At 40.3% G+C, this 72,089-nt stretch overlaps 2 protein-coding genes across 2 annotated transcripts; both read right to left on the bottom strand.

Moving 5' to 3' along the window:
* Window positions 1–44,969: 44,969 nt before the first annotated feature.
* Window positions 44,970–45,719, bottom strand: LOC138904276 (uncharacterized). The gene has a single exon (XM_070192779.1). The coding sequence runs from the start codon at window positions 45,717–45,719 to the stop codon at window positions 44,970–44,972; it is 750 nt and encodes a 249-aa protein (XP_070048880.1).
* A 181-nt stretch (window positions 45,720–45,900) lies between these two features.
* Window positions 45,901–46,413, bottom strand: LOC138904275 (uncharacterized). The gene has a single exon (XM_070192778.1). The coding sequence runs from the start codon at window positions 46,411–46,413 to the stop codon at window positions 45,901–45,903; it is 513 nt and encodes a 170-aa protein (XP_070048879.1).
* Between the last annotated feature and the right edge of the window lie 25,676 nt (window positions 46,414–72,089).

Here is a 72,089-nt window from a genome sequence, read left to right as displayed (position 1 = left end):
GTAGTGCCAAAGTCCAAGGCACCAATGCCAAGGGCTCCTCCTCCATACCCTCAAAGGCTCGCCAAGAAAAATAGTGAGAACCAATTCAAGAAGTTTATTGACATGATGAAAAGCTTATCCATTAATGTGCCATTGGTTGAGGTGTTGGAACAAATGCCCAGTTATGCAAAGTTCATGAAATATTTGGTGATAAAGAAAAGATCAATGAATTTTGAGACTATCAAGATGACATATCAAGTAAGTGCTATTGTGCACTCAATGGCTCTGAAATTGGAAGATCCCCACACTTTCACAATCCCTTGCACTATTGGAAGCATCGACTTTTCCAAAGCTCTATGTGATCTAGGGGTGAGTATCAACTTGATGCCAAACTTTGGGAATTGGGCAACCAAGACCCACATCTATGAGGTTACAAATTGAGGATTGTACTATGAAGAGAACATTGGGTATTATTGATGATGTGTTGGTTCGTGTTGCTGAGTTTATCCTCCCGGCGGACTTTGTGTTTCATGATTACGAAGTGGACTATGAGGTGCCTATTATCTTGGGTAGACCTTTCCTTGCTACGGGGAAGGCTCTTGTTGATGTGGAAGCCGGTGAGCTCACCTTCCGGTTGGGCGATAAAAAGGTGAATTTCCATGTATGCAAATCTATGAGGGAACCGAATAGCAATGAAGTTTGTTCGTTTGTGGACTTAGTAACCGAGGTAATTGTTGATGATGCTAGTGCCATGATGAATGTTGATGATACTTTGGAGGCCGCATTGCTTAATCATGATGATGATGAGAAGGAAAGCTTTATGGAATGTGTAAATGCATTATAAGGAATGGGGTCGTACACTTATGAACCCCGAAAATTGTCTTTAGATCTTGAGAATCAGAAGACTCCTCCAAAAAATCCCTCAATCGAGGAGCCTCCAACTTTGGAGTTGAAGCCATTGCCTCCACATCTCAGGTATGAATTCCTTGGGCCATGTTCTACTTTACTGGTTATTCTTTTCTCTTGTTTGACTAACGTGCAGGTAGACTACACTTTGGCAGTGCTACAAAAGAGGAAGAGAGCTATAGGATGGAAATTGACGGATATTCGGGGTATAATCCCGCCATTTGCATGCACAAGATTATTTTGGAGGAGGATGCCAAACCCTCCGTTGAACATCAAAGAAGACTAAATGAATCAATTCAAGAGGTGGTGAAGAAGGAGATCATAAAGTGGTTGGATGCCGGGGTTGTTTACTCCATTTCCGATAGCTCGTGGACCTCTCCGGTGCAATATGCCCCAAAGAAAGGGGGCACGACTGTGGTAACAAATAACAAGAATGAGTTGATCCCCACAAGAATGGTCACCGGGTGGAGGGTTTGCATGGACTATAGGAAGCTCAACAAAGTCACTCGGAAAGATCATTTTCCGCTTCCATATCTTGATCAAATTCTTGATAGGTTGGCCGGATGAGCTTTTTATTGTTTCCTTGATGAATATTCTGGCTACAATCAAATTCTTATTGTTCTTGAGGACCAAGAGAAGACTACATTCACTTGTCCCTATGGTACTTTCACATTCTCGCGGATGCCATTTGGGTTATGCAATGCACCAGCGACTTTTCAACGGTGTATGATGGCCATCTTCACCGACATGGTGGAGGATTTTCTTGAGGTCTTTTTGGATGATTTCTCTGTGGTTGGGACTTCCTTCAATGATTTCTTGAACAACTTGGATAAGGTCTTGGCAAGATGTGAGGATACAAACTTGGTTTTGAATTGGGAGAAATGTCACTTCATGGTCGAAGAAGGCATAGTCCTCGGCCACAAAATTTCAAAGCATGGTATTGAGGTCGACAAGGCCAAAATTGAGGTGATCTCCAAACTTCCTCCTCCTACATCCATGAAGGGAAAGAGGAGCTTCTTGGGTCATGCAGGGTTTTCTCGCTGATTTATCAAGGACTTTTCTAAGGTGGTAAACCACTTGTGTAAACTTTTAGAGAAGGATGCCAAGTTCCATTTCAATGAGGATTGTATGAAGGCATTCGAATTGCTCAAGTTCAAGTTGACTACTACTCCTATTATCATCGCACCGGATTGGAGTTTGCCTTTCGAGCTCATGTGTGATGCAAGTGATATGGCGGTTGGAGCGGGGTTGGGGAAACATATCAACAAAATATTCCATCTGGTCTACGATGCTAGTAAGACCATGAATGATGCCCAAGTCAACTACACAGAGATCGAAAAAGAGCTCTTTGCTATTGTCTTTGCTATGGAAAAGTTTCGCCCGTACTTGATGGGTACAAAGGTAATTGTACACACCGACCATGCGGCGCTTCGATATTTGATGAGCAAGAAAGATTCTAAAGAAATGGATGTGGTGGGTGCTTCCATTGCAAGAGTTTGATCTAGAGATTCAAGACCGCAAGGGTAGTGTAAACCAAGTGGCGGACCACTTGTCTCGTTTGGAGGAGGAGGGGAGGCTACATGAAGGACTTGAGATAAATGATTCCTTCCCCGACAAGCAACTTCTAGCCATTTCAATGACCGGGATGCCATGGTTCTCCGACTTAGCCAATTATCTTGTGAGTGGTATTGTACCGAATGAGTTCTCTTCAAACCAAAGGAAGAAGCTCAAACGGGATTGCCTTGACTATTATTGGGATGAGCCGTATCTCTTTTGGATTTGTACCGATGGTGTGATTCGACGATGTGTGCCGGAGGAGGAACAAATGGAAATTCTTGAGGCTTGCCACTCTTCACTATATGGTAGTCACCATGGTGGAGCTAGAATGGCAACAAAAGTGTTGGGTTGTGGATTCTATTGGCCTACTCTTTACAAGGTTGCTAGCGATCTCGTCAAGCATTGTGATGAATGTCAAAGGGCCGGTGGGATTTCTAAGAAGAATGACATACCCCTCACCACCATCTTAGATATTGACATTTTTGATGTGTGGGGCATTGATTTCATGGGTCCGTTCGTGAGCTCTTGTGGAAACACTTACATATTGGTAGCTGTGGATTATGTGTCAAAGTGGGTTGAAGTCATCACTTTACCCAATAATGAAGCTCGAAGTGTGGTGGTATTTTTGAAAAAGAACATCTTCACGAGATTTGGTACTCCAAGAGCCATTATTAGTGATGGGGGATCGCACTTTTGTAACAAATCTTTTGATACCTTACTCACAAAGTATGGTGTCATCCACAAAGTGTCAACTCCCTATCATTCTCAAGCAAGTGGGCAAGTCGAAGTTTCCAACCGGGAGATCAAGAGTATTTTGTCAAAGACTGTGAATGCCAACCGGTCAGATTGGTCGAAGAAACTTGATGATGCTCTTTGGGCTTATAGGACGGCCTACAAAACACCGATTGGTATGTCTCCGTATCGGTTAGTGTTCGGGAAAGCTTGTCACCTACCGGTGGAACTTGAGCACAAGGCTATGTGGGCATTGAAGAAGCTTAATCTTGAATGGGATGTCGCCACCAACTTAAGGGTGGCACAATTGAATGACTTTGATGAATTTTGGTACCATGCATATTCAAGTTCGTCCTTATACAGGGACAAGATGAAGTACCTTCATGACAAGTACATCCGGAACAAGGATTTCAAGAAGGTGATCTTGTGCTATTGTTCAATTCTCAGTTGCGGATGTTTTCGGGAAAGTTGAGGTCCAAGTGGAGTGGTCCATTTGAGGTTGTGCATGTAACACCCTTTGGTGCACTAGACTTAAAGAACAAGAATGATGAAGTTTTTAGAGTCAATGGTCATCGGGTGAAACATTATCTTGGCAAAGTTGATGATGGCCACGTTGTGGCGTTAATCCATTTCAAGTGATTGATGGTAACCTACGTCGTGTCGCGAAGTTAAATTAAGCGATTCTTGGGAGGCAACCCATGTTTCTTTTCATTTTTCATTTTTAGATAGGTTTTGTATTGAGCTAACTGGTTTTGAAGTGATTTGTAGGAATGAATTTGCATTGCAGGTACTGTGATTGAAAAATTGGCCAAGTGTTGAAAAAGTGTGGACCGCACATTTATTGTGCGGACAACACAATTATGCTTGCAACCGCAAAGAAGACACAACTGGAGACCCAAAAATGTGAACTCTTTGAAGTTTTGAGTTGCAGAGAATAGGCCAATCTGCGGTCGCACGCAAAAATATGTTGACCGCACAAATTTCTGCGGCCGCACTCACTTTTGTGAGGACCGCAGAATCTCAGCACAAGTCCAGGTACAGAGTGTGGACCGCACTTAAAATTGTGCGGCCGCACTCAGCTCACTTTGTGACCGACTTGGTCAAACTATAAATAGGACTTTTGAAAACTATTCACACTTTTCACTCTCTGAACTCTTGAGCCCTAAGCAAACACAGTGCACGTTCAATTAGTTCACAATCTTCCTTCATTTCATCAATGTAGATTCTTACCAGCATCCTTCATAACTGGTATGTTCATTACATCTTTAGATTTTTTAATTTCTTTTAGTTTTTGTTCTTTTCTTGTAGAGTTATTTTTTAGACATAAAATATCAATTGTTAGTCAAGTGTGCTTAAAATCATGTGGGTAATATCATATATGTTCATTGGGTCCTGGGTAGATCATTAATCATGTTTAATTGCAAATACCATGTCTAAATTGTACAAAACTTACAAAACACAGAGTCAGTGCTGCGTAATTACAAATTGTGCGGCCGCACACAAAATTGTGCGGTCTGCAGATCTGCCGATTAGGGAAAACATGTGCTTGAAAAGTGCGGACCGCACTCAAAATTGTGCGGTCCGCAGAAAACATTGTGCGGCCGTAGAAAAACATTTGCGATTGCACATTGGAACTTCAGAGAATCGGTGTCTCAGCTTGGTATTGTGCGGCCGCACTAAAAATTATGCGGTCCGCACTTCAGCATGTGCGGCCGCACTCAAAATTATGCGGTTTGCACTGTAGCATGTGCGGCCGCACTTGAAATTGTGCGATATGCACTGCAGGGTGTGCGATCGCACTTTAAAATTATGTGGTCCACACATGACAGTCTCCGGCCGCACTCAAAATTGTGCTGTCTGCACTGCCTCTTCTGCAGTCTATTTTGTTGCAACTGTTATGCATTTGTGTATACATGTTTTGAGCTCTAATTTGATTTATGTGCCTTATATAACAGACAATGGTTCATTCACGAGGTAGAGGCGATGCATCCAAAAGGAGAGGTGAGTCCTCACGAGGCAGAGGAAAAGGAACTCACCCACTAGGAGTGCAATCTAAGGCAATCGCCAAAAAGCCGACCACTGTGAGAGATAGGGCCACAGAGCTGTCAGAATCTAGTTCATATTCCCCATCTAGGGAAGCCTCCGAGGGCCATTCAATGGAGGTACAACCTGAGGCCCAGTCCCAACCACCACAGCCCACTGGGAGATATCAATTGCACAACGAACCCTCCACTACAACAAGTTCTTCTGAGGGTTCCGATGCTGGTAGCCAAGGTTCAGAGCCCACCTCTACACCTACTCCTCCGGCACCAGTGGCAATAGATGATGATGGCGGTGGTAGAGGAGGTGAAACTCGAGTGGGCGGCCTAGAGAGGTCGAAGAAGAAGGAAGCATTGGAGGATCGGTTTGTGAGTTTGACAGCCTTCACAAGGTTCAAAGAGTGGTGGCTCCATAGATCGCTCACACATGAGCGACAATTCTTAATGAAGGATTTGGATAAATACAATCCAAATGTCCTTCGACAGTTCCGGGAGCGAAAGGGTGGATGGGGTTCACCCAAAGTGTCATCGATGCAAATGAGCACTTGGTTCGGGATTTCTATGCCAATGTGGCTCACATAAAGAAGGGTACCAGGATAACAATGGTGAGAATTTTGAAAGTCAGATTCGACCCAGCCACTCTGAACACTTACCTAGGACTCGAGGAGGTAAAAGCAATCGAGTACTTGGAGAAGCTTGCTATGGGTGATGCAGCTCACCCTTGGTGTCACGACCCAAAATCCCACTAGTCGTGATGGCACCTAACCCAACCCGTTAGGTAAGCCAATTTCCAACTATCTAATTCCAATGAAATTAATTAAAAGAAATTATCTAAAACTGATACATCTCCCCAAGAACTGGTAGTACAAATCATGAGCTTCTAAGAATAGAGTATACAAAGCGGAAATGAAATAAATACATAGTCTGTTTGAATATTACATAAATAGAGCTTTTATAAATCTAAGGCTACCCTGAACAAGAGGCAGCTACAACAGGAACGCAGGTACATCTTCAAGTCTCGCAACCATCGAGCACAGCAACAACAACAGCCAACATCTGCACGCAATGTGCAGAAGTGTAGTATCAGTACAACCGACCCCATGTACTGAGTAAGTAACAAACCTAGCCGTAGGGTGAAAGTAGTGACGAGCTTCTACCAAGGTCGGGTCCACAACCAATAGTACACAACAATCCATAACAACATAAAGAAAATAATACCAGAAATAACTCAGGGATAAAACACTCAGCCAAATAAGGATTTCAAAAATTATAGTTCTTCCTTCCAAATATCTCAGTGAAAACCCAAATCGTTTGCCGAAGTTTCCAATAATATAAATAGTTTGAAAATAATAAATTTCTCCCAAAATCTTGTCAATAATAAATAAGATGTTTCATTTTCCTTCCGGATAACCCGTGTAAAACAAATGCATCACTATGCCCATCTGTCAACAATGTGTGAAAACTCATGAATGATGTGATGTTGTACAACATTAGGAAAAATACATCTCTATGCATGTATGTCATGTGTGCATGCCAATGCAATGCAACTCAATGATAAAAATCATAAACAGCCCCTCGGGCAGAACATCACTCATATACAGCCCCTCGGGCAAACCTCACAGTCACTCGTACCACTCGGGCAAACCTCACAGTCACTCTTGCCACTCGGGCATACCTCACAATCACTCTTGCCACTCCGGCATACCTCACAATCACTCTTGCCTCCCAGTCACTCGTCACTCGGCACTCGGCACTCGCACTCAGTAGGTACCTGCGCTCACTGGGGGTGTGTACAGACTCCGTAGGGGATCCTTCATCCCAAGCGCTATAATCTGCACCGACAACTCACGTGCCATCATATCAATACCTGGATCCGCACGGTCAACTCACGTGCTACGCGGACAACTCACGCGCTATGGTATAAATACCTGGACCCGCACGGTCAACTCACGTGCTACGCGGACAACTCACGCACTATGGTATTAATATCCTCACAATCAGGCCCACGGCCTCACTCAGGTATGCTGCAGGCGGGCAGCCCCGATCCACACTCATCCTCACAATTCAGGCCCTCGGCCTATATCAAACATGCTGCGGCGTGCAGCCCGATCCTATGAATATGCAACATGCTGCAGCGTGCAGCCCGATCCCATGAATATGAAACATAAATCAGGCCCTCGGCCTCACTCAGTCATAAACCTCTCAAGCCACTCGGGCATCTCAGTTAAACAGGGCATTCGGCCCAAAATATTTTTATGCATCAAAATAGAGTCATAAACCTGAGTTATGATATGCAATGAAATGAATATGACTGAGTATGACTTTTCAACTTAACACAATAATTCACAGCAATATGACCTCTGTGGGTCCCAATAATACTGGCACACAGCCTCAACATGATTGTAATATGCTTTTCAGCTCAATGTCTTTAACACATAAAACCACATGAAAAATACCAAGGTTATTTAACTATAACATTCCACATAAACAATTATGTCATAATTTCTATAGTGCACGCCCACACGCCTGTCACCTAGCATGTGCGTCACCTCCCAACAATTCACAAAATTCATATATTCAGGGTTCATACCCTCAACTCCAAGATTAGAAGAGTTACTTACCTCAATCCAAGCAAATTCTCTATTCCAATAAACCTTTTCCTCGTGATTCGGCCTCCGAACACCTCGAATCTTAGTCAAAATAATTCGATACAATCAACACGAGGTATAGGAATCAATTCCATATGAAAATGCTAATTTTCATAAAAATCCAAAATTTAGCTCAAAAATAGCCCATGGGGCCCACATCTTGGAACCTGACAAAACTTACAAAATCTGAACACCCGTTCCGATACGAGTCCAACCATACAAAAATTATCAAATTCCGACATCGGATTGACCTTCAAATCTTCATTTTACATTTTTGGAAGATTTTATAAAAATCTGATTTTTCTTCCATAAATTCATGGATTCATGATGTAAATGAATATGGAATCATGAAATATAATCAATATAGGATAAGGAACACTTACCCCAATATTTTCCCATGAAAATCGCCCAAATATCGCCTAAACCGAGCTCCATAAACTCAAAAATGAGTATAAATGGCCAGAACCCCGTTTTATAAACCCTCAGTTGTTTCGGGCGTCACAGGTAGCGTGGGGCGCTGCCTGTGGCGCAGTTTCCAGTACCCAAAAATTCCCAGCGCCAGGACTAGCGCCCCACGCTACCCTGGGCGCTCGCGGCGACGGAAAAATCGTCCCAGACACGAAAATAGGCATAACTCTCTCATACGATGTCCGAATTCAATGATTCTTTTTGATATGGCTCCGTAATTTCAATACGGATCTAATACTTCAATTAAAACTTAATTTGGAGCTCATTTGCTTAATGTGATACCACATATTCTCGAAGAATCGACATCGAAACATAGAAAATCAATCCGGAATGAACTCAAATTTTGTGTACAAGTCATAATACCTCGTAGGAAGTTATTCGAGACTTCAAATAGTTGAAAGGAGAGTAATTACTCAAAAAATGACAAGTCGGGTCGTTACATTCTCCCCCACTTAAATATACGTTCGTCCTCGAACGTGCTAAGAGTTGTTTCCAAGCCACCAAATCACTGTTCCATCTTACCACACACGTACCCGGGGGTGAACCCACGTCACACTATTCCATATAGGCTTGACAACACAATCCAACTGAATTCATTAATTTAACTCTAGCCCATAAAACTTGGAGTTTAATTTTCAACCTTTAGAATTTCTTTCAAGATACGAATCTTACATGTACACACTTTATGAGTTTGAACAAGCTGTGTCAAGCCATAACTATAACCACTGATATAATTACCCAGCATATTACACAACTCGCATGCTCGTAGCACTATTGTCGATCACAGTAATTACTCCAAACCAACCAAGTAGTAGTATAAAACCTCATATCAAGCCAAACCTCATCCCAAAACCTTCGTACACTGTTGATAATAAAAGAAACACGCGAAATAAAAAAGTCACGAAGCTTTCTCGCCCCAACCAGAACCATAATTGCTTTTTGAGCCGACTTTCAATATTATCCTCCCTAACATACCGTAATCAAATATGATAGTACCTATTCGAGGTCCAATGACCTTATATTACTAAACACAACTATTTCCACAGACATGTCGCACCAATATAACTCAGAGCCACAACTCATGCCATCTGTGCACCAATACGCAACAATTCAAATATACTCAATCATGAAAAATGACTCAAATGAGAGAACTGCCCTGCAATATTAATAACTACCGCCACAATGAAATGCTGAAAATTCATTATACACCGTAGAACCATCATCCGATTCTAACACAAGGTTCATACCTTAATATAGTTCTACTGCAATGTGTGTCCCCATCCAAACGTTGGTCCATATAATATACCCCGAGCCACCCTGCTCAAAATCAATAACCACGGAGAGGCAAATGACAAAAGTTCCACATAAAACCTGAAAGAACATAACCATTACGCAATCAATCATGCAATACCCAAATACTCATCACGCTCAAATTCCACTATAAAACTCAAATAGGACCGCACTATCTGTGCACATAACCAATGAATCACAACTCCTCGTAGCATAAATGAGCAACTCACAGATCATCTCAGAACACGAATAAGCTCAACATCAACCGAATGTCACATCCCTCAACAATAGCAGTATGGAGCCAACCATTCCAGCTCGGTGTAGAATACACATCTTAATTGGGCCTACCAATGGACCGCCAAATCAACTCGGGTTACCCACAAATAGATAAAAATTCTTCCGAAACTACATAATGACTGAATCATAACACATTCTATCATCTGGCCAGCTCCGGCCACAACTTCACAGTCCATAACCATGAAACAATCCGCTCTTGATAACTCCCAATCTCCAAATCCATAGAACATGCGAATCACCATATTTGATTCCATCTCTACCGCCCGAATGTCTAATACCTCTCTAATATAAGATCATCCCACGAGAAATACTTTAAAAAAAAATTCTTCCGTGCCACTTGTCAAAATTTGAATATCAGCATTCTATCAACAGTGTGAGTACCGCAATACCAATTTATACATCCGGAAGTTAAAATACAGTGCACCTTCTGAAGTCTGCCCCCTTCTCATACAACACCAAGTAGTAATAGTATTCATCTAGACATCGAAAACTGTTCATGCCTCTAAGAATTTATGACCTCCCTTTCAAGGCTAAACCGTGACCTTGCACACGCCAACCTTAATCCCACACAACTCACCGCATCTATTATGCCATCATGTGACAATCACAAGGATCCCATTATCAACTTTCAGTCACCAATAATTTACATACCCTTTTAGTTAGAAACCATTCTCTTGCTTCTTTCCAGGAGGAAATCACAATACATAACACGTTCTCCACACCGGTAGAAACCATCAAGAATTCTTTGGAATCTATTTGCACAACCAAGCCACCAGGACTGAATCTCTCCAACTCATCCAAGCCACGCAGGTCACCAAACCCAAGAATATTGCCACCAAAACATCTGTAAAGTCTTACCACATCGTAATTACCCAAAGGACTGATCTTACCATTACCATACTGGTCCAGTCTACTACCCAGTTGTCCTATTTTCTTCGGGTCCCTTCCGAATTTGTCTTCAGATTGATACTTCTTCTTGATAAAACACCATGATATTTAACCACAACTCACCCTACAAACCTTACCAAAGAACCACAACGCCCTACGGCCCATAAGCAACTGTATTCTTCTTAAGCACCTTCAAAAATACCACAACTATAACACTAACTTTGAGAATACCTTATGTGAATTTGAAATTGTTTTTCTTACCTTCCTTATACAAAAATATAGAATCCTTAGTCATATAAAATTTTTGAAAGTCCAGGCACCATCAAACGCAAATCTCGGATTTTGTCCATACACAAGTCCGAAAATATTTTCAATTGCTACATAAAATTTCAAACCCACTGGAATGTTTTTTCGGGAGTCACCCACTTTGCTCAAATCTAATTGCACCGCCCAAATGGGCCAAAATACACGTGCCCCATTAGCACCACAACACTCAAAGAAGTAACTCTACTTTAACACTACCTATCAAATTCATACTCTGCGCGCACTACATCATTCACCCATAACAACTCACTTATCCCGCGAATTTCATTTGCTCATACGTGCAATATAATCCTTAACCGGGAATTTCCTTATTCGAGACATCCTGGATCTCAACTTTTGCAAGTCATAGCTATCCCATAAGTATGCCTCAGACCAAAATTAAAATTTAACACCTAACTATGAAATCAAATTGTCAATAGCAGACTCCCCCACTTGGCTCAAAGCCATAGATTAAAATATTCCATAACTAACAATACCAATACTCTCTTACTGCTATAATGCCACAGTCCGTCCAACAAAACTTCTTCCCAAGTTCATACAACGCCAACCCAAAAACAAAATACCTCAATCATCCGCTAAGCTTGTATTCATCCTCTTAACACACAAGTCAACTTTCTCAACCAGTTTAAGATTCAAATCTCCACCCATACACCCCGTCGTTAGAAAAGAAACTCTCTACTCACATCATAAGGAATACTCCTACGTAGATTACTCCACAGGGGATAATTCACCTGCTTAGCCTCAATCTGGTATCTTGTTATACCCTTTCGCATTCACAATTACAATGCAATCACTTAGTCTATCTGAGTCCAAACTCATTAACCAGACGTGAGAATTTAGTTTTACCCCAAAATTTAACAATGTGAAAGATCCATCAAAACATTCATACTAGAGACTGTACGCCACATCAATTCGAAAATCAAGCACCCAATGGCCTTTCCTTTACATTTCAAGGAAACACTTCTCGTCATATTCAAATCGTCTTAACACATCCCACATTTACATCATACTCATCACAAAGCCATTCCACCGCTCATCCAGCCACAACTTCCACTCATAGGGATATTACCAGACATATGAGTCCAAATGTACAGGTTACAACTGAAGCTACCGAGCCTAAGCTGCGGTCTAAACCTGGCCTCAAGTCCTCCAGACTGGCCCATCACCAAAACATAGAATACACATCTCGAACCTCGTTTATAGAATCACAAGCCGGCGATGCACAACTGATACCGAGCGCTCATGTGCGCATACGAATACATGGAAGGAATTCAAAGAGTTATATTTCAAGCTGAATCAATTCCGCACGATAAGGAAAGAAAGATGGGAAATTATCCTAAATGCCTTGTAGCCTCTCGAAGATAAGTATGGACGTCATCATACCGATCCGCAAGACTCTACTAGACACTTGCTCATGACTTGTAGAACCTATGAACCTAGAGCTCTGATACCAACTTGTCACGACCCAAAATTCTACTAGTCGTGATGGCACCTAACCCAACCCGTTAGGTAAGCCAATTTCCAACTATCCAATTCCAATAAAATTAATTAAAAGAAATTATCTAAAACTGATACATCTCCCCAAGAACTGGTAGTACAAATCATGAGCTTCTAAGAATAGAGTATACAAAGCGGAAATGAAATAAATACATAGTCTGTTTGAATATTACATAAACAGAGCTTTTATAAATCTAAGGCTACCCTGAACAAGAGGCGGCTACAACAGGAACACAGGTACATCTTCAAGTCCCGCAACCATCGAGCACAGCAACAACAATAGCCAACATCTGCACGCAATATGCAGAAGTGTAGTATCAGTACAACCGACCCCATGTACTGAGTAAGTAACAAACCTAGCCGTAGGGTGAAAGTAGTGACGAGCTTCTACCAAGGTCGGGTCCACAACCAATAGTACACAATAATCCATAACAACATAAAGCAAATAATACCAGAAATAACTCAGGGATAAAACACTCAGCCAAATAATGATTTCAAAAATTATAGTTCTTCCTTCCAAATATCTCAGTGAAAACCCAAATCATTTGCCGAAGTTTCCAATAATATAAATAGTTTGAAAATAATAAATTTCTCCCAAAATCTTGTCAATAATAAATAAGATGTTTCATTTTCCTTCTGGATAACCCGTGTAAAACAAATGCATCACTATGCCCATCTGTCAACAATGTGTGAAAACTCATGAATGATATGATGTTGTACAGCATGAGGTAAAATACATCTCTATGCATGTATGTCATGTGTGCATGCCAATGCAATGCAACTCAATGATAAAAATCATAAACAGCCCCTCGGGCAGAACATAACTCATATACAGCCCCTCGGGCAAACCTCACAGTCACTCGTACCACTCGGGCAAACCTCACAGTCACTCTTGCCACTCGGGCATACCTCACAATCACTCTTGCCACTCGGGCATACCTCACAATCACTCTTGCCTCCCAGTCACTCGTCACTCGGCACTGGCACTCAGTAGGTACCTGCGCTCACTGGGGGTGTGTACAGACTCCGTAGGGGATCCTTCATCCCAAGCGCTATAATCTGCACGGACAACTCACGTGCCATCATATCAATACCTGGATCCACATGGTCAACTCACGTGCTACGCGGACAACTCACGCGCTATGGTATAAATACCTGGACCCGCACAGTCAACTCACGTGCTACGCGGAAAACTCACGCGCTATGGTATTAATATCCTCACAATCAGGCCCAGAGCCTCACTCAGGTATGCTGCAGGCGGGCAGCCCCGATCCACACTCATCCTCACAATTCAGGCCCTCGGCCTATATCAAACATGCTGCGGCGTGCAGCCCGATCCTATGAATATGCAACATGCTGCGGCATGCAGCCCGATCCCATGAATATGAAACATAAATCAGGCCCTCGGCCTCACTCAGTCATAAACCTCTCAAGCCACTCGGGCATCTCAGTTAAACAGGGCATTCGGCCCAAAATATTTTTATGCATCAAAATAGAGTCATAAACCTGAGTTATGATATGCAATGAAATGAATATGACTGAGTATGACTTTTCAACTTAACACAATAATTCACAGCAATATGACCTCTGTGGGTCCCAATAATACTGGCACACAGCCTCAACATGATTGTAATATACTTTTCAGCTCAATGTCTTTAACACATAAAACCACATGGAAAATACCAAGGTTATTTAACTATAACATTCCACATAAACAATTATGTCACAATTTCTATAGTGCACGCCCACACGCCCGTCACCTAGCATGTGCGTCACCTCCCAACAATTCACAAAATTCATATATTCAGGGTTCATACCCTCAACTCCAAGATTAGAAGAGTTACTTACCTCAATCCAAGCAAATTCTCTATTCCAATAAATCTTTTCCTCGTGATTCGTCCTCCGAACACCTCGAATCTTAGTCAAAATAATTCGATACAATCAACACGAGGTATAGGAATCAATTCCATATGAAAATGCTAATTTTCCTAAAAATCTAAAATTTAGCTCAAAAATAGCCCATAGAGCCCACATCTCGGAACCCGACAAAACTTACAAAATCTGAACACCCGTTCCGATACGAGTCCAACCATACAAAAATTATCAAATTCCGGCATCGGATTGACCTTCAAATCTTCATTTTACATTTTTGAAAGATTTTATAAAAATCTGATTTTTCTTCCATAAATTCATGGATTCATGATGTAAATGAATATGGAATCATAAAATATAATCAATATAGGATAAGGAACACTTACCCCAATGTTTTCCCATGAAAATCGCCCAAATATCGCCTAAACCGAGCTCCATAAACTCAAAAATGAGTATAAATGGCCAGAACCCCGTTTTATAAACCCTCAGTTGTTTCGCGCGTCACAGGTAGCGTGGGGCGCTGCCTGTGGCGCATTTTCCAGTATCCAAAAATTCCCAGTGCCATGGCTAGCGCCCCACGCTACCCTGGGCGCTCGCGGCGACGGAAAAATCATCCCAGACACGAAAATAGGCATAACTCTTTCATACGATGTCCGAATTCAATGATTCTTTTTGATATGGCTCCGTAATTTCAATACGGATCTAATACTTCAATTAAAACTGAATTTGGAGCTCATTTGCTTAATGTGATACCACATATTCTTGAAGAATCGACATCGAAACATAGAAAATCAATCCGGAATGAACTCAAATTTTGTGTACAAGTCATAATACCTCGTAGGAAGTTATTCGAGACTTCAAATAGTTGAAAGGAGAGTAATTACTCAAAAAATGACAAGTCGGGTCGTTACACTTGGTTAGCTGAGATTTTAGCTGATTGAGGACCACCACCACTGTGGATCATAGTAGGGGTTCCTATCCTTCGGGCCACCCTAAATTTTGAACCAAAATGGTGGTAGACTTTTGTGTGCAGCCGTATCGACCCGAGCAGAAATGAGAACAATCTTCCTCTTCCCCGAGCAGGTTTGGTGGCTTTGATTATGGCCGGGTACCCAATCAATACGGGTGCCATCATGTCGGCCAACATGACGATAGCTGTCTGAAAAGGTGAAAGCTCCTACCCATATCCCAACACCTTCACAAAATATTTCAACGATGCAAAGGTGGATCCAAGGACATTTGATACTAAAGTGAGGTCCAAGAAGCCCTTCTCATGGTACCACCTACAGGGTGCGGACAACCCAAAGTTCAAGGGTAAGGCCACTACCACCGTTGGTCAGTTTGATTAGCCATAGGTGGTGGGTACAGAGTCTGCTACTGAGCCATCTACAGCTCCCATACCTCCTACAACAACCGAGCCTTCCACCGGGACAACTGACATGCCACCACCTTCATCTTCTAGACCATCACCTTTAGTACCAGCTTCATCCACTTATCCACTCACTGCACTACGAGTCTCCCAAACGTTGGGAGTCTCAATAACTGAATGCAGACATCCACTTCTAAGCTGTCTAACATATCCAGTGCTGTTGCAGCATAGTATTTTACCCCAACAGCACCACAGGTCCCTCCGTCAGTGGAGGAAACATTGAAGAAGATTCTGGAGAACCAGAAGACCATTATGGATACACTGGTGGCTCATGGGGGGAGCTATTGAGGAGTTGGGCAAGCAGACAAAGAAGATGAGGAAATCCCAGGCTTCAAAGAAATCAGTGGAGAGATTGAGGAAGGAGGTGACGAAGATCATAGCCGCGGGTGATTTGACATTTGACCTACTGATGGAGACATATCCATCAGTACCATCAGACCCAGCAGCAGCATCAGTAGAGGCACCAGCTGGCCAGTCTGACGAGCCAGGTCTTGCTGCCCACACTGCTGAGGAGATGCTTCAGATGCTCGCCAACCCTGTTGTTCCCCAGCCAGATAATGATGAGATACAGTTGGAGGAGCCCGAGGGTGGTGATGTTGACGGTCACCCTTATACCACATAGGGAGTTTTCTCTACTCTCTACCCTCCCTTATTTTGATTTTGCTAAGCACTGAGGACAATGCTTGTTCTTATTCAGGGGGGTGGTCTATTTTGGTTTGATTGGATGACATTTGATGACATTGGCCTGTAATAACTTTAATACTCTTTTTCTTTTATCTTTATTTTCTCCCTCATTATGTATATATTCATCCTTCTTGTATATATTCTATTTCTCTCATTTTGTATATTCATTTGCCTTACTTTCAGTAGTTTATTTCATAACTTCTTCATTTTGTTTTCTTAATAGTATAGCTTCTTAGTTACTTTAATAGCTTCTTTTTGATTTGTTAGATCCTTTTTGATTTGTTAGGTTCTTTTTTACGTTTAAGTGAACAATAAGCCTTTGATTTTATTTATGCCACAGTTCTTTCCAAAGGTGGGTTTTGTGTGAACCGGGTGGCTCTTCCCAATGATGGATGGCGTGATAACCTTCTTAAGGGATTAAGTCCGTTCTTGATGTTTAGGTAGAAGTAGTAGTATAAATGAATAAATAAGGGTCGAGCATGCTTCACTTAGTACCAACACACTTAACTACACACTTATGGTTAAAAATAAGTTTTTGGAAAGAAATGGCTCTAGTTAGTGACCTTGTGACTCTTGTGTTGACTTAGGCAATCATCGGGTGATTTAGTTGAACCATTAGCGATTTTCAATCTTGAATGCGGTTGTTGTGGGCCCTCGAATCTATTATCTTTAACAATCCGGTGGTGTGAGAAGTGAGGTATTTTGTTACAAGTCCAAGTACCCATGAGAATGGTCTAGAACTTGCCCCGAATGTGTTTCTAGGCGATATTCTAAGTTAGCTTGGCTAGAGAAGTGATTGTAGGCTCTCCTTGAACCGTTTTGAAACCTTCCATGGCCCACAAATGATATCATCCTTAGTCAACCCTTTTTAGCATAAGGCCTCTTATATTCAATAACCACGTTACAAGCCTTTACCTGTTTTATAGTGACCCTCTCTTGGCATCCAAGCTTTCTTTAGCACTCATGAGAAACAAATGGCAAAAACATAAGTTTAGGGGGGAGAGACGAGTAGTTTAAAGATGGTATCAAGGCACAAAAAGCGAAAAGAGGAAAGGCAAAGAAAAAGAAAGGAAGAAGAAAAGAAAAACATAAAAAGAAAGTGAATAATGCAAAAGGCTTGAAAAGATTCAAAAGAAAGCAAAAGTGCAAAGCATGGAGAAAACAAAGAAGGAGAATATGAATAGCATGACCAAGAAAGAGTTATGTCAAGTCTCTCTAGTTCCTCTAAGGAAAAAGAAAATGACCCAAAGAGTCGGCAAAACATGAGCCACAAAGATAAAATAGAGTGCTAAAGGAAAGATGAACCAATTCCATTCCAATATTTCCCTCCTTAGTCCAAAAGCCTTCATTACATGCCAAAAAAAGCCCTACGTGATTTCAAGCAGGGTAAACTTATATTAGTGGTGATCTACATGAGGGGCAAGCATATGGTACTTAGAGCCGGGCTTGTGACATTCTTTTGCGAGTGATGAGTGAACCTTTCTCAATTCAGTGCATTGAGTGCTATATTCTTAAGTGAGATGAGCTTCCGGAGAGTATAGGAGGAGGCATTTGTGATCCACAATGACCTATATGAAAGTGCAAACTTCCTTGAGGAATTAAATCAACTCTTGATGCTCAAGCGTCACATTAGAGCTATTTGTGCTTTAACATTCAAATCATAGGCTTGTTAATAATTCATGAGTATGTGGGTAATTGTTCGTCCCAATTGATGTGTGTTTGATTCAACTTAGGCCAGCTGAAATAGCCCGTTTCTAGTGGAGGTAGGAATTGCCTTAATTGCTTGAGGACAAGCAAAAGCTTAAGTTTGAGGGAGTTGATATTTAGGGATTTTGACTGCTTATTTGCTCTCTTTTACTTACGTTTTAGCTCAAAAATGCTTAAAGGTATTCCCGAGAACTAATGAAATGTGCTTTCTTGCAGGGATATTGGGAAACGAGCCAAAAAATGAAAATCAACTAAGAAGGAGTAAACATTGGACAAGAACCAAAACAAGGCAAAATGGACCAAAGTACGGACCGCACAATACTGTGTGCGGCCGGAGACTCTGAAGAGCCACTGTCAGAATTCCTTCACAAAGTGCGGACCGCACAATTATTGTGCGGCCGTAGAAGACAAGGTTCAGAGAGATGTGTTTTGGGGACCTGACGATGTGCGGACCACACTATTATTGTGCAGCCACATAATGCAAAAGTGGGATCGCACTCATAAATGTGCGGTCCGCAGAAGTGTCCCATGTCCAACCCAAGATCAAGAGTGCGGCCGCACTCAGAAATGTGCGGTCCGCACAATTAGAGAAAGTGCGGCTGCACCCCAAATTTATGCGGCCACAGAAGACCACTTTGTCAAGTTAGCTTCAAAGTGTGGACCGCACACAGAATTGTGCGGCCTCACAACCTCCGCAGGGGCAATTTTGTCTGATAATTTCAGCTCGGTATAAATAGATCTTTTTGTCAAATTTAGGTCAAGTTTGAACTCTAGAAAGTAGATAGCCGTTTTTCCTTTACTGTTTTGGGTAACTTTGTAATAGTTTATCATTTTAACATTAGATTTTCTTCCCTTAATCACGTATTATGAGTTTTATCTTAATTTCTTTTTAAATTTCTTCATTTTCTATGAGTAGCTAAACCCTTAGTTAGGGTTGTGACCCAACCCTAGTATGGGTGATTGATTTAGGACTTATTTATGATTGGGTATATGATATTTAGTCTAGTTCTTGCTTGAATTTGAGAATTGATGGTTGCAAACATTGATTCATACCTAATTGACTTAGTCTCTACTTGAGAAAGAGAAACTGAGTCTAGAAAAACTTGGCTAGCAAGAAATTGGGGTGAACTCGAGAAATTGATAGCCCCAATAAAAGGGTTGAATCTAGAGATAGTAAAACCCGACTTGAGCATCTATCACTTGTTTTGTAAGATACCCATTTGGACTTGAGAAAGCCAAATTAGGCAAAATCACTCAAACTACCAAGAGGTATAGAGTGAGTAATCGCGTGTGATTGCTACATTGTATCCCAACCAACCAAATATGCCCTAAAGCTCTCAATCCGTTAGGTAACCAACTAGGCGGAAGTTACAACCCTAGATCTTTTATAACCTGAAAAATAACAATACCAAAAACATTATCCCTTAGCTTTACAATTGCAAGCATTAGCATAAAAATTGGCAGTAGAAAAGAAATAACCGAATATGTGGAAGTGCAATCTTGGGCACGTCATATACTTAAGCTGGGTATATACCTAATCCAACATAAAGATCTATATGGAATCGACCCCGACTCGCGTTGGGTATTTATAATTGCATCAACCGCCTCACAATCTCAATTAGTGGTGTGAGTTTGGGCGACATCAAGTATAGAATTCCTTATTAATCCAAAATTTATGAGCTGATCTCGTTGCGCTTCTTCAAGACCCCATTTAATCTACATGTGTTACGCACAAATTACTAATTTAGCCTTTTATATATGACAACTTAAGTTAAAAAAATATTACATAAATAAAATAAATTAAAGAAGTAATCGATCAAGATTCATTGATATGTATTGAATTGAATGCATACACTCATAATTTTCAGTTCAAGAACCTTAATAGTAAGTTAGAACGCTAGAAGGGTACTCTTCTGCTTTTGTTTTTCATCGCATTCTCATAGCAAATATTTTTTTAAAAATTAGATAAAAGCATTCTCGAGGAACAAACAATCAATTAAGTTAACGTTCATTTTATAGAGAAAAAGTATAACGTACTAATGAAGTTAATATCTCATTTTATAAATACAAAAAAAAGAAGATGTTTAATGAAAATCTCTCACCTTTCCTTCTTGTTTAGCTGTTGTTCACCTCCCTTCTTGTTTAAACTTTGTTCACAAGAATTTATATATGCTTTGCATTAATTAAAAAAACCAAAATATGACTAAATGATTCGTGTTATAATTCTAATAAAACAAAATCGATCTTTATTAATCAAGCACCTTTTCATTATTCTATCATATCTACATGACTCTTGACATCATACATAAACGTTTTTACAAAAATAATTTGTAAAAAAAGAAATGAGCATTTGATTAATAAAATAGAAGAAATCAATACAAATGTAATACAGAGGAAAAAACAATGAATTACCATTTAAAGGATGCAGATGTCACCCGTTAAATTTTTTAGTTAAGCTATGTTGTAAGAACCTTTCTTTTATAGTCACGACCCGAAATTTCCTACCAACGGGACCATGATGACGCCTAACATTTCACTTGCTAGGCAAGCCAACGTTAGAGAATCACTAAACCAATTCCTTATTCCCATTTAGTAATTAACAATAATTAACTAAGATGAAATATAATAAGTGCGGAATATCATGAAATTATATTAATTACTGCCACCCTAATCTGGAGTCACAATTCACAAGCATTCTAGAATTTACTACAAGTAATAGTCTGAAAGAGATACAACTGTCTGAATGAAAGTAAACAGTAGGGCATAAAATATAGACGGGGACTTCAAGGTCTGTGAACGCCGACAGATCTACCTTGAGTCTCCGGACAGTGGATCAATCACTACTAAAAATCTGCTAAAAACCGACCAACTATTTCCGACAAATATTGGTCGGTCAAAAAAAGCGACCAAAAACCATCCAGGTTGGACGGAAACTGGGATTTTTTTTTATATTTTTTAAAAACTAAATACCGACCAACGTTGGTCGGTAAATTGGTCAAAGAATTGACCCAACTGGTCAAACAAGAAAATTTTGGATTACCGACCAACGTTGGTCGGTAATCTAGATCCAGTTTTTTAAATTTTAATAATTATTTTATTATTTAAAATATTTTATAATATTTAAGAATTTATATTTAATATTACCGAACAACGTTGGTCGGTTAATGTAGGGGAAGCATTTACCGAACAACTTTGATCGGTAATTGTTATTTTCTGTAAAATAACCGACCAAAGTTGGTCGGTTATTACGTCAACATTGATCAAACTTTCGAATTACTTTTATATTTACTATCTAAATAATATAAATATAATTCGTTAACACTTTTGTAATACAAATAATGAATACACTAACATATACTATATATAACATGCTATTTGTAAATTGATTCATCGACTTATAACTTACTTAGATGCATCGATGAATATTAAAAATAAAACGTTTGACCTATATCGACTAATAGTAAAAATAAAATGTCTCGACTTATATCGATTAATCTAGCTATGCCATGCATTATTAGTGATGAATGAATGAAAAATAAAAGGATTAATACTAAACATCTTTGACATATATATATATATATATATATATATATATATATATATGGATCACAAATTAAATAAATGAAAGAAGATATTAGTATTAAGTAAACGAGTTAAATTAATAGGTCAAACATGGTCAAACTTTAACAAGCTATATATATACACACTAACATATACTATAACAAGCTATATATATAGTTAAAGTATTACAGTGAAGTGTGTTTGTATGTGTATATATATATATAAGAACACGAAGCGCTAGGACCACAGGGTCGGGTTCTTTTAGGGATAGACTTGGGAAGATACTAATTAGTATATATACTTTATCATCAAATATATCTATTTGTAAATTGATTCATCGACTTATAACTTACTTAGATGTATCGATGAATATTAATCGATGATTCATCAAAACGTCTCGACCTATATATCGATTAATCTATGTCATGCATTATTAGTGATGAACGAATGAAAAAAGAAGTTATTAGCATCAATTACAATATAGTGTATGTGTGTGTGTGAGAAATTACTCACATACTTAATTATAACTTAGAAAATTTACTTAGATAGATGCTATTATAATTTATTAAAATTAAATAGTTAATATAATTATTTATAAAAATTATGCTTATAGTTTATAATTATTTATAATAATTGTATAATTAAATAAAATAAATGCTTGTAGTTTATAATATTTTTTTTATAGTTTATAATATTTTAAGGAAAAAAAAACACAAAAAAAAGAATTTAATTTTTTTTATAAAAAAACCGACCAAAGTTGGTCGGTTTTTGGTCAAACGGTCAACACTTAATGTACCGACCAACTTTGGTTGGTAATTCTGAAATCAGAGAATTGAAAAACGGGGGAAACCCCCATTTCTCTGAAATTTTCTCCTCGCTTCACTCAAAAACTTCCCCTCTCCTTCTCCCAGCCCTCGCCCTCGCCGTCCAGCCCTCGCCGTCGCCCTCGCCGCGCCCTCGCCGTCGCCGCTGCCGCTGCCACTGCTGCCCCTCTCCTTCTCCATCTCCTAAAAATTCTAGGTTTGAATTACAACCCATTTATTTATTATTTCTAGGCTTTGTTAATTAGTTATAAATTAGTTTCAATTGATTAGTGTTTCAATTATTTGAACATTGCATTTTATTGAGGATTAGGGTTTAGGTCTTGTTTTAATTAGTTTTGTTAATTAGTTTTATTAACTAATTAGTTTTGTTAATTACTCAATTAGTTATGAATTAGTTTAGTTTAGGGTATGGGCTGAATTTCTTTAGTTTAGTTAGTTTATGTTTAAACTCGTAGGATATGAATTGAAATTTTAGTTTTTAGGAATTGTTCTTGTGAATTGAACTTTTAGGATATGAATTGAACTTTTAAGATATGAATTGGACCTTTTGGATATGAATTGAACTTTTACGATATAAATTGGTATAATTAGGAAAAAATAATTATCTTGAATTAACTAAAAAGATATAATTAATTTATAATTGTAGAATAAATTAATTTGTTCTTGTGAATCGAAATTTTAGGGTATGGGTTGAATTTCTTTAGTTTAGTTAGTTTATGTTTAAACTCGTAGGATATGAATTGAAATTTTAGTTTTTAGGATTTGTTCTTGTGAATTGAACTTTTAGGATATGAATTGAACTTTTAAGATATGAATTGGACCTTTTGGATATGAATTGAACTTTTAGGATATAAATTGGTGTAATTAGGAAAAAATAATTATCTTGAATTAACTAAAAAAGATATAATTAATTTATAATTGTAGAATAAATTAATTTGTTCTTGTGAATCGAACTTTTAGGGTATGGGTTGAATTTCTTTAGTTTAGTTAGTTTATGTTTAAACTCGTAGGATATGAATTGAAATTTTAGTTTTTAGGATTTCTTCTTGTGAATTGAACTTTTAGGATATGAATTGAACTTTTAAGATATGAATTGGACCTTTTGGATATGAATTGAAATTTTAGGATATAAATTGCTGAGGAAAAAATAATTATCTTGAATTAACTAAAAAAGATATAATTAATTTATAATTGTAGAATAAATTAATTTGTTCTTGTTTTATTTGTATAGATGGAACATCGTACTTGGATGTACAATAGAAATTATCCTAATCGGCGGGGATTGCGGGAGGATTTTGTAGAAGGGGTTGATGACTTTATTAGACATGCAATGTCACTTCCACCATACCAAAGTGAAGGAGTAATTAGGTGCCCTTGTGTCAGGTGCGATTGTATGAAGTTTAAAAAATCGGAGGAAGTTAAGCTTCATCTTTATAGGAAGGGGTTTATAGAGAATTACTTTGTGTGGACTAATCATGGAGAGATCGATGGTAGCCGTGGGATATTTCATAACATGGTTGTTGGTGAAAGTAGTAGGTCGGTGGAGAATACAAATCTTGATTCTAGAATTCAGGATATGGTTGCGGATGCTTTTGGGGGTGAGCCCAATGAAAATGTTGAACAAACTCCTAATGATAATGCAAAACGTTTTTATGAACAATTAGAGGAAGCTAGTCGTCCACTACGTGAAGGAAGTCCGCACTCTGAGTTGTCTGTTGCAGTTAGATTACTAAGTATCAAATCTAATTGGAATATTTATCAAGCAGCCATGGACTCTTTTATTGACCTTATGAGTGAACTAGTTGACCCTAATATCAACTTACCTAGTGATTTCTATAAAGCGAAGAGATTGGTTTCTAAGTTAGGACTTTCGTCAATGAGAATTGATTGTTGTGAAGATGGTTGCATGTTATATTATAAAGATGATGCAACTTTAGACAGTTGTAAATTTTGTGAAAAGCCTCGTTTCAAGAGGCTTTCCAGCGGGAATATGGTCGCTGTCAAGGTGATGCATTATTTACCTCTTATACCTAGGTTAAAGAGGTTATATGCGTCGATGAGTTCTGCTCCTCATATGAGATGGCACTTTGAAAATAGAAGACCACCTGGTGTTATGTGTCATCCTTCAGATGGAGAAGCTTGGAAGCACTTTGATAGGACATATCCAGATTTTGCTAGTGAACCAAGGAACATTCGGTTAGGTCTGTGTGCGGATGGCTTCACGCCTTTTTCTATATCTGCGACACCATATTCATGTTGGCCTGTCTTTCTTACACCTTATAATCTACCACCTGAGTTGTGTATGACTAGTCCATATATATTCTTAAATTGTATTATCCCCGGTCCACGTAATCCGAAAAGTTTGATTGATGTATATTTGCAACCTTTGATTGATGAGCTAAAACAATTGTGGTATGATGGTGTTGAAACATATGACATATCAACCAAGCAGAATTTTAATATGCGTGCTAATTTAATGTGGACTATTAATGATTTTCCTGCGTATGGAATGTTGTCTGGGTGGATGACTGCTGGGAAGCTAGCTTGTCCTTACTTGCATGGAAAATAGTAAAGCGTTCACTTTGAAACATGGCCGAAAGCAATCATGGTTTGATTGTCACCGTCAATTCTTGCCTGATGATCATGAGTTTAGAAGGATGAAAAATGCATTCAAAAAGAATAAAGTGGAATATGATTCTCCACCTCCGATACTTTCAGGTGAGGAAATTTGGGAGAGGGTCCAGAACTTCAGTAAAGTTACTGAGGCTCCACCTTATAGATTCCCCGGATATGGTGTTAATCATAATTGGACGAAACAGAGTATATTTTGGGAGTTGCCTTATTGGAAGGATAATATTCTCCGACACAACCTTGATGTCATGCATATTGAGAAGAATTATTTTGATAATTTGTTCAACACAGTGATGGATGTTAAAGGTAAGACAAAAGATAACCCGAAGGCTAGAATGGACTTACAAGAATATTGCAGGCGGCCTGAATTACACTTGCAGACAGCAAACAATGGTAAGGTGTTCAATCCCAAAGCAAGTTACACATTCACTTTGGAGGAAAGACGACAAATTTGTGATTGGGTTACGAAATTGAAGATGCCTGAGGGTTATGCTTCGAATCTTGGAAAAAAAGTAGATATGGAGGTAGGGAAGTTGAGCCATTTGAAAAGTCATGACTGCCATGTTTTCATGGAGACCTTAGTGCCTATTGCATTTTGTGGTTTTCCTGAAAGACTCTGGAAACCCATCACAGAGATTAGTTTGTTTTTCAAAGACTTGTGTTCTACCACATTAAGGGAAGAAAACCTACTTCGGATGGACCAGAACATCCGTGTAATTTCTAGTAAGATGGAAAAAATATTCCCATGTGGTTTTTTTTGATGTAATGGAACACCTTCCAATACACCTTGTACATGAGGCACGACTTGGAGGGCATGTTCAATGCAGATGGATGTATCCCTTTGAGAGGTAATATTATAAGTTTGATGTAATATTCTATTTTATTTGAATGTTCTTGGCTAACATGAGATTATGTAGGACAATTGGCAAATGCAAACAATTTATTAAGCAGAGGAATAAGATTGAAGGATCTATATGCGAAGCCTATCTTGCAAAGGAAACTAAACATTTTTGTTCTTATTATTTTGAGAGTAACGTGCCATGTTCTAGGAATAGGCCCAATAGGCACATGGTCGAATGTGTGAATGATCCATTATATCCACCAATGTCCATATTCAATCAACCAGGCCGATGTTCTAAGGATGTTAGAAAGAGAAGTTTGAGTGATATGGACTACAAGTCAGCTACACTTCATGTGTTGCTAAATTGTCCCGAAGTTGTACCATTTCTCAAGTAAGTATTGATTTATTAGTTATCAAAATGTAAAATTTACTGTGACTACATATTGATGCAACTACTAAAAGTATTTGATATGTCACAGTCACTTCGTGGGTCAATTTGGCTATGATGCTGTATATACGAGATTTGATACGTGGTTCAAACAGTTTGTAAGATATATATATATATATATATATATATATATATATATATATATATATATGTAGTGAATGTATAAAAATTGATTCATAAGTTGTGCTAACTTATGAATTTTTTTAACTCTATGTAGGTAAATAATCCAAATAATAGTGTAAATTAATTTTTGAAAGATATATCTTGGGGACCTGGGCTTCAGGTCACAACAATGTCTAAGTACGTAGTGAATGGTTATAAGTTTCATACAGAGGATTGCTCTAAAAATAAAAATAGCAACAACAGCGGGGTGTGGGTTCAAGGTGGTGATGGCAACCAAGTTGGAGATATTGATTATTATGGTGTGGTCAAAGAAATATTACAACTAGAATATACAGGTTGGCCATATAAGAAATTGATACTCTTTAGATGCAAGTGGTTTGACCCAAATCCAACAAGAGGTACAAGAGTACACAACCAATACAACATAATTGAGGTTAATCATACGAGGGAGTATGATCGCTATGATCCTTTCATAATTGCACATAACGTTAGGCAAGTGTATTATGCTCTTTATCCATTGCGGCAGAGTAAGTCCGATTGGTGGGTTGCAATAAAAACTAAGCCTGTAGGTAGGGTGGAAGTCGAGAATGTGTTAGATGTTGCATATCAAAACGATATCTCCAATGTTCACCAAATAGTGGACGATCAGTTAGAAAATGATTTGGAACATCCTGAACGCATATTGGAAGAAGTTGATATAAATGAAGTAACAATTATAGAAAATGAGGACGAAGAATCAACTGATGAAGCTCAAACAAGTGAGGACGAAGAATTCTCGGACGAGGAACAATACGTCGATGAGGATTAAAAAGTTAGTTTTTTAAAGCACTCTCGTTTTATAGCTAGTTTCTTATATGTTTCAATCTAAATGTGTATTATATTATGCAGATGGCAGGCAAGGGTCAAGGTAACAATGACCCTACTAGTTCTCGGGGTCGAGAAAAGGGTAGGAAGGGAAAGAGGAGGGTAGAAAATAATACTCCCTCTTGTCCACCCTTTTCAGAGATGCCTATGTCTTATCCTCCACCACACGGCTATACTGAGCTGCCACAGCATCACGAGCGGTACACCTTCATTCAGACACCCAGTCTTCCATCACAGGGCCATAGGACTATATGTCCGACATACGGTCCAGCTGCCTCACAGCGATCTGCATCACATCCACATGGATCACATCCCTACATATCACAGCCACATGGATCACATCCATCCATGTCACAGCCGCTCGGGTCATAGCCACTCGGGTCACAGCCATCGGTATCACATCAATTTGGGTCGCATCCAGCTATGTCGCAGTCACAGGGATCGCAACCATCTTCATCATCGACTCCATCTATTGCAGGCCTTCGCCTGCGAGGCATTAGCTCTGACCCGCCTACACCGTCTTCACATGCCTCTGATACACATGCTTTGGATGGTGATGACGAGGTAGTGCATTATGATCGATATGGCAGGATCATCATAGTCCCTGAGGGTGATGGGTAAGTGTTATTCATTATTTTTGCGTCTATTGATTTGTAACATTTTTACTAAGATATTAATGTGTTTTTATTATTAAATTGCAGGTTCAGGCCGGGTAATAAGACTACGAGGATAATCACCAATGCCATCAGAAAGCTTTATGATGGCCCTTATGCGACTTGGACGGATTGCCCATTCTCACTGAAGGAGCAAATTTTCAATCAATTTAAGGTATAAATGTTGTTTTAAACAGTTTAATAATTTATATTTATGATGTTTCCATCTAATATTTAACTTTTGAAATACAGAGCAAGTGTGTATGGGAAGACCGCTATAGCGTGGAAGTGGCTACAAATTTTCATCATAAAGCTCGCAAGAGATTGGCGGATGCTTTCTCGGATGCTAGAAAGAAGAACAAGAGGCCTGGCTGGTTACTTGAGAATTTTTGGAATGATTTGCAAAGGCAATGGCTTACCGCAGAGTTCTTAGAGAGGAGCGAAAAAGGAAAGAAAGCTCGCGCATCCGAGAAGGGAGGCTCCTTGCACACTGGAGGTGCGATCAGCCTAGGGACAATAAAAAGAAGATTGGTACGTAATTGCTTAAAATTATTTTACTTTTCTAAGTATATCTATTCTGTTTATTAACTAAATTAATTTGTTTTCAGGAAAAGAAGTATGGGCGTCCAATGAGTCATGATGAGCTATTCAAGGAGACACATATTGTGAAGAAGAAGAAAGAGGGGGATCAAGATAGGTGGGTCGAGGACCGGGCCTCGACTGCATATGTAAGCTTTCAATTTTCTTTAAGTATTATAATTTACTTTTATAAAAAATTTGAAATACTGATTTAATTTAAAATAATATAGGGTCGCTACCAAAGTAACGTCGAGGAATTCATCCGTAGTCATCCAGCTGGTGAATCGGGTGAGCCAACCTAACCTTCAGACGAGGATGCTGAGAGAATATGGTTGGAGTCTGTTGGCGGTCCAAAATGGGGGAAGGTATACGGGCTTCCTACTAAAAACTTCCATCGCTATAAGTGTGGAATGCGAGGAATAGGGACATCCTCGCAAGGAGAGCAACTTAATAGGGAGAGCCTCTCCGCTATGCGGGAGACAGTGACAAAGCTCACATCAGAGCTAGAAGCGGCCAAGGAAAGAGAAAGGCTTAGAGATGCTCAATTCCTTGGCATGCAAGCTCAGATCAGAACTCTCCTATCTAGTGGAGCTTTTCCGTTGCCCCGATGTCGTGAGTCATCTACAGAGGGTCGACCTCCACGTGATCGTTCCTCCCGTTCTGCTCGTGATCGTTCCTCCCGTCCTCCTCGTGATCGTGCTTCCCGTCCTTCACAAGACCGTTCTCTATATCGTCTTGTAAATGAAAGTTCATCATACGGTGATGATGATGTTGTAGAAAACACCCCTTGACTTTTATATACTTTGAACTAGACAAATAGAACCAGTTTTGAACTAGTTGTAATTAGTTTTAACTTGGTTTTGGATTTTTATGTTCAATTGAACTTTAATTTGTTAGTTTTAAAGTATTTATTGAATTTTTTGGTTGTTGTTGTTGTGTTGTTGTTGTTGTTGTTGTTGTTGTTGTGTTGTTGTTGTTGTTGTTGTTGTTGTTGTTGTTGTTGTTGTGTTATTGTTGTGTTGTTGTTGTTGTTGTTATTCTTGTTGTGTTGTTGTTGTTGTTGTTGTGTTGTTGTATTGGTATGCTGGCAGGTGGTGTAGCTGCCAAAACAGGCATTTTATGCCAAAATTAAACCCAGAAAAACAGACCAAAGTTGGTCGGTTTTTAATAAAAACAATAAATTATTCCAAAATACCGACCAAAGTTGGTCGGTTAATGAACATTGAATTCCCAAAATTCAACATTACCGACCAACTTTGGTCGGTATTTTGCTTGCACTGTTGAGATTACCGACCATAGTTGGTCGGTAATATTTTATTTTAATTATTTTTTAAAAATATATATTTTCAATTACCGACCAAAGTTGGTCGGTTTTTTTTAATTTTAATAATTAATAAAAAAAATATAATTTAGTTAAACCGACCAACTTTGGTCGGTAAAATTAAATTAATAAATTATGTTTCCGACCAAAGTTGGTCGGTAAGTAATTAAACTTGTCAGATAGTCGTTTTAATCTATCGACCAAAGTTGGTCGGTAATTTCCAACCAGCTTTGGTCGGTAAGCCATTCCGACCATCAAAACACCGTCCACACCGTAATGGTCGCATTTTAGTCGGTAATTTGCCATAACCGACCAACATTGGTCGGTTCTTTTGGTCGGTTTTTAGCGAATTTCTAGTAGTGAATAACAAAATCTCGATCAACCTGAGCCGGTATCAAAATCTGCACAGAAAGTGCACAGTGCAGCATCAGTACAACCGACCCCATGTACTGGTAAGTGTCGAGCCTAACCTCAACGAAGTAGTGACGAGGCTAAGGCAAGGCATCTACAACTCAACCTGTACAATTTAACAATGTATATACAAATAACAGAAATGAAGAACTAAATAGGAATTGTCGGGAGGGGAACATACTGAGGGGAATACAAGATAAAGAACTACAACAGAATGATCACCGGAGTAGTCAATATACCATGAATCAACATGAATAGTGAATATATTAAGGAAAAATGCACGGCATCACCCTTCGTGCTTTTACTCTCAATCTCACCATAAAATTAATAGAAATGGCACGGCATCACCCTTCGTGCATTAACTCTCATATCATGGCACGACATCACCCTTCGTGCATTAACACTCATAATATGCCACGGCATCACTCTTCGTGCATTAACACTCACAATATAGCACGGCATCGCCCTTCGTGCATTAACACACACAATATGACACAACATCACCCTTCGTGCATTAACACTCTCCCTTACCATAATGCAATGCATAAATAACAACAGGGAGATAGAAAAATAAGTACAAAACTTACTTCAATATTTGGTTCCATAATATCAATCTCAACTTTGAAATAAAATTCAATTATCACCAGAAAATCCGTAGACGTGATAAGAACGATAAATTGAACAACACTAGTATAACACGTAGCAATTAGGCATAGGAATGAGACAATATAAGAAAAACAGAGAAATATGGAAAATAGGTAAATTGGCGGCGCATAAGTACTTGTCACCTCACATATACGCCGCTCACATGGATTTCACTTAGAAAATAATCTAAGGTTCCTAATTCCCTCAAGTCAGGGTTAGGCACAACACTTACCTCGCTCCGAAGGCCACTTAATTCTATTTCACAACTTTTTCTTTGGAATTCACCTCCAAACCACTCGTATCTATTCAAACATGACTCAATAATATCAAATATTGCATAAATTAAATTTCCCAAATTTTCCTCCAAAAAGTCAAAATATCGACCCTCGGCCCGCTTGGTCAAAACCCGAGGTTCAGACCAAAATCTATTTACCCATTCACCCTCGAGCCCGAATATATAATTGATTTTGGAATCCGACCTCAAATTGAGGTCTAAATCCCCAAATTTTCGAAATTCCTAGTTTCTACCCTAACCCATAATTCTACCATGAAAGCTCTAGATTTTTGGTTGAAATCTTGTTATAAGATGTAAAAGATTGAAATAAAAGAGTTAGGAATCACTTACCTATGATTTGGGAAAGATTTGGTCTTTGGCAAATCGCGTCTAAAGGTTTAGGATTTTGAAAATATGAAGAATGAATGAAAAATCCCGTCTAAGTCCCTTTTACTCAGCTACAGGTGTCGCAATTGCGACCAGAGCTTCACAAATGCGAAGGAACAATCGCAATTGCGATGCCCTTCACAATCCCGTTGCCTTCGCAAATGCAAGGAAAGTGTCGCATTTGCGACCACTGAACCTCGCAAATGCGAGTAGATGTTCTCATTTGCGAACCTGCCCTTCCGAGACTCCCTTCGCAACTGTGAAGGTAACCTCGCAAATGCGAGAACTGCTGGCCCAGGCTTCTGATCGCAATTGCGATGAAAGCCTCGCAATTGCGGACCCTGTTATGTTTGCATTTGCGATGCCTGATCTCGCGATTGCGAGATCAGAGGCCTGCAACAGGTTCAGTTATACCAACAAAATTTTCTATGTTCAAAACATCTCGTGGCCTATCCGAAACTCACCCGAGCCCTCGGAGCTCCAAACCAAACATGCACACAAGTCTAAAAATATCATACGAACTTGCTCGCGCGAACAAATCATCAAAATAACACCTAGAACTATGAATTTAGCACCAAATCCAATAAAATTCTCAAGAACACTTTAAAATTTATATCTTCTCAATAGGACGTCCGAATCTCGTCAAATAAACTCCGTTTCTCACCAAATTTCACAGACAAGTCTTAAATATCATAATGAACCTGTACCGGGCTCCGGAACCAAAATACGGACCCGATACTAACAATGCCAAATATCAATCAATTCTTAAAAACAATTAATTTCCAAACTTTTAATTTTTATCAAAAATTCATAACTCAAGATAGGGACCTCCGATTTCGATTACGGACATACGCCCAGGTCCCATAATTCGATACGGACCTACCGGGACCGTCAAAGCACGGATCCGGGCCAGTTTACCAAAAATGTTGACGAAAGTCAACTAAAATAAACTTTTAAGGTAAAAATTCTTATTTTCATTAGTTTTCAACATAAAAGCTTTCAAAAAACCTGCCCGGACTGTGCACGCAAATCGAGGAGGGTAAAATGAAATTTTTAAGGCTTAAGAGTGCAGATTCGAGTTCTAAAACAAAAGATGACCTTTTGGGTCATCACATTCTCCACCTCTAAAACAACCGTTCGTCCTCGAACGGACATAGAAAAGTACCTGGGCTGGTGAAAAGGTGGGGATATTTACTCCGCATATCAGACTCGGACTCCCAAGTAGCTGCCTCAATAGGCTGACCTCTCCACTGCACTCGAACTGAAGGGTAACTCTTTGATCTCAACTGGCAAAAATGCCGGGCTAGAATTGCCACCGGCTCCTCCTCGTAAGTCAAATCCTTGTCCAACTAGACATAGCTGAAATCTAACACATGGGACGGATCGTCGTGATACTTTCGAAGCACGAACTCATGGAATACCGGATGAACAACTGCTAAACTAGGTGGCAAACGCAAGCCTGTAAACCACCTCTCCCACTCTCTCCAGAATCTCAAAAGGTGTGATATACCTAGGGCTCAACTTGCCCTTCTTTCCGAACCTCATTACACCCTTCATGGGTGATACCTGAAGTAACACTCTCTCTCCGACCATGAATTCAACATCACGAACTCTACGGTCGGCATAACTCTTATGCCTGGACTGAGCTGTGCGAAGTCGATCCTTAATAATCTTGACCTTATCCAAGGCATCCTGTACTAAGTCTGTGCAAAACAACCGAGCCTCTCCCGGATCAAACCACCCAACTGGCGACCGACTCTACAATATAATGCCTCATAGGGAGCCATCTGAATGCTCGACTGGTAGCTGTTAATGTAGGCAAACTCTGCAAGGGGCAAGAACTGATCCCACGATCCTCTGAAGTCTATAACACAAGCGCGTAGCATATCTTCCAAGATCTGAATAGTACGCTCGAACTGCCCATCCGTTTGAGGATGAAATATTGTGCTCAATTGACACGGGCACACCGTGAAGACGGATGATCTCACGAATGTAAATCTCTGCCAACCTCTCCGAGGAATAGGTAACTGCCACAAGAATGAAATGCGCTGAATTAGTCAGCCTGTCCACAATAACCCAAACTGCATCGAACTTTCTCTGATTCCGTGGGAGTCCAACAACAAAATCCATAGTGATACGCTCCCACTTCCACTCAGGAATATCTAACCTTTGAAGTAAACCACCAGGTCTCTGATGCTCACACTTTACCTACTGACAATTTAGGCACCGAGCTACATAGGCAACTATGTCCTTCTTCATTCGCCTCCACCAATAATGCTTCCTCAAGTCCTAATACATCTTGGCGGCGCCCGGATGAATAGAATATCGGGAACTGTGGGACTCCTCAAGGATCAACTCACGAAGTCCATCCACATTAGGCACACAAATATGACCCTGTATCCTCAAAACTCCATCATATCCAACAGTAACCTGCTTGGCACCACCGTGCCGCACTGTGTATCTAAGAACAAGTAAATGAGGATCGTCATCCTGCCGATCTCTAATGCGCTCAAACAAAGAAGACCGAGCAACTGTACAAGCTAGAACACGGCTGGGCTCAGAAACATCTAACCTCACAAACTGATTGGCCAAGGCCTGAACATCCAATACAAGCGGTCTCTCACCAACTGGAATATATGCAAGGCTACCCATACTGACTGACTTTCTACTCAAAGCGTCGGCCACCACGTTGGCCTTCCCGGGATGATACAATATGGTGATATCCTAGTCTTTCAATAGCTCCAACCACCTCCTCTGCCTCAAATTGAGTTCCTTCTGCTTGAACAAATACTGCAAGCTCCGATGATTAGTGAATACCTCACATGGCATGCCGTACAGATAGTGCCATCAAATCTTCAGCGCATGAACAATGGCTGCCAGCTCTAGATCATGAACAAGGTAATTCTTCTAGTGAACCTTCAGCTGCCGCGAAGCATATGCAATAACCTTGCCACCTTGCATCAATACTGTACCCAGGCCAATACGAGATGCATCACAATATACTGTATAAGATCCTGAACCTGTGGGTAACACTAATACTGGTGTCGTGGTCAAAGTAGTCTTGAGCTTCTGAAAGCTCGCTTCACACTCGTCTGACCACCTGAACGGGGCACCCTTCTGGGCCAATCTGGTCAACGGGGCTGCTATGGATGAAAACCCCTCCATAAATCGACGGTAATAGCCCGCCAAACCCAGGAAACTACGGATCTCTGTAGCTGATGTTGGTCTAGGTCAGTTCTGAACTGCCTCAATCTTCTTAGGATCCACCTGAATATCCTCTGTTGATACAACGTGACCCAAGAAAGCAACAGAACTCAACCAAAACTCGCATTTTGAGAACTTAACATATAACTGGCTATCTTTCAGAGTCTGAAGAACGATCCGAAGGTGCTGCTCATGCTCCTCTCGACCGTGGGAGTAGATCAAGATATCATCAATAAACACAACCACAAAGGAATCCAAGTAGGGTTTGAACATCTGGCTCATCAAATCTATGAATGTTGTTGGGGAATTTGTCAGCCCAAATGACATCACTAGAAACTCATAATGCCCATACCGAGTCCGAAAAGTTGTTTTAGGAACATCGGATGCCCTAATCCTCAACTGATGGTAGCCAGATCTCAAATCAATCTTTGAAAACACCTTGGCACCCTGAAGCTGATCAAATAAATCATCAATCCTCGGTAATGGATATTTGTTCTTGATGGTGACTTTGTTCAACTGCCGATAATCTATACACATCTTCATCGATCCATCTCTCTTCTTCACAAACAACACAGGTGCACCCCAGGGCGAGACACTAGGTCTAATGAATCCCTTATTCAGCAAATCTTGCAACCGCTCCTTAAATTCTTTCAACTCTGGTGGGGCCATGCGATATGGCAGAATGGAAATAGGCTGAGTGCCCGGAGCCAAATCAATGCAGAAATCAATATCCCTATCGGGTGGCATCCCCGACAGGTCTGCAGGAAACACCTATGGAAACTCACGAACAACCGGCACCGAATCTATGGAAGGAACCTCCGCACTAGAATCGCGGATATAAGCCAAATAAGCTAGACACCCCGTCTCGACCATATGCCGAGCCTTCATATAAGAGATAACCCTGTTGGCAGAATGGCCAAGATTCCCTCTCCATTCTAATCGAGGCAACACCTGCAAGGCTAAGGTCACCATCTTGGTGTGACAATCTAATATAGCATGATAAGGTGACAGCCAATCCATACCCAGTATGACATCAAAATCAACCATGTCTAGAAGTAGAAGATCTACACGAGTCTCAAAACTCCAATAGTGACCACACACGAATGATAAACACGATCTACAATAATAGCATCTCCCACTGGTGTGGACACATACACAGGAGCACTCAAAGAATCACGAGTTACAACCAAATAGGAAGCAAAATAGGATGACACATAGGAGTAAGTAGATCCCAGATCAAATAGAACTGAAGCATCTCTTCTGCAAACTGAAACAGTACCTGTGATAACAGCGTCAGATGACTTAGCCTCAGGCCTGGCTGGGAAAGCATAACACCGGGGATGGTCCATACCACCCTGAACTACATCCTTGGGACGGCCTCTAGCTGGCTGGTCTCCACCTCTAACGGCCTGACCTCTACCTGTAACAGTCTGGTCTCTACCCCTGGCTGCCTAACCCCTGCCTCTGGCTGGCTGAGCAGGTGGTGCAGTAACTGGTGCCGGGACCATGGCACATGAACTATGATGTTGTGAGCTGCCTGTTACTCGAGGGAAAAATCTAGCAATGTGCCTTGGATCACCACAAGTATAACATAACCTCGGCTGTTGTGACTGCTGACCCCGAAACTAACCCTGTCGACCTGAATAACCACCCTGATAACTCTAGAGTGGAGGTGCACTAATAGGAGTTGGTGGTGCATTGTAGGTTAGCTGGTCGGAATAATGCATTTGAGGGCCACGACCACCTGAGGCACCGTGGGATGCCTGGAGTGCTGAATGAAACGGCCTGGGAGGATGGCCTCTACCAAAAGTACTCCTGCCTCTAGATGAGGCACCGCTGAACTCACCAGAATGGCGAGGTCTCTTGTCAGACCCCTGATCTCCCCGGGTAAGAACTATTTCGACTCGTCTGGCGACATTAGCAGCCGCCTGAAAAGTAATCTCACTCCTAGTCTCCTTAGCCATCTGCAATATGACCGGTGGGAAGTAGAAGAATGGCATGACGGGCCAAATCCACAAAACGAGTCTCATACTGAGTAGTAGTCATACTGCCCCACTGGAGACGCTCAAACTGACGGCAACGCTCCTCTCTCAATGTGATAGGCAGAAACATCTCTATGAAGAGTTGAGAGAACTAGTCCTAAGTAAGAGCAGGCGACCCAGCTGGTCTGGTCAACAAGTAATCTCTCCACTATTTCTTGGCGGAACCAGTCATCTGAAATGCTGCAAAATCGACCCCATTGGTCTCCACTATACCCATGTTCCGTAGAACCTCATGACAGCTATCAAGATACTCCTGGGGATCCTCTGAAGGAGCACCACTGAAGTGAACAGGAAAGAGCTTGGTAAACCTGTCCAATCTCCATAAAGCCTCAGAAGACATAGCTAGGCCATCTCAGACCTGTGCCGCAATAACCGGCTGAACTAATCTGACTGGCTGAGCTGCTAGAGCCTGATACTAGGGAGCTATCTACTCCGAAGCGGGAGTGGTGGGAGTCTGGGCTCCTCCTCCAGCCTGAGAGACTGTTGGTGCCATGGGAAATGCGCCAGTCAGGGCCACACTCTCCATAAGGCCCACCAAACGGACCAAAGCGTCCTAAAGTACTGGGGTAGCAATGAACCCCTCTGAAACCTGAGCTGGTCCGGCAAGAATAGTCTGGGCTGGAACCTCCTAGTCAAGCTCTATCTGAGGCTCCATTGCTGGGGCTGCTGCTCGGGCCCTAGGTTGAGCCCTACCCCTGCCTCGGCCTCTGGCACGGCCTCGGCCTCGACCTCTGCCCCGCGTAGGAGCTATCACTGGAGGCCCTGGCTGCTACTCAGTTGAGGAAGCGGTACGTGTTCTCGCCATCTGCGAGAGAATAAGAGTAGAAAAATTCAATCAGTATTGAGAAAACAAAATTGCACGACGGATAAGAATAGAAGTGAAACTTGATCCTAAACTCCATAGCCTCTGGAAGATAAGCACAGACGTCTCCGTACCGATCCTCCAGACTCTACTAAGCTTGCTCGTGAATCGTGAGACCTAGGCAACCTAGTGCTCTGATACCAACTGTCACGACCCAAAATTTCCCACCGAAGGGACCGTGATGGTGCCTAACATTTCACTTGCTAGGCAAGCCAACGTTAGAGAATCACTAAACCAATTCTATATTCCCATTCAGTAATTAACAATAATTAACTAAGATGAAATATAATAAGTGCGGAATATCATGAAATTGTATTAATTACTACCACCCGGATATGGAGTCACAATTCACAAGCATTCTAGAATTTACTACAAGTAATAGTCTGAAAGAAATACAACTATCTGAATGAAAGAAAACAGTAGGGCATAAAAGATAGACATGGACTTCAAGGTCTGTGAACGCCAACAGATCTACCTTGAGTCTCCGGACAGCGGACCAATAACAAAATCTCGATCAACCTGAGCCGATATCAAAATCTTCACAGAAAGTGCAGAGTGCAGCATCAGTACGACCGACCCTATGAACTGGTAAGTGTCGAGCCTAACCTCGACGAAGTAGTGATGAGGCTAAGGAAAGGCACCTACAACTCAACCTGTACAATTTAACAGTGTATATACAATTAACAAAAATGAAGAACTAAACAGGAATTTTCGGGAGGGGAACATATTGAGGGGAATACAAGATAAAGAACTATAATAGAATGATCACCGGAGCAGTCAATATACCATGAATCAACAGGAATAGTGAATACAGTAAGGAAAAATGCACGGCATCACCCTTCATGCTTTTACTCTCAATCTCACCATAAAATTAATAGAAACGGCACGACATCACCCTTCGTGCATTAACTCTCATATCATGGCACGACATCACCCTTCATGCATTAACACTCACAATATGGAACGGCATCACCCTTCGTGCATTAACACTCACAATATGGCACGTCATCACCCTTCGTGCATTAACACTCACAATATGGCACAACATTACCCTTCGTGCATTAACATTTTCCCTTACCATAATGTAATGCTTAAATAACAACAGAGAGATAGAATAACAAGTACAAACCTTACTTCAACATTTGGTTCCATAATATTAATCTCAACTTTGAAATAAAACTCAATTATCACCAGAAAATCCGTAGACGTGATAAGAACGATAAATTGAACAACACTAGTATAACACATAACAATTAGGCAAAGGAATGAGACAATATAAGAAAAACAGAGAAATATGGGAAACGGGTAAATTGGCGGTGCATATGTACTCGTCACCTCACATATACGCCGCTCACATGGATTTCACTTAGCAAATAATCTATGGTTCCTAATTCCCTCAAGTCAGGGTTAGGCACAATAATTACCTCACTCCGAAGGCCACTTAATTCTCAATCATAACTTTTCCTTTGGAATTCACCTCCAAACCACTCGTATCTATTCAAAAATCACTCAATAATATCAAATATTGCTAAAGGAATCAATTATATTGCATAAATTAAATTTCCCAAATTTTCCTCCAAAAATTCGAAAAATCGACCCCGGGCCTGCTTGGTCAAAACCCGAGGTTCGGACCAAAATCCATTTACCCATTCACCCCGAGCCCGAATAAATAATTGGTTTTGGAATCCGACCTCAAATTGAGGTCTAAATCCCCAAATTTCCGAAATTCCTAGTTTCTATCCTAACCCCTATTTCTACCATGAAAGCTCTAGATTTTTGGTTGAAATCTTTTTATAAGATGTAAAAGATTGAAAGAAAAGAGTTAGGAATAACTTATCTATGATTTGGGGAAGATTTGGTCTTTGGAAAATCGCGTCTAAAGGTTTAGGGTTTTGAAATATGAAGAATGAATGAAAAATCCCGTCTAAGTCCCTTTACTCAGCTGCATGTGTCGCAATTGTGACCTGAGCTTCGCAAATGTGAAGGAACAATCGCAATTGCGATGCCCTTCACAATCCTGCTGCCTTCGCAAATGCGAGGAAAGTTTCGCATTTGCGACCACTGAACCTCGCAAATGCGAGTAGATGTTCGCATTTGCGAACCTCCCCTTCCTAGACTCCCTTCGCAATTGCGAAGGTAACCTCGCAAATGCGAGAACTGCTGGCCCAGGCTTCTGATCGCAATTGCAATGAAAGCCTCGCAATTGCGGACCCTGTTAAGTTTGCATTTGCGATTCCTGATCTCGCAATTGCGAGATCAAAGGCCTGCAACAGGTTCAGTTATACCAGCAAAATTTTCTAAGTTCAAAATATCCCGTGACCTATCTAAAACTCATCCGAGCCCTCGGGGCTCTAAACCAAACATGCACACAAGTCTAAAAACAACATACAAACTTGCTCGCGTGATCAAATCGCTAAAAAAACACCTAGAACTACGAATTTAGCACCAAATCCAATAAAATTCTCAAGAACACTTTAAAATTCATATCTTCTCAACTGGACGTCCGAATCACGTCAAATAAACTCCGTTTCTCACCAAATTTCATAGACAAGTCTTAAAGATCATAATGAACCTGTACCGGGCTCCGTAACCAAAATACGGACCTCCGATTTCGATCAATTCAAAATATCAATCAATTCTTAAAAATAATTAATTTCCAAACTTTTAATTTTCATCAAAAATTCATAACTCAAGCTAGGGACCTCCGATTTCGATTCCGGATATACGCCCAGGTCCCATAATTCGATACGGACCTACCGGGACTATCAAAGCATGGATCCGGGTCCGTTTACCAAAAATATTGACCGAAGTCAACTAAAATCAACTTTTAAGTGCAAAAATTCTTATTTTCATTAGTTTTCAACATAAAAGCTTTTCGGAACCTGCCAGGACTGTGCACACAAATCGAGGAGGGTAAAAATGAGATTTTTACTGTTTAAGAGCGCATATTCGAGTTCTAAAACATAAGATGACCTTTTGGGTCATCACATTTATTTTCAAAAATATAAAAAGAAAAATATAATAGAAAAGGAAGAAGAAGAGAATTCAAAAAGGAAAAGATTAGAAATCAAGAATGGATATCCTCTTTGGCAGAATCGAGTTGAAAGTTTCAGTTGATGCATCAGTGGTGCGTAACGTGGACACTTATCACATTTTCGCATGAAGTCCTTGGCGTCTTGTTCCATGCGGGGCCAGTAATATCCTACCCTTAGCAACTTCAACACCAAGATATCTGCGCCCGACTGGTTTCTGCATATCCCTTTTTTAACCTCTCTCATGACATAGTTAGCTTCGGACACTCCTAAGCATCGGGCCAACGAGCCTTGAAAATATTTTCTATACACTTGGCCTCCCTTGAAGCTATATCTCGCTGCTTTGGCGTGCAGCGCTGGGGACATTTTTGGGTCTTCAGGTAGCTTTCCGTGTTTGAGATAATCGATAATTTCATTCCTCCAGTCCCAGACTAGACTAGCTGAATTTACCTCATAATAACCATTTGTATCCAGGACCGAGTTCATCAGTTGTACTACCGACCCAGACTCTGATCCCTTTGTTTCTGTTGATGATCCTAGGTTTGCCAATGAGTCTGCTTCTGCATTTTCTTCCCTTGGGATATGAGTGATTGACCACTCTCGGAATAGTGACAGCAGAGCTTGAACCTTTACCACGTATTGTTGCATGCGCTCCTCTTTGGTCTCGAGGATCTCGTAGACCTGATTTACCACCAGCTGTGAGTCACATTTGATTTCGATGACCTCGGGGTCAAGTCCCCGGGCCAATGCAATCAAAGCTGCATACTATGCTTCATTGTTAGTTAAATGGACCGTCCTGATGGCTTGGCTCAGGGTTTCCCCCGAAGGTGTGATTAAGACTATACCAAGTCCAGACCATTTTACGTTGGAAGCTCCGTCCGTAAATAAGGTTCAAACCCCTGATGTTGATTCTGACATCATCATTGCTTCTTTGGTAGCCTGAGGCAATAATCCCGAACTGAAATCGTCCACGAAGTCAGTCAAGACTTGTGACTTAATAACAGTCTTTGGCTTGTATTCTATGTTGAACTCACTCATTTTGACGAACCATTTGGCCAATCTACCCGAGAGCTCAGGTTTATGAAGGATGTTCCGCAAAGGGAAAGTAGACACCACGGCTATCGAATGGCATTGGAAATGGGGCCTCAGCTTTCGAGCGGCGACTACGAGAGTTAAGGCCAGTTTTTTCAAATGTGGGTAATGAGTTTCTGCTACCGTTAAAATTTTACTAACATAATAAATGGGAGATTGTGTACCTTCGTCTTTGATGTTCGGCTAAATAATGCATATATTTAACCATTATTGTCTCACATTCTAGTACTTTTAATCATCTTTTGAGTGTTAATTATATTATTTTGTGCTTAATATTATATTTTAACTATATAGTAATAAGCGGTATGAAGATGAAGAGATTTGGAGCAAAACTGAATAAAACGCGGAAGAAAAACAAAGGAAAATAAATGAATAAAAAAAATAAGGGGACAAAGGGGGGGCACCTTTGGTGTTTGTCCCCCCAAGTGGAAGACAAGCAAAAGAAAGGATTTACAATTCAATTCAAAGTAAGGATTTGAAGGCGGAAACTCACTGGATATTGCGCCAGGGCCAGCGCTAGGCGCTGGTCTGGACGCTAGAGGTGCGGGTTTTTCTATTTTGCCCGGGATAAAATTATTTTGGCCCTACACACCCCAACTCGTAATAAGGGGTCCTAAACCTATTTTGGAGAAAGTAAAACGTTTTTAGAGAGGAAAACATAAGCACAGAGCCGCCGTGGAGGCCGTGTTTCATCTTTCTTCTACCAAACTTAGTATTTTTTATGTTTCTTTGTATGATTTGTTGTTTTGCTACTGTGTCTATGTGGAACTAAACTTCACGTTCTAGGGTTGTGATTCTTTCATGACTATTATTATTCGGATATTGATTTTAATTTCTTAGTTTATCATATTGGTTTATTTATTCAATCTTGCGCTTAATTATTTAATTCCTTGATCACCATATAAATACTATCTACGAATCTAGAATTGAACTCGAAAGTGGAAATTCTAGATTGCACATAGGATTGAGTAGAGCAAGTGACCTTGGGCATCGGAAAACGGATTCGCGGTTAGGATAGACATATACGTAATTGCCTTGCTTGTTTGATGTACATGAATTATGAATGTGTTCTTGTTAGTTCTAATTCCATAGACATATAGGCACTAGGTTAGTTTGAATAGGAGACTAAGAACTCGACAGATTCTTACAAGCAATATTAACCCTGTCAACCAATGAACTAGATAAATTAGTTAGTTAATTCAATTGAAGAATACAATAGGAATATTAGATAGACCATAACCCTAGATCGTTTTCATTACATTGATACATAAAAATCTATTCTTCCTTTGTTTAGAGTTCATTATTTGTTTCCTTTTTATTTTAATTAGTTTAGAATCAAATACTCCAGGTTTAATTCTTGTTTAGATAATTAGGATAGTTTAATTTAGTTAATAGTTAATCACAAGTCCTCGTGGGTTCGACATCCGACTTCTAGTCATTTTATTACTTGAAGATCGCGTATACTTGCGTGTGCGTTTGGTCGCAACAGTCTTCTCGAACTAAAACTGCTCTTACCGCAACTTCCGAAACCGCGAGGTAAACTAGAAACGTTTCCCCTTCTTTTGGTTTTGAAAGAAATTGAGGGCTTGACAAGTACTTCTTTAAATCCCTCAAAGCTTGCTGGCATTTTAGGGTCCATTCGAAATTATTTTTCTTCTTGAGCAGTGCGAAGAAACGATGACACTTTTCAGACGATCGGGAAATGAATCTGCTCAAAGCTTCCAATCTCCCCGTAAGCCTTTGGACTTCCTTCAAGCTTGTCAGTTGGTCCGGGATATCCTCTATGGCCTTGATCTTATCGGGGTTTACTTCGATCCCCTTTTATGATACTAGAAATCCCAAAAACTTACCTGAGCTGACCCCGAATGCGCATTTCTCGGGATTAAGCTTCATATTATGCTTCCTTAGGATGATGAAAGTCTCTTACAGATGTTTTAGATGATTATATGCATTTGAAGACTTGACGAGCATATCATCTATATAAACTTCCATAGTTTTTCCTATTTGATTTTCAAATATCTTATTCACGAGCCATTGATAAGTGGCTCTGTCATTTTTCCACCCGAAGGGCATCACATTGTAACAATATATACCGAAATTCGTTATAAACGAAGTTTTTTCCTGATCTTCCGGGTTCATCTTAATTTGGTTGCACCCATAATAAGCATTGAGGAAACTCATTAACTAGTGCCCGGTTGTGGCATCAATCATTTGATCGATGTTTGGGAGTGGGAATGAGTCTTTCGGGCACGCCTTATTAAGATCTTTATAATCTACGCACATGTGAAACTTATTATTCTTTTTAGGAACTAATACTACATTAGCTAGCCAATCTGGATATCTTACCTCTCGGATTGTACCGATATTAAGTAAGCGGGTTACCTCTTTTTGACGAATTTATTCCTGACTTTGGCGATCAGGCGTTTCTTTTATCTTACCGGAGGTATGTTAGGATCTAAGCTTAACTTGTGTACGGCTACCTCCGTCGGGATACCTGCCATATCCTCATGTGACCATGCAAAACAATCGGTGTTAGATTTAAGGAATTTAATGAAGTCAGACCTGAGTTCCGGGTGCAATCCTGTCCCCAGGTGGAATTTCCTTTCTAATAATTCCTCTAACAATGCCATTTGCTCCAGCTCTTCCACTGTGGACTTCGTCGCATCGGTCTCTTCTGGAACTTGGAAATATCTCGGTACCTGATTATCTTCCGACGCTTGGATAACTTCATCTAGTTCAGGAGTAAGTGCCAGGCCCTGTAATTGCTATGCCACGTGTTCCTTTCCTTTGCTACGGAGAACGAAATTGAACTCATCTCCCTTGCCGTCGGTTGGTCACCCCTTATCTGCTTAATTCCCTCAGGTGTTGGAAATATCATCAATTGATGGTACAACTTTCATCTCGTACAACCATGGCCTTTCCAGAATGATGTTGTACCCCATATCACCATCTACCACTTCGAAAAGAGTTGTTTTCATTACTTCTTCAGCATTTGTGAGTAATAAAATTTCTCCCCGACTTGTCACACTTGCAAGGTTGAATCCGACGAGGAGCTTTGTGGCCGGAATAATTCTTCTGGTGAGTTTAGCTTGCTCCAATACTCTCCATTGTATGATATTAGCCGAACTCCCTGGATCCACTAAAATACGTTTAATCTTAAAATCTAGCACATTTAAATAAATTACCAGTGCGTCGTTGTGTGGTAGTAGCAATCCATCTGCGTCCTCCTCCGTAAAAGCGATATCGTCTTCCCGAAGCCTTTTGCTGTGCGTTATTGATACTTTCGTCTTTTTTGCTACTGAAAAGGTAATCCCGTTAATCATGTTCTTTCCGAAGATCATGTTGATTGTTTGACGCGGGGAATCTTCTCCTACTTTCAAGGGTTCCGCGTTGTCTCGGTTACGCCCATTGTTGTTCTTAGCTCGGTCACTCAAGAATTCTTTGAGGTGACCATTCTTTAGTAACGTTGCTACTTCTTCCCGAAGATGTCGACAGTCCCCTATTTGGTCGCCATTAATACCGTAGGGTTTACACCACAAATTGGGATCACTCTGGTTAGAATAAAATCTCATCGGTCTCGGGAACCGCGCTTCTTTGATGTTTCTCATGGTAGATAGTAATTCTACTATACTGACGTTGAAGCTATATTCTGATAATTTGGGGGTACGAAGGATCCCGTGACCCCGTCACTTCTTTATCTTGCAGTGATCGATTATTCCAACCGTGATCAGTCCTCCTGTTGATCGTGAACCTATCCGCTGTCCGAAAACCTCTGTTGCGGCCTTCGATTCATTTGTAAGGAAAAAACCGGCCCCTGGAAGTTCGTTTGTCTGCGTCATAATTATCCTTTGATTTTTCCTTATTCTTTTCTCGTCCTTTGGTCGACGATGGAAAACCAACATGATCATCTTCGATCCTTAATTTACATTCGTACCGGTTGTGGATGTCCGCCCAGGTCATTGCATGAAACTCGATTAGGCTCTCTTTCAATTTTCGGGAAGCGTCTAAACTTCTTAGGTTCAATCCTTTGGTGAACGCCTCATCCACCCATTCATCCGGGACAGCCGGGAGCAACATTCTCTCCTTCTGGAATCGGGTAACGAACTCTCGTAGCAACTCGGACTCTCCTTGTGCTATCCTGAATATGTCGGCTTTTCGGGCATGTACTTTCCTTGCCCCAACATGAGCCTTGATGAAAGAATCCTCAAGAATTTCAAAGGAATCTATGGAATGCTCGGGTAACAGCGAATACCACGTCAAGGCCCCCCTCGTGAGGGTTTCCCCAAATTTCTTCAGTAGCATTGATTTAATTTCGTGAGGAGCTAAATCATTTCCCTATATTGCTGTTGTGTAGGTGGTAATATGCTCCTGGGGGTCTGAAGATCCATCATACTTTGGCATTTCAGGCATTTTGAACCGATTCAGGATCAACTCTGGTGCCGCACTTGGCTTGTACGGCAATTGAGTATACTTCTTTGAGTCTGGGCCTTTCAGCACTGGTGGCGCGCCAGGGATCTGGTCCATGCGGGTGTTTACTTCCCTCATGAACCATAAAAGTTCATTCTTGAAAGAATCATTCTCGTTGTTGAGACCGGACTCGTTCCCTCCTGTCCCATCAGAGCCAATTTTACCCCTGGAAGTGTTGTTATCGGTCCTCCTTGTTGTTTGATTCGTGGGAATCCCGGGAGGTATCAGATCTCTTCTGTTTGCATTATTTGAAGCTCCCGATAGTGCTTGCTTCAACTCCATCATAACTTTATTATGTCGCGTGAGGTGGCTTAGAATGATCGCTTGTTGCTCTTGCAAGACCCTTACCGCCTCGACGGCATGCTTCTCATCAGCGTCATCGGGAGTGGTCCCCCAAACATGTCGAGGATACTGTCTGTCATGCACTGGTGTAGCGCCATTCCCGTAGTTATGGGTGTCGCTGATTTAGTCCTCAGAATGAGGCTGATCCCTTCGAATCTCGGGGTTGTGCATGTCGTTAACAGTGTTATCTGCCATTTTTTATGACTTTTTCTAAGACAAAAACGATCAAACACGTTAGTAAAAAAGATAAGGATCAATTTAATTACACGGCTATGTAGGCCCCACGGTGGGCGCCAAACTGTTCACCCGTAAAACGGTACAGTTAAATTTATATGTGGTTTCTAGATAAGTGAATTAATTTGATCCTGAAATAAATAAATAATTGAAGAATTATGCAACATTTAGCCTTAATATATGGACGAAACAGCAGAAGCAATAATTCCATGAACAAGATTTCCGGGCACAGAAACAAAAAAAATGAGAAATCAGAAGCTAAGATTGGATTGAGTTTTGTATAAAATATAGTATAAATTTGCCATAATAGTCGTCCCCATTACAATGACACATGAGCTCACTATTTATAGCTATGAAGAAGGTCCTAGGGTCGTGCCCTTCTTTAATGTCAATTATGAGGAGTATTGATGAAGATGTAACGATGAACATAAATGTCAAATTTCTTGTAACGGGTAAATGTTGTTAATGCCATGAATATGCCCTATTTAATGCTACCGGGAGAAGAGCATTTATTATATCTTTATGAACATTATTTTTTTGGGTGACAAACGAAATAATTGTCTTCAGTCAGTCATCCCCGTCTTAGGTTCCACGTGTCCCTTTCTCGGACGGCCACGTGCCATAACATATTTTCCCCAATACAATATTTCAAATATTTAGTATTACAATTAATTTTTAAATTTTGAATGTGCTAATATCTTGAACTCTGAGTTCAACTTTGAATTCACCACTTTTACTCTCCTAGATTTTATGACGTTTCTTAGATTCTTTGATATTTTTAATTAATAAATAAAAATGTTAGTTTATTGCATGGTGATTTTATGAAACACGTTAAGAATGTATTGCGTAGAGTTAAATAATATATATATATATATATATATATATATATATATATATATATATATATATATATATATATATATATAATATTGGATCGGGTTGATCAATTTCATTAGTTTAAAATTTTATTCTATAATTCAAATATAATTTTAATATACTATTTATGTATTTTTTTTATAAAACAAATTATCCATTGAGCCGGGTACACGTGCAAAACGCGTACCCTAAGATTAATTATTATTATAAAAAAGGGAACCTCTAAATTAGAAAGTTGAATTACATATAGAACCTTCTAATTATTTAAATTATTGTATATAATTAAGTATTATTCAATTATAATATTTAAATAAAATTATAAGAAAACCAATGAGTTGGTGCCTTTTCAGAAAGGTTGTGTCTGCTGCTTAGTCTTTCATTTATAACTTAACAGTTGGCTTTAGGAAGTAAAAGCCATTCTTTTAAACACTCAGCCAATTCATCATTCTTCAAAAAAATCTTTTTGCCAATTCTTTTTATTGGGTTGCATAAATAAATAGTGAAAAATATTATTATCTCGACACAATCAATTAAAGCAAGACAGTTCAATAGCCAAAACGGGATTGAAAATATTATGGTCAAGTTGTTGATGATTTACTTTAGGGTTTCGAGCAAGACTAATCTAGCGTTTGGTCATAGATTCTCGAATTTGTTTTGAAAAATTTGATTTGGATGAAGTTTGGTTTGAAGATAAAAATGTGTTTGAACATTAGTTTTCAAAATATATTTCCCAAATTTATTTTGAAAAAATATGAAACATGACTTATACCCACAAGTTCTAAAAATTATCACAAATACCCAACAGTTCCATTATCAATAACATTCATTATATTATCGCAAACCATAGTCTCGAACATAAATAAATTTGATACAAAATTATTATTTTTATAATGAACTACATGATACACTATCACATGACCGAGAACACGAAACAACACTATTATAAAATAATAAATGGTGGGCTCTTTTATAAAATATAAAAGTTTGAAATAATTTTAAAAAAATATAATAGTGATATTTTGGCCCAAAACCAGCTATTGAGCTGATTTTGGAATTTAGAATTTAAAATTTTGCCAAAATATAAACAAATCTAAAGCGTGATTGTTAAATAAAATCCAAATTTATTTTGACCAACACTATGGCCAACGGGTCCTAAATTCAAAGGATTGATCTCTCCGCTGAAAGCAAGAAGATGGTAAAAGTTAACTGCCCAATGTTGATCATATGGGATTTCGTAAAAGAAGAAAAGCCAATATAAAATTAACAATTTCAGAAAGTTCAAATCATTAAAGTCTTTACCACGAATGACGAAAATAAGAAAATATTTATTTTGTGTCTCACATAACCGATACTAGTTATGTGAGATTTCTTTTTTGTGTCACAATTTTGTGGACCCAAATATATAAGATATAGGATAACAAATATGTGAGATAAAAAGAAACCCTACACAACTAATGTTAGTTGTGTGAGGCAGACTATAAAATCACTTCCAAAATACAACATCAAAGAATTAATTGAGACAAATAAATAGCAGCCTGGTGCACTAAGCTCCTGCTATGCGCGAGATCTGGGGAAGGGCCGGGCTACAAGGCTCTATTTTACGCAACTTTACCCTGCACTTCTGCAAGAGCTTATTTTTACGGTTCGAACTTATGGCATCCTGATTATATGACGGCAACTTTACCAGCTGAGAAGGAAGTGACAATAAAATTGAGTTTTACTTTCTTTACTTTATTTATTCTTTAATTATTTGTCCTTTATCATTTATGAAGTCCAATATTAAGAATAGATGTTCATAATCTCATAAATATAAAGTGTCTTGCATGCATTTTATGATTGAGAATAATTAAGGTTATTATACTCCCTCCCTTTCAATTTATATGAACTCATTTGACTAGGCACGGAGTTTAAGAAAAGAGAGAAGACTTTTGAACTTGTGGTGTAAAATGAGGCACATGTATTTTGTGTGGCTATAAATCAATGCATAAATGCAAATTGTTTCCAAATAAGGAAAGATGTCATTCTTTTTTGTACGGACTAAAAAGAAAATATGTTCGCATAAATTGAAACGGAGGGAGTAGTAGTTATTTCTTCTACCAAATGAAATTAATTTGTCGATATATAATTTGGCAGCATGAATGAAACTCATATTATAGGTTCAATGCATAGATTATACTCAATTTAGATGGGGTAGTTTGACTCGGCACGGAGTTTAAGAAAAAGGAAGAAAACTTTTGAATCGTGTGGTCTTAAAAGTTTAAGGGGCAAAAGCTTTGTGGGGTCATGACATTTGTGTGGTTATAAAAGATTCTCATTAAGGGTAAAATGGGTAAAATGAAGAGTTTAAGATTGAGTTATTTCCAAATTTAGAAATGAGTTATTTATTTTGGAACAGACTAAAACGAAAAGTACATCTTCTAATTTGAAACGGAGGGAGTAATAAAGATGAGCCATATTCTTCTTACAAAAAATGCTACAAGATCAAAGTGGATTTTATGAATAATAATACAACTTGTGGCAAGTGTAACGTAGAAAATGTTGATTACGAAAGGAGCTGAGATGCACTGAAAATGCCTTTTCCTAATTTATGAAAAAAAGAGTAAAAGATTAAGTTGTTTATAATTTGTGATGGAGAATGACGTATGTGTGTTATACTTTTTGATGTTGCAAAATATTTGTTAGGTTGTAATGTAAATGCTTAGCAAAATAAATATGTTTATCTACTAAACAAGATGTTGATATTTAAGTTTTCTGGTAAAGGCAATTATTATATTAATTTTGACTCTGCAGAAAATAATAGCAACTACTTATACTTTGACACTAGGTAGTCTTTCACATTGTCAAATCCATTATGTCTTATACGATTCTCTTATTCAATTTCTTCATTTCTCACTATATGATTTGTATCTACTTAAGTGTCTACATATACTAACAAGATATTAGTTTTATTTATGATGCCTTGAATATGTTAGTTTTATATGAAAATTCAGTTATAATGCTACTAAAAGTTTTTGACCCTTTTCAAATGGCTTAAGTGATGATACAAAAATGATATATAGAGGCCTTGTTTTAATTAACGTATTTTATTTTACAAATTGTGTTCTACATAAGTCGATATTCTCGTGCAATGCATGTGCCGAGAAACTAGTTTACCATAAATAAGGTGATCAATAATAGCATAAACATGATATAGTCGGAGGAGCAAAACACTAAGAAAAAAAAATGTTTAAGTGAAAATTACAAGATATTCAATGAATTTTCCTGATATGGGCACATATCACTGTTCAAAGTCTGCCGCAAACAAATACATGATGTTTTAGTATAGAAGTGTAGAAAGGCCGATCTATTATCTATCGAATTTTAAATTTTACACCATTAATGTTGGAGAATTTCTCAGTTATCAAAAAAATAAAATCATAACACTGATTTTGTAAGGGAGAATTTCAAGATAGTCAATAATTTGAAACGTTTTAGTACAACCCATAGATAACAACCTGCAAATTATACAGCAACGTGCTAGTATGATTGAGGGTTTATCTAGAGCTGTCAATACGGGTTGGCCCATCCCGGCCTATCTTAGCCCATGCAAACTTTGGCATTTGACGGGTTGGGCTGACTAACTATTTCGATGGGCCCTAAAATAGTCACCCCGACCTAGCCCTACATAGGTTATGGGCCCCCACGGGCCGGCCCACCATTTTAAAAATTATTTTTTATATTTTTATAATTTTAAGTTTTAACCTAAATTTAAAACTATTCTATACGTGCATCCGGACTAGAAAACCAGCCTATGACTCTGATACCAATGAAGGAACACGTTAATCTAAACACATTAGATTAATGTGGGCCCTAGTTCTTAGACTAGATGAGCACTCCCATTATGTTTGAGTAAGAGATGTAGGAAATAGAGTCCTCCCATAAGGGGTGCTCTTAGGGTCCACTAAGACAAAGCACAGTAATTTTAGTAATTACTGTAACCCTAGCTGTCCCTATATAAGTACACATACTATGTACTTCTAAAAATAGTGGAAACAGTATTATTCTACACTCATCTCTATCACGACCCCAAATTCTCTCAGTAGGATGTCGTGATGACACCTAGTCTCTAAGACTAGGTAAGCCTATCAATGCGGAATAACAATAGAAATATGAAATAAATAAGTCTGCAATTCAGATAATTACAACTCCCAAAATTCGGTAGAAATAAGTCACAAACTTCTAAGAATTTATCCTCAATATCTTTATATATGTCAGAGTCTAAAGAAAATAAGGAAGCAACATAATAAGGGTAGAAGGGGACTCCGAAGTCTGCGGACGCTGGCAGAAATATCTCGAAGTCTCCGTACATAGGTAGCTCACGGATGCCTGGACTGGTAGGATGTACCTGGATCTGCACAAAAAGATGTGCAGAAGCGTAGTATGAGTACACCACAGCGGTACCCAGTAAGTGTCAAGCGTAACTCCGATAGAGTACAAAATCACAATATATCACAATTTGCATGCGTATCAATATCACAATATATCACAATTTGCATCTCAAGTGCCCAAATATTTCAATTTGCCAAAATAAACAACATCAACAATATTTCCCACAACAGGGAGCACATAGCTCAATCACAATGAGTACAAAATCTCACAAAATATTCAGGAATAAATAACTCAGCAAGAAAAAAAAATATTTCAATTTTTTTTAATACATTGCCTTAGTACCAAATTTAAAATATCAAATACTTCATATTAATAATATTTAAATTAAAGAAATTTTCACCTTCAAATAATGCACAGAATAAAAGAAACTAAATTTCTACATTTAGTCCGAGTACACACTCGTCACCTCGTGTACGCGACTTTTGTCATGACCCAAAATCTAATCCGTCGTGATGGTGCCTATCGTGATACTAGGCAAGCCGACATTTCCAAAATACTTTCAACATTTAACAGAAATGAATTAAGACATTTAAAATAACTGAAGTTTTTCATAAAAATGGGGTAAACCCAAAGCATAAGTGCGAAAAAATAGCCCGAAATAGGGGTGTCACTAAGTCATGGGCATCTAAACAACCAGTCTAGAAACAAAGTCTACAACAGTCTGTGCCAAAATGCCAATACAGTAAAGAAAAGATAACAAGAAAGGAGGGACAAGGACTGCGAATGTCGAAAGCTACTTCGTAAGACTCCAATACTCAACCACGCATGAGATCAACGTCCACCGTGTCCGAAAATACCTGGATCTGCACACGAGGTGCAGGGAGTAACGTGAGTACATCCAACTCAGTAAGTAACTATAATAAATAAGGAACTGAAAATAGTGACGAACTACACAGTTATAGTTCATTTTTAATAATTCCAGCTAAGTGTAGACATGCTTTCAAATCCGGCAGTTAAAGTCAAATCAGTTTTTATACAGTTCAGGTAATCCGGATATAAAATCTTTCAGAAATTTCACAACAATGACAGATAGCAACTAAGTGCAACAATAAATGAAAAGCAAGTACAGCCTCTCAGGGCAATAGTCACTCAACCCATCACAACAGCTCAATTACTAGGCTCTCAGCCCTCAGTACTCACAATCCATAGGTACTTGCGCTCACTGGGGGTGTGCAGACTCCGAAGAGGCTCCTACAGCCCAAGCACTATAATCTGCACGGACAACTCACGTGATGCACGGATAACTCACGTGCTATAGTATCAATATGTGGATCCGCATAGACAACTCACGTGTTGCACGGACAACTCACGTGCTATAGTATCAATACATCATAGACAGGCCCTCAGCCTCACTCAGTCATCAACCTCTCAAGTCTCTCGGGCTCTCAAAAATAATAAGTATCCGCCCAAGCAAAGATAACATAGTGTATTAACAAGAATCAAGAAGATACTGAGATATGATACGCAAGTAAAATCATGACTGAGTACAAGACATCAATTAGCAAATAATTAAACAAGTACGCGATATCTGCGGGTCCCAACAGTACCATCACACAACCTAAGCATGATTTCTAACATGATTTGCAGTCAAATTTCTATCACACAGGGAGAGCATATAGCTATGAATGAGTTATTCAACTTTACAGTCCCACGGAATGGACCAAGTCCCAATTCCTACGGTGCACACCCACATGCCCGTCACCTAGCATGTGCGCCACCTCCAAAATACTCACATAATACAATGATCCGGGATTTCATACCCTCAGGACCAGATTTAAAACTGTTACTTACCTCAAACCGCGCAAAATCCTACTCCGAAATGCCTTTGCCCCTCGAATCAGTCTCCAAACGCCCCAAAATTGAAATGGGAATCAAACCCTCGAAATCCTATTTTTTGCCTAGTTATTCCGCATCTACGGACCAACTGCCACACCTGCGACGCTGCACCTGTGACGCCGCACCTGCGGAATTTCCCTCGCAGGTGCGAAAATGACTTAAAGAGCTGGGTCCGCTTCTGCGATAAGGTGGTCGCACCTGCGGACAAAGGTCCGCTTCTGCATTCTTCCCCTCCAGCTCACTCTCTGCATCTACGGAACTTCAAGCGCATATGCGGGCTCGCAGATGCGGAAATTCCCTCGCACCTGCGACCCCCGACCATCTCCTCAACCCCTGCTTCTGCGCTTGGCCTAATGCATGTGCGTGTCCGCACCTGCAGCCACCCATGGCAGGTGCGATTACACCAAAAGCTTCAATGCTTCAGCAATTACACAAGTCAAAATTTTGAGCTTAGTCGAGTCCTCAAATCACATCAAACAACGCTAAAAATACGGATTACACCCGGATTCAAGCCTAATGAACTTCTAAACTTCCAAATTCCACAAACGACGCTGAAACCTACCAAACCACGCCCGATTGACCTCAAAATTTGCACACAAGTCATATTCAACATTACAGACCTACTCCAACTTCCGGAATCGAAATCCGACCCCGATATCAAAAAGTCCACTTCCGGTCAAAAATTTAACTTTCGCAAGCCTAAATCAGCTACAGACCTCAAATTCACCGTCCGGACACGATTCTAAGTCCAAAATCACCCAATGGAGCTAACGGAACTGGCGAAACTCCAATCCAGAGTCGTCTTCACACAGTCCCAATTACAGTAAAAAATCCTAATACTTAAGCTTTCGTTTTAGGGACTAAGTATCCCAAGTCATTCTGAAACCACAACAAAACCTCCTGGCAAGTCTCATAAGTAGAAAAAGATACGGGGGAAGCAGTAAATAGGTGATCGGGGCTAATACACTCAAAACGATTGGCCGGGTCGTTACAACTTTCAATACATTACAATTATCACATCAATGCCAATCCTAAGGAAAATATTTCCCACACAAGATTAGACAAGTCACTTACCTCAAACCACGCTCAATCAGTTAAGTAGAATGCCTTTTCCTCGATTTTCCGACTCCAATCGGCTCGAATCTAGTCATAATTAATTCGATTCAATCAATGCAAATTATAGGAATAAATTCCATAAAAAATATAATTTTCCCATCAAAACCCGAAATTTCACCCAAAAATTGATAGTGGGGCCCACATCTCGGAACCTGACAAAAGTTACGAAATATGAACGCTCGTCCAACCATATAAATTTTACCAAATTCTAATATCAACTCGACCTCCAAATTCTCAATTAAAGTCTATGAAAATTTCTACCATTTTCAACCCAATTCACTGATTTAGGGATGAAAACAACAATGGATTCAAGTTTTTTAACCAAAATTGAGTTAAGAACACTTACCCCGTTGTTTTCCCTGAAAATCTCCCAAAAATTGCCTCTTTCCGAGCTCCAATTCGTCAAAATAGAAAATGGGATCTTAAACATTCTGTCCAGGTTCGCATTTGCGGACAAAAACTTCGCATTTGCGAACGAACAGTACCTCCCATGAAAAGTGTTCGTAATTGCGAGTGAACAGTGTTTTCGCAATTGCGAATGAACAGTACCTCACCAGAAACCAGCAAACTCAAACTTCTCCGAAATTATCTGAAACCACCCTGAAACTCATCCGGAAGCTCCCGGACACAAACCATATATGAATTTCAATCATAAAACATGCTACTGACCTGCTCGCGCACTCAAAACACTAAAACAAGGTTGTCTTTACCCGATATTGACCATGGTCAAACTCTCAAATTTCTTAACTTTACTAGTCTCTCAACCAATGATCCAAAAATACAATCAAGCCCCTCGGTACCCGTCAAATCATACTAACAAGTCCTAAAACATCATACGAACTTAGTTGAAACCTCAAATCACACAAAACAACGCTAAAATCACGAATCATACCCCAATTCAAGCTTAAGGACCTTAAGAGTTTCCAACTTCTACATTCGATGCCGAAACCTATCAGATAAACTCCGATTGACCTCAAATTTCGCACACAAGTCACAAATGATATAACAGAGCTATGAAAATTTTGAGAATTGGATTCCGACCCCATTATCAAAAAGTCACCCCCAGTCAAACTTCCCAAAAATTCAACTTTCGTCATTTCAAGCCTAATTCTACTATGGACCCGTACTAACCTCCCCGGTGAGTCACATAACATTTATAAAGCATAAATTGAGCAGCAAAAATGGGGGAACGGGGTTGTTAAACTCAAAACGACTGACCGGGTCGTTACATTCTCCCCCTCTTAAACAAACATTCGTCCTCGAAGGGGTTTAGAATTATACATGGAGTGGTGAAAAGATGAGGATAGCGGTTGCGTATATCATGCTCGGTCTCCCAAGTCACCTCCTTGACCGGATGACCCCCTATTATATTTTACAGAAGCAATACTCTTCGATCTTAACTTTCTAACCTGTCTGTTCAAAATAGTAACTAGTTCCTCAACATAAGATAGATCCTTATCCAACTGGACTGAGCTGAAGTCTAACACATGGGATTGATCATCGTGATACTTTCGGAGCATGGAAACATGAAACACTGGATGAACTGCAGCGAGGTTAGGTGGCAGTGCAAGTCTATAGGCCTCCTCTCCAATCCTTTCAAGTATCTCAAAAGGTCCAATGTATCTCGGGCTCAACTTGCCCTTCTTCCTGAACCTCATAACACCCTTCATGGGTGAAACTCTGAGCAAGACCCGCTCACCAACCATGAATGCAACATCACGAACCTTCTGATCCGCATAACTCTTTTGTCTAGATTGGGCTGTACGAAGTTGATCCTGAATCAATTTAACCTTTTCCAAAGCATCTTGAACTAAGTCCGTACCCAATAGTCTAGCTTCACCCCACTGGAGACCGGCACCGCCTACCATATAAGGCCTGATACGGTGCCATCTGAATGCTCGACTAATAACTGTTGTTGTAAGAAAACTCAGCAAGTGGTAAGAACTGATCCCAAGCACCCCGCCAAAATCTATTACACACGCACGAAGCATATCCTCCAGTATCTGAATAGTGCGTTTGGACTGCTCGTCCGTCTAAGGGTAAAATGTTGTACTCAACTCTACCCGAGTACCCAACTCACGCTGTACTGCTCTCCAGAACTGTGATGTAAACTGCATACCCCAGTCAGAGATGATAGATACATGTACGCCATGAAGTCTGACAATCTCGCGAATATAGATTCGAGCTAACTGCTCGGAAGTATAGGTAGTCATCACATGAATGAAATGAGCTGACTTGGTCAGCCTATCCACAATCACCCAAACTGTATCAAACTTCCGCTGAGTCCGTGGAAGCCTAATAACGAAATCCATAGTGATCAGCTCCCATTTCCACTCAGGAATTTATAACTTCTGAAGCAATCAACCTGGCCGCTGATGCTCATATTTTACCTACTGAAACTTTAGACACCAAGCTGCATACTCCACTATGTCTTTATTCATCCGCCTCCACCAATAGTGTTACATCAGGTCCTGATACATCTTTGCAGCACCCGGATGAATGGAGCACCGCGAACTGTGAGCCTCCTAGAGAATCAACTCACGCAAACCATCTATATTAGGCACACATAGCCTGCCCTACATCCGTAATACTCAGTCAACTCCAATAGTAACTTTCTTGGCATCACCGTGCTGAACTGTGTCCTCAAGGACAAGCAGATGGGGGTTATCATACTAACACTCTCTGATACGATCATAAAGAGAAGACTGAGAAACCACACAAGCCAAAACTCGGCTCGGCTCAGAAATATCCAATCTGACAAACTGGTTGGCCAAGGCCTGAACATTCAAAGCTAAAGGCCTCTCTGCTACCGGTAGATATGCTAAGCTGCCCAAACTCTCCGCCTTACGACTCAAGGCATCGTCCACTACATTGGCCTTTCTAGGATGATAGAGAATGGTGACATCATAATCCTTAAGTAACTCCAACCACCTCCGCTGCCGCAAATTAAGATCCTTTTGCTTAAACAAATGCTGTAAACTCCGGTGATCGGTATAAACCTCACATTGGACATAGTACAAATAATGCCGCCAAATATTTAAAGCATGAACAATAGCTGCTAATTCAAGGTCATATACATGATAATTCTTCTCATGCACCTTTAACTGCCTGGATGCATAGGCAATCACCCTACCGTCTTGCATCAACACTGCGCCGAGACCAATACGCAATGCATCACAATACACAGTATAAGACCTTGAACCTGTAGGCAACACCAATACTGGGGTTGTAGTCAAAGTTGTCTTGAGCTTTTGAAAGTTCTCCTCACATTCCTCGGTCGACCTGAACGGAGCACCCTTCTGAGTCAATTTGGTCATAGGTGCGGCAATAGAAGAGAAACCCTCTACAAATCGGCAATAATACCCTGCCAAACCAAGAAAACTCTGGATATACGTAGCTGATGACGGTCTGGACCAACTCTACACTGCTTCAATCTTCTTCGGATCTACCTTGATCCCCTCGCACGACACTATATGACCCAAAAATCCCACTGAATCAAGCCAGAATTCACACTTTGAAAATTTTGCATATAACTTCTTTTCTCTCAAAGTCTAAAGCACGATCCTCAGGTGTTTTTCATGATCCTCCCAGCTCGGGGAATACACTAGAATGTCATCAATAAATACAATGATGAAGGATTCAAGATAGGACTGAAATACATTGTTCATTAGATGTATAAATGCTACTGGGGCATTGGTCAGCCCAAATGACATTACAAGAAACTCATAATGACCATACCGGGTCCTGAAAGCAGTCTTCAGGATATCTGGCTCCCAAATCTTCAATTGATGATAGCCTGAATGCAAGTCAATCTTAGAGAACACCCTGGCACCCTGAAGCTGATCAAATAGGTCAGCAATACGTGGCAATGGATACCTGTTCTTCACTATGACTTTGTTCAATTGGCGGTAATCAATGCATATCCGCATAGAACCATCCTTCTTCTTCACAAATAAGACAGGAGCACCCCAAGGCGATACACTGGGCCGAATGAAACCCTTATCAAGCAACTCATGTAACTACTCTTTTAATTCCTTCAACTCTGCTAGGGCCATACGATATGGTGGAATAGAAATGTACTGAGTGCCCGGTAACAAATCAATGCCAAAGTCAATATCCCTGTCGGGTGGCATACCTGGAAGATCCATTGGAAATATGTCAGGAAACTCCCTTACTATATGAACTGACTCCACGGTAGGAATATCAACACTAACATCCTTCACATAGGCTAGATACGTATCACACCCCTTTTCAATCATTCGTTGAGCCTTAAGAAATGAAACAACCCTACTAGGAACATAATCCAAGGTATCTCTCCACTCTAGCCGCGATAGACCTGGCATAGCCAACGTCATCCTCTTGGCGTAACAATGAAGAATAGTGTGATAGGGAGACAACCAGTACATGCCCAAAATAATATCGAAATCTACCATACTGAGCAATAATAAATCAGCTTTGGTCTCAAAGCACTGATAACAATTAAACACGACCGATAAACACGGTCTACAATAATAGAATCACCCACGGGTGTAGATACATAAATAAGAGAACTCAAAGAATCGAGGGATACACCCAAATACGGGGAAAAATAAGATGACACATAAGAATAAGTGGAGCATGGATCAAATAAGACTGATGCATCTCTATGACAGATCATAATAATACCTGTAATAACAGAATCGGATGCAATGGCCTCCTTCATAGTAGGAAGGGCATAATATTTGGCCTGGCATCCCCCTCTAGGGCGACCGCTACCGGCCCGACCTCCACCTCTAGCTGGCTGTGCAGGTGGAATGGCAACTGGTGTAGAAATCATGGCCTGAGAAACTTGAGGGCCCTGTGGAATAGGTGAGGCCTGAGAAATCTGTAGAGGTTCACCCCTCCTAAATCTGGGGCAATCCCACATTATATGACGAGTGTCACCATACTCAAAACAAGCCCTCGAAGGACGTGGCTGCTGGGACTGGCTCGGGCCTGATCGACTAGACTGCCCGCTGAAAGCAGCCCATACAGGAGGTACAGTAGACACTAGCGGTGCATAATATAGAACCTGAGGTCTGAGAGTAGCTGGAATACCACTAGAAGCTGGAAGTGCTGAATGAATAGGATAACTCACATAGCCTATACTATGACGGGCTGCAGCTGGGGCACGAGAATTATTATATGTTCCAGAATCTCGGGGTCTCTTAGTTTTTCTCTCTTCCCTCTGCCGGATCCACATACCTTCCAATCTCCTAGCAATTGACACCACTTGTTGGTACGTGATGTCCATATCTAGCTCTCGAGCCATACTGAATCTGATACTAGGGTGGAAACCCTCAATAAATCGGCGAACCCGCTCTCGAACAGTAACAACTAAGGCTGGTGCATGCCTAGCCAAATCACTTAATCAGACCGCATACTCTGACACGGTCATAGAATCCTAGCGCAGCTGCTCAAACTCTGTGCGCTATGCATCTCTAAGAGTCTGAGGAACATATTCCCTCAAGAACATATCAGAAAATTGAGTCCAAGTAAGTGAAGCTGCCTCAGCCGTACTATCCAACTCATATGCCTGCCACCACTGGTAGGCCGCTCCTCTAAGCTGGAATGCCATGAAAGAAACCCCACTGAATCCACAATGCCCATGGTACGGAAGATACGGTGACATTCCTCAAGAAAACCCTAAGCATCTTCTGAAGCTAAACCACTGAATGTGGGAAGGTGGTACTTCTTATACCTCTCGAGCCTGAGCTGCTCCCCCTCTGAAACTGCTGTCCTAACCTCATGCCGAACTGGGACAACTGGCTGCACTAGTATAACCTATGGGGCATGGTCAACTTGGGCCTGTGGCTCTAGGGTACGGGCAGCGGGAGTCTGTGCTCCTCCCCCGGCCTGAGATGTGGCAGGAGCAAGTGGAATCAACCCTGCCTGAACTAGAGTACCAAACATGCTCAAAACCTGGGCAACCGTCTCCTGAAGTGCAGGGGTAGTAACAGGCGTCTCAGGTGCCTGTTCTCCAACTGGAGCTACTGGTGGCTCTGCTGCAGTAGTTCGTGCAGGTGCTATGGTTGCACCACGTGGTCTTCCTCGACCTCTGGCTCGGACTCTGCCCCAGCCTCGGCCTCTTGCGGCTCCAATAGGGGGCGTGGGTGTCTGATCATCGGATCTAGTTATGCGTGTCCTCACCATCTATGAGAGAATAGAAAGAAAATTGTTAAAATTTTGAAGTCAACAAATTTGCATGATAAAGAATCAAAGAAGTGAACATTTTTCCTAACAATTCCATAGCCTCTCGAAGATAATTACAGACGTCTCCATACCGATCTGCGAGACTCTACTAAACCTACTTGTGACTCATAATACCTATGAACCTAGAACTCTGATACCAATTTGTCACGACCCTAAATTCCCTCCGTAGGATATCGTGATGGCACCTAGTCTCTAAGACTAGGTGAGCTTATCAATGCAGAATAACAATAGAAATATAAAATAAATAAGTCTGTAATTTAGATAATTACAACTCCCAAAATCTGGTAGAAATAAGTCACAAGCTTCTACGAATTTATCCTCAATGTCTCTATATATGTCAGAGACTAAAGAAAATAAGGAAGCAACATAATAAGGGTAGAAGGGGACTCCGGAGTCTGCGGACGCTGGCAGATATACCTCAAAGTCTCCGTACACAGGTAGCTCACTGATGTCTAGGCTGGTAGGATGTACCTGGATCTGCACAAAAAGATGTGCAGAAGCGTAGTATGAGTACACCACAGCGGTACCCAGTAAGTTCCAAGCCTAACCCCGGTAGAGTTGTGACGAGGTCAAGTCAGACCCTACTGGAATAATAAAAGACATGGTGAAATGTATAACAATATAATAAAAATAAAATGACAATGGAAATGAATAAAGTAACTAGTATGTCACCCTTTAACTACACAGAATAAGGGAAAATAATACCTCGCAGAAACAAAACAAAAATTTTCAACTTTAAGAAAATCACAACAATAATCAAAGGCAACTACGACCATAAATGAATATCAACAAGGGCACTCCCGAGGTACCGCCTCGTAGTACCAAATCATAAATAAATTGTAATGACCAGGCCGGTCATTTTGAGAATAATAGCCCAATCCCCTATTTACTGCTCCTCCCATATCTATTCCTGCTAGTGTGACTTGTCGGGAGGTTTCGTTTTAGTTGTTGGAGTGTTTTGGGACACTTAGTCCCTAAACGGAGGTTTAAACCTTAGGATTTAGACCGTAGACGGAACTATGTGAAGACGACTCCGGAATAGAATTTTGTCGGTTCTATTAGCTCCGTTAGGTATTTTGGGCTTAGGGGCGTGTCCGGATTGTGTTTTGGAGGTCTGTAGCTCAAATAGGCTTGAAATGGCTAAAATAGGAATTTAAGTTTCGAAGTTTGACCGGGGAGTTGACTTTTTGATATCGGGGTCGGAATCCAGTTCCAAAATTTTTTATAGCTCCGTTATATCATTTTGACTTGTGTGCAAAATTTGAGGTCAATCGGACTTGATTTGATAGGTTTCGACATCGAATGTAGAAGTTGGAAATTCTTAAGTTTCATTAAACTTGAATTGGGGTGTGAATTGTGATTTTAGCCTTGTTTGATGTGATTTGAGGTTTCAAATAAGTTCTTATGATGTTTTAGGACTTGTTGGTATTTTTGGTTAAGGTCCCGAGGGCCTCGGGTGAGTTTCGGATGGTTTACTGATCAAAAGTTGGACTTAAACAGCTGCTACAATTTTCTTCTGCTGCAAATGCAGGATCGAAGCCCAGAAATCGAGCCCAGGGTCGATGGCCAGGATCAAAGCCAAGGTTGAGGCTCAGGATCGAGAGCCATGATCGAAGGCTCAGAATCGAGGGCCATGATCGAAGGCCAGAATCAAGGGCCATGATCGAAGGCCAGGATCGAGGGCTAGGGTCGACGGCCATGATCGAAGGCTCAGGATCGAAGCCATGATCGAGGGCTAGGATTGAGGTAGGACCGAGGGCTACCTGGGCAGAATTATAAAACAGGGGACTTCGTCCCATTTGCCATTTTTGACGAATTGGAGCTTGAGGAGAGCCAATATTTGTTAGATTTTCAAGGAAAAACATTGGGGTAAGTGATTCTAACTCGGATTTGGTCAATATACACAAATATATCATTGTTTTCACCATTTAATTAGTGTTTTGAGATGGAAATTTGGGAAAAGTTTAAAAAATTCATAGAAACGAATATTTGAGATTTCGGTGTCGATTTAAAGTCGGATTTGGGTGAAATTGGTATGGTTGGACTCGTTATTGAATAGGTTGTCGGATTTTGTGAGTTTCACCAGATTTCGAGACGTGGGCCCTAACTATTGAATTCAATTGTTTGGCTACATATTTACTTTGGGACTACGGAACGGTATTCCGGGAGATCCCCATGTACTGCATATTTACTTTGGGACTACAGAACGATATTTTGGGAGATCCCCATGTACTGCATATTTACTTTGGGACTACGGAACGGTATTCCGGGAGATCCCCTTGTACTGCATATTTACTTTGGGACTAAGGAACGGTATTCTGGGAGATCCACCTGTTCTGCACATTTACGTTGGGACTGTGAGACGGTATCTCGGGAAATCCCCTGTTGTTATCTCTGTGTACTGAGTTGTTGTCTTCTATGATTTCATTCTTGTTAAATTTTAGTCTTTATTTTACTGCGGTATTTCATTTTATCTTGTGTTATTATATATATACCAGTAGGGCCCTGACCTGACCTCGTCCCTACTCGACCGAGGTTAGGCTTGGCACTTACTGGGTACTGATTGTGGTGTACTCATGCTACTCTTCTGCACATATTTTTTGTGTGCAGATCCAGGTACTCCTTATCAGCCGTACTATCAGTGAGCCGGGACAGCTTTAGAGACTTCAAAGTATATCTGCCGCATCATCAGACCTCGGAGTCCCTTTCTACTCTTCCCCATGTCCATTATCTTCTATAATTTCTTTTGATAGACTCTGATGTATAGAAATACTAGATTTTCCTCTTGTAGTTTGTGATTCACGATGTTTCGGGTTTTCGAAATACTGTGTAGTATATTGAGGAGTTGGTTATTGTACATGCCAAGTGGCATGGTACTCAGTTATAGTGTTATTGCTACAGCTAGTTGTTAAATTTATATTTTCATTTCATTTATTCCGCAAACTGTTAGGCTTACCTAGTCATAGAGACTAGGTGCCGTCACGACGTCATACGGAGGGGAAATTGGGTCGTGACAAGTTGGTATCAAAGCTCTAGGTTCATAGGTGTTGTGAGTCACAAGCCGATTTATTAGAGTCTTGCGGATCGGTACGGAGACGTCTATACTTATCTTCGGGTGGCTATGGAACTGTTAGGAAAAATTCACTACTTTGATTCCTCATCGTGCGAAAATCGTTCACTTCAAAAATTCTAAACTTATGTATTCTATTCTCTCACAGATGGTGAGGAAACGTACAAGCGGATCTGATGACGAGGCACCTGCGCCCCCTGCTAGAGTCGCGAGAGGCCCGGGCTGGGGTAGAGGTCGAGGACGTCCATGTGGTGCAGCCAGGGCACCCACACGAGCTGCTACAGAGGAGTCCCCAGTAGTTCCAGCTGGAGGGCAGACACATGAGGTACCTATTTCTGCACCAGCCCTCCAGGAGATACTAGCCTAGTTTCTGAGCATGTTCAGCACCTTAGCTCAGGCTGGATTGATCCCACTTGCTCCTGCCACATCTCAGGCCGGGAGAGGAGCATAGACTCCCGTCGTCGGTACTCCAGAGCTGCGGGTTCAGGTCGACCAGGTTCCAGAGATTGTACCAATACAACCGGTAGCTCCAGCTCAGCCCGAGTTTAGGGCAGCTGCTTCTAAGGTGGAGCAGCTCAGACTTGAGAGGTACAAGAAGTACCACCTACCTAACTTCAGCGGATTGGCTATAGATGATGCTCAGAGTTTTCTGGAGGAGTGTCATCGTATTCTATGTACTATGGGCGTAGCGGAGACAAGCGGGGTTTCTTTTACTACATTCCAGCTTAGAGGAGCAGCCTATCAGTGGTGGCGTGCTTATGAGCTGAGTAGTCCGGATGAGGCAGTTTCACTTACATGGACTCAGTTCTCGGACATGTTTTTGAGAGAGTATGTTCCTCAGAGCCTCAAGGACTCATGGCGTGCGGAGTTTGAGAAGCTGTGCCAGGGATCCATGACTGTGTCAGAGTATGCAGTCTGTTTTTAGTGATTTGGCCCGACATGCACTGGCCTTGGTTGCCACAGTTCGAGAGAGGGTTCGATGATTTATTAAGGGACTCCACCCCAGTATCCGGATTAGTATGGCCAGGGAGTTGGAGATGGATATTTCTTATCAGCAGGTTGTGAGTATTGCTAGGAGATTGGAGGGCATGCTTGCCCGGGATAGAGAGGAGAGGGAGGCCAAGAGGTCTCGAGAGACTGGTTCTTATTCTGGTGCTCGTGCCCCAATAGCTCGCCATGGTAGGGGTTATGTGAGTCTCCCCGTTCATTCAGCTCTTTCAGCCGCCAGTGGTGTCCCATCCCCTTCTAGGACCCAGGAGCCTTATTATGCACCGCCAGTATCTAGTGTGCCTCCTGCACGGGGTGTTCCTAGCAGCCAGTCTAGCAGATCTGGCCAGAGCCAGTCACAGCAGCCATTCCCTCCCAAAGCTTGTTTTGAGTGTGGCGACACTCGCCATATGGTGATGGATTGCCCCAGATTTAGGAGGTGTGCACCTCCACAGACTTCTCAGCCACAACGTGCTCCACCGGGTCCTCAGGCTATGATTACAGCACCACCTGCCACCCCACCTGCTCAGCCAGCCCGAGATGGAGGTCGGGGAGGTAGAGGTCGTCCTAGAGGGGGAGGCCAGGCCAGATATAATGCTCTTCCTGCTCGTACAGAGGAAGTTGCTTCTTATTCTGTCATTATAGGTATTGTTCCAGTCTGTTATAGTGATACGTCAGTATTATTTGACCCAGTCTGTTATAGTGATACGTCAGTATTGATGTTATCTTGGGCATGGACTGGTTGTCGCCCCATTATGCTATTGTGATTGTCACGCTAAGACCGTGACGCTGGCTATGCCAGGTTTACCATGATTAGAGTGGAGAGGTACCTTAGAGTATACTCCCAACAAAGTTATTTCATTTCTTAAAGCTCAACGAATGGTTGAGAAGGGGTGTGACACGTATCTAGCTTATGTGAGAAATGTTAGTATTGATACCCCTACAGTTGAGTCAGTTCCAGTAGTGAGGGACTTTCTAGATGTGTTTCCAGCTTCCGGGCATGCCGCCCGATAGTGATATTGATTTCGGCATTGATTTGTTGACGGGCACTCAGCCCATCTCGATTCCTCCATATCGTATGGCTCCTCCTCAATTGAAGGAGTTGAATGAGCAGTTACAAGAGTTTCTTGATAAGGGCTTCATTCGACCCAGTGTGTTATCTTGGGTTGCTCCTATCTTATTTGTGAAGAAGAAGGATGGTTCTATGTGGATGTGTATTGATTACCGCCAGTTGAACAAAGTCATAGTGAAGAACCAGTATCCTTTGCCTCGTATTGATGACCTATTTGATCAGTTACAGGGTGCCAGAGTGTTTTCCAAGATTGACTTGCGTTCAGGTTATCATCAGTTGAAGATTCGGGAGCCAGATATCCCGAAGACTGCTTTCAGGACTCGGTATGGTCACTATGAGTTTCTTGTTATGTCGATGGCCAGGATCGAAGCCATGGTCGAGGCTCAAGATCAAGTGCCATGATCGAAGGCTCAGGATCGAGGGCCATGATCGAAGGCTCAGGATCGAGGTCCATGATCGAAGGCTCAGAATCGAGGGCTATGATCAAAGGCCAGAATCCAGGGTCATGATCGAAGGCCATGATCGAGGGCCAGGGTTGAGGGCCATGATCGAGGGCCAGGATCGAGGCAGGACCGAGGGCTGCCTGGGCAGATTTATAAAATAGGGGACTTCGTCCCATTTGCCATTGTTGACGAATTGGAGCTTGAGGATAGGTGATTTTTGATAGATTTTTAAGGAAAAACATTGGGGTAAGTGACTCTAACTCGGGTTTGGTCAATGTACAAGAATATATCATTGTTTTCACCATTTAATTAGTGTTTTGAGATGGAAATTTGGAAAATTTTTAGAAACTTCATAGAAATGAATTTTTGAGATTTCGGTGTCGATTCGGAGTCGGATTTGGGTGAATCTGGTATGGTTAGACTCGTAATTGAATGAGTTATCAGATTTTATGAGTTTCGCCAGATTCCGAGATGTGGGCTCCACAGGCAATTTTTGAGTTCCTTTCAGATTTGTTTTTATTGAAAAATGTAGTATTTTCTTATGAAATTGATTCGTATAATTTTTGTTGACTGCATCGAATTATTTTGGCTAGATTCGAGCCATTCAGAGTCGGATATTCATGGAAAAGGCATTCTTATTGATTGATTGAGCTTGTTTCGAGGTAAGTGGCTTGCCTAACTTTGTGTGGGGGAACTCCCCGTACGATTTGTACTGTTTTTGATATATGAGCGCCGCGTACGTGAGGTGACGAGTACATACACGGGCTAATTGTGTAAGAACTCATTTTTTTCTACTAAGTAATAACCTGATTTCCTTTTTATTTGAGTTCCATCAGCATGTGTGATATCCGGCTAGACTAGAATAGCATGCCTACTTGCCTTAACTGTTTACTTGAACAACGTGCAGCATGTTTAGTGAATTTACATGTCTTTCCTTAACTGGTACTTAGATTGAACTATAGAATTTCATGCCGTAACTATTGAATTCTATTGTTTGGCTGCATATTTATTTTGGGACTACGGAACGGTATTCCGGGAGATCCCCATGTACTGCATATTTACTTTGGGACTACGGAACGATATTCCGGGAGATCCCCATGTGCTGTATATTTACTCTGGGACTACGAAACGGTATTCCGAGAGATCCCCCTGTACTGCATATTTATTTTGGGACTACGGAACGGTATTCCGGGAGATCCCCCTGTACTGCAGATTTACTTTGGGACTACGGAATGGTATTCCGGGAGATCCCCCTATTCTGCACATTTACGTTGGGACTACGAGACGGTATCTCGGGAAATCCCCTGTTGTTATCTCTGTGTACTGAGCTGTTGTCTTCTATGATTTCATTCTTGTTAAATTTCAGTCTTTATTTTACTGCGGTATTTCATTCTATCTTGTGTTATTATATATACCAGTAGGGCCCTGACCTGACCTCGTCACTACTCGACCGAGGTTAGGATTGTCGTTTACTGGGTACTGATTGTGGTGTACACATGCTACTCTTCTGCACATGTTTTTCATGTGCAGATCCAGGTACTCCTTATCAGTCGCACTATCAGTGAGCCGGGACAGCTTTGGAGAATTCAAAGTATATCTGCCGCGTCCTCATACCTCGGAGTCCCCTTCTACTCTTCCACATGTCCATTATCTTCTATAATTTCTTTTGATAGATTCTAATGTATAGTAACACTAGATTTTCCTCTTGTAGTTTGTGATTCACGATGTTCCGGGTTTTGAAAATACTGTGTAGTATATTGAGGAGTTGGTTATTGTACATGCCAAGTGGCATGGTACTCAGTTATAGTGTTATTGCTACAGTTAGTTGTTAAATTTATGTTTTCATTTCATTTATTCCGCAAAATATTAGGCTTACCTAGTCTTAGAGACTAGGTGCTATCACGATGTCATGCAGAGGGAAAATTGGGTCGTGACATAAATTCACAATATCTCATTTTCTTATATCACCGCGGGAGCCTTCAGAATTAATTTTAATGAAAATATTTTTCCTGAAATAGCATCCCGCATTTTAGCCACCCTTATCACACCGCATGACTTCTAGTAGTTCCCCTACTAGCCACGCGTATCAAGCCACCCTTATCTCACCGCATGCGTTTCAACACCTAGACCTTATACCACCGCATGAGTATCAATATCACAATGTATCACAATTTGCATCTCAAGTGCCCAAATATTTTAATTTTCTAAAACAAACAACATCAACAATATTTTCCACAACAGGGAGCTCACGACTCAATCACATTGAGTACAAAATCTCATAAAATATTCGGGAATAAATAACTCAGCAAAAAAAAATTCAATTTTTTTTAATACATTGCCTCAGTACCAAATTTAAAATATCAAATACTTCATATTAATAATATTTTAATTAAAGAAATTTCCACCTTCAAATAATGCACATAATAAAAGAAACCAAGTTTCAACTAAATAGGTAAAATAATTAGCAGGAAAAGGTCAAGAAAATTTAAAGTATAAAAAAATCAGTTCAATAATTAAGAATATAACAAGATAAAATAATTTAATTAATATGCAACAATGATCTACACAATTTAAAAACATAATATTCCATATTTAGCCCGAGTACACACTCGTCACCTCGTGTACGTGACTTTCAACACATTACAATTATCACATCAATACCAATCCTAGGGAAACTTTCCCCCACACACGGTTAGACAAGTGACTTACCTCAGACCACACTCAATCAGTCAAGTAGAATGCCTTTTCATCGATTTTCCGACTCCAATCGGCTCGAATCTAGTCATAATTAATTCGATTCAATCAATGCAAATTATAGGAATAAATTCCATAAACAAATATAATTTTTCCAGAAAAATCTAAAATTTCACCCAAAAATGATAGTGGGGCCCACGTCTCGGAACCCGACAAAAGTTACGAAATATGAACGCTCATCCAACCACGAGTCCAACCATATAAATTTTACCAAATTCTGACATCAACTCGACCTCCAAATCCTCAGTTAAAGTCTATGAAAAGTTCTACCATTTTCAACCCAATTCACTGATTTAGGGATAAAAAACAATAATGGATTCGGGTATTTTAACCAAAATTGAGTTAAGAATACTTACCCCGTTGTTTTCCTTGAAATGCTCCCAAACATCGCCTCTTCCCGAGCTCCAATTCATCAAAAATGGAAAATGGGACGATCAGATCTTAAACATTATGTCGAGGTTCGCATTTGCGGACAAAAACTTCGCATTTGCGAATGAACAGTACCTCCCATGAATAGTGTTCACAATTGCAAAAAATTATTCGCAATTGCGAGTGAACAATGTTTTCGCAATTGCGATAAATGGTTCGATATTGCGAATGAACAGTGTTTTTGCAATTGCGATAAATGATTCGCAATTGCGAATGAACAGTACCTCACCGGAAACCAGCAAACTCAAACTTCTCCGAAATGATCCGAAATCATCCTGAAACTCATCCGGAAACTCCCGTACACAAACCATATATGAATTTTAATCATAAAATATGCTACGGACCTGCTCGCATACTCTAAACACTAAATAGAGGTCGTCTTGACCCGATATTGACCATGGTCAAACTCCCAAATTTCTTAACTTTACTAGTCTTTCAACCAAGGATACAAAAATACAACCAAGCCCCTCAGTACCCGTCAAATCATACCAACAAGTCCTAAAACATCATACGAGCTTAGTTGAAACCTCAAATCACACAAAACAACGCTAAAACTACAAATCATACCCCAATTCAAGCTTAAGGAACTTAAGAATTTTGAACTTCTACATTCGATGCCGAAACCTATCAAATCAAGTTCGATTGACCTCAAATTTTGTACACAAGTCATAAATGACATAACGGAGCTATGAAAATTTTTAGAACTGGATTTCATCCTCGATATCAAAAGTCAACCCCCCCCCCGTCAAACTTCCAAAAAATTCAACTTTCGTCATTTCAAGCCTAATTCCACTATGAACTTCCAAATAATTTTCCGGGCACGCTCTTAAGTCCAAAATCACCCTACAGAGCTATTGGAATCATCAAAATTCTATTCCGGGGTCGTTTACCCATAAGTCGACATCCAGTTACTATTTTAACTTAAACTTTGAACCTTGGAACTAAGTGTCCCAATTCATTCTAAAACCTCATCGGACCCGAACTAACCTCCCCGGAGAGTCACATAACAATTATAAAGAATAAATTGAGAAGTAAATGGGGCAACGAGGTTGTAATACTCAAAACGACTGGTCGGATCGTTACAATCTCTCTTAATTTCAGTTTAGGGTTTAGACTGTGGTATAGGGGGTTACTCCATCACAACGTGACAACTACCACCGACCAGTGATTCCAGCTGCGGTTCATCGTCTTCCGCTTCCGCTTCACGAAGAACAAGTAAGTTCGCGTTTTAGGATTTACACGCCAATCTAATGTGTTTAGATTAACGTGTTCCTTCATTGGTATCAGAGCCATATACTGATTTTCTGGTCTGGATGCATATATATATATATATATATATATATATATATATATATATATATATATATATATATATATATGAACGTGTGTTGAACGTTAATAATGGCATGCGATGATTTAAATATTTATTTATATGAAGGAACAATAAAATTTAATTAATGAGAGAAATTTTATGTATAATAATACAACAATCAGTAAATGGTGAAAAATATTATTACATTAGCATAATACATGAATTTAAAATAAAAGGACATCATCAAAACTTACACAAATGATCAAATTTGTCATGTTAGTTAAATAATTATTTATTATAGTTTAAAAGTATTTAATGTGATGGTATCTTAACGAACACTTCCTTGTGGACAATATTTTTTTGTATATGTTTCCTCCTAAA

Source organism: Nicotiana tomentosiformis, chromosome 2 (assembly GCF_000390325.3).
Source record: "Nicotiana tomentosiformis chromosome 2, ASM39032v3, whole genome shotgun sequence".
Lineage (NCBI taxonomy): Eukaryota > Viridiplantae > Streptophyta > Magnoliopsida > Solanales > Solanaceae > Nicotiana > Nicotiana tomentosiformis.
This window is presented reverse-complemented; position numbering and strand designations above follow the sequence as displayed.

Coding starts and splice junctions, on each gene's coding strand:
- LOC138904276 (XM_070192779.1), bottom strand. CDS start 45,719: ATGAGAAACATCAAAGAAGCGCGGTTCCCGAGACCGATGAGATTTTAT.
- LOC138904275 (XM_070192778.1), bottom strand. CDS start 46,413: ATGCTACTGAAGAAATTTGGGGAAACCCTCACGAGGGGGGCCTTGACG.